The 71,406-nt window shown below is 43.8% G+C and overlaps 1 protein-coding gene and 1 long non-coding RNA gene across 3 annotated transcripts; one reads left to right on the forward strand and one right to left on the reverse strand.

Annotated features, from left to right (window-relative positions):
- Positions 1-16,329: 16,329 nt before the first annotated feature.
- ELOVL5 (ELOVL fatty acid elongase 5) lies at positions 16,330-54,916 on the forward strand. 2 transcript variants are annotated; one of them, XM_065681495.1, is made up of 8 exons: positions 16,330-16,433; positions 37,705-37,770; positions 39,957-40,144; positions 47,056-47,133; positions 47,747-47,918; positions 49,399-49,523; positions 51,385-51,519; positions 52,984-54,916. In XM_065681495.1, the coding sequence occupies exons 2-8, from the start codon at positions 37,713-37,715 to the stop codon at positions 53,113-53,115; spliced, it is 888 nt and encodes a 295-aa protein (XP_065537567.1). In that variant the 5' UTR covers positions 16,330-16,433; positions 37,705-37,712; the 3' UTR covers positions 53,116-54,916. The 2 variants fall into 2 exon arrangements, with proteins under 2 accessions (XP_065537567.1, XP_065537568.1); XM_065681496.1 differs by lacking the exon at positions 16,330-16,433 and adding an exon at positions 18,026-18,046.
- A 5,740-nt stretch (positions 54,917-60,656) lies between these two features.
- On the reverse strand, positions 60,657-66,306 carry LOC136014408 (uncharacterized). The gene is made up of 3 exons (XR_010612682.1): positions 66,019-66,306; positions 63,570-63,691; positions 60,657-63,256 (listed from the first exon to the last, which is right to left on the reverse strand). It is a non-coding gene; the product is annotated as an uncharacterized LOC136014408 (long non-coding RNA).
- Between the last annotated feature and the right edge of the window lie 5,100 nt (positions 66,307-71,406).

Consider the following 71,406-nt stretch of genomic DNA (forward strand, 5'->3'; position numbering starts at 1 on the left):
TAAAACTGTTTCTCCTTTCTACCAATGCTACTGTTTTCAAAGATGAATTGAAAACAAAGGACATTTGTTCTTATGGGTTTAAAAACATACAGTTTGCTTTATTTATAGCAGGAATAAATCTATTTCATTTTTTCTTGTTTGTCAGACATGGTTCTCTTTGGATTTATGGTCATTCATGTTCAAACACCAATTGTTTTCCCTTATGTTTCCAGAGGTGCTTTCTTATTCTTTTTAAGGCAGTTTTTCCTCTCTAACTGGACGACAGCAGAAGTAAATCAGCTTCCACGTGTTTAGATACAAAGGAACAATGAAACATTCAGCCAAGCTTGCCTCGACAGATTTTTTTTTATACTTCCAGGGCAATTTACAACAGGAAAACTGCCCAAGAGCTTAGAGGATTTGGGAGGAGGAGCTCCAAGCAGCAACTGTGACTCCCTAGGGAGATTAGGGGCCAGATCCTACCCTCCTGTAAGTTCCTCTAAGTTGTACAACTGCCCAGACAGAGCTGGGAGAAGAATTGGATCCATTTTCTTGCTGAGGGTAAATTGTGGCAATTAATGAGTTACTGTTTGCCAACTGAAGAGCAGTAACTGGGTGCTTGGCAGCCAGCTCCAGGTCTCTCAGCAGCGTAAGCATAATCCAGGTGTGTAGCCACTCTGCTTATGGTCCTGGAAAGAGGTGGAAGAGCAACGTGGGACCAGGGTGGACAGATGCAGGGAATTTGGGAGTGAGTGCAGCTGAGACAGGCAGCCCACTGCTCCTCTGGCTTGCTCCTGCTGGCCTGCCCTGTTCGTAGCACAGTGAGTCCTGCCTTGTCTTCTCAGCCTGTGGCAGCTGTGGCAGAAGACTTGTTCTTTAAATCCCTGTGTAACAGGTTACCCTGTGGGCTGACAGCAAACAGGTAATGGAGGCCAGCTGTCACCAGGGAAGCTGTCAAGGTGTTGATGTCCGGTTGCCTGCACATATGCTTCCTTAGATACTAGGTGGCACTTACATGGGGTTCCTCTTCTGACTGGAAGCACACAGCCCCTAGTGAGGCTGAAGCCATATTTTGGACCTTGAGAGCAATTTCCAGTTGTGTGTTCTGAAACCACTGCAAAATTATTAACCCCCTTGCTCTAAGACATGAAAGCAATGGCAGGGGCGGAGGGAGGAGGTCATCACCTACACCTTGTCAGCCAGGAGCTGCAGTTGAGACACAGCTCAAACACGTCCCCCTAGCACTCACAGCACCTAGGACCTGAAGAAAGGTACCGATTCGGCTCACACTGCCGAAGGTGATTTCAGCAGGCAATGTGCAGTCACATGGGCTGCAAAACAGGCAAGGCCCTAGGAAAAAGTCACCAGGGATGAGTAATTATGAGAGATATTTGATTAGCTGCTGCTGGGCTCCAAGTGCTGTGTTTCCTGCCACACTCAGTGGCTCTCCCACTAGTTGCCCTTTGCACCATGGCCGGCCGGAGGGCTGAGCAGAAACAGTGACAGCCACCAGCGTTTTTTCCTTCTGGTTTTTTGCCTTTCTTTGGGAGGAGGAGGATTCTGGTGCACGGTAAAGCTGGGGAGGCCATTTGCCTTCAGCTGGCTGGACTGCTGGCACTAGCAAATGTTTCCAACAAAGCTGAGCTTACAGCTTCTACTGCTGTTTTAAAATAAGATATTTATGGTTCTGGGCTTTGCTGCTGGTATTTTGAAAAGAGAATGTTAAAATATATTTGATACGAACAGCTGTATCCCTTACAGTTTTACAGTTTAGTTAGCCTGTTCAAAATGTCACCTTCCTTTCCAGGCAGCACATCCTTGTCACCATCTCTTCAAACATTATCTGATTTCTTTCTGCTCCTCAGTTTTGCCCTTAAGATAGCTTCCCTTTGTTTTCTTTCTAGTGTTCTGCATCATTTCCATCAGCTTTCGGGTTTACTTTCTGAGTTTCTTTTTTTGATTCTTTTTCTCAGCTAACAAAAATGAACAGCCGAAACGTAAATATTTGTGATTTTAGTGATATGATGTAATGTAAAAAGGAGGGAGCCACCGGAAGGAAGTACGTATTTTTAGAAGAAAAAGAGGATGTTCTAAAAGTACCTGCAGAGAGATGCCAGCAACGCTGGTAACGATGTTGAAAAAATCGCATATGCCGCGGGTGAATGCTTTTATGGTCTGGATTTATCTGAGGAATGAATCCTGGCCTGGTGGAGGAACTGTGGTCCTGACTACAGGGATCAGTTTGTTCTTAATTTAAGACGACAACATGACTACACAAATATAGTGAAGAAAGAGACTTCTGTGATCCTCTGGTGAAAGAGGCCCAGGCACCCCCATGCTGGGCTGCAAGGTTGCACTCAACAGCCATGGTTGGAAGAGCACAGACTGACAACCTGGAAGAGATATTAGTCAGTGGGAGCAGAAATCCCAAGCAGAGGTTCATGTTGCTAACACAAAACTACCCTGCAAACAGCTGAGACAAACATTAGGTACTAGACAAGGACAGAGACAGACTGGCTCCCAAACTTCTGTTTAGCTCCTGTCCATTCAGCCCCAGCCCACTGCCGTTCCCAACAGGTAAGAGCAAGTCTCTGTAATGATGCAGGCTGCGATGCTGTGCCACGTGTGGCATCAGGACAGTCACATCCAGCACTGGCTGCTAAATCGAAAATAATTAAATTTAACTTTTCATAAAAACCTGGACCATTTAAATACAAGAAGAGGCTTGCAGCTCTCTCACCAGCCAAAGCCTCTGCTAAATACTGTGCTCAGCAGAGGCAGCAGCTCTGAATAATGCCAATTTATTTCCTTCCTTAAGGTCCATGGCTTGCAGCAGAACTCTCAAAGGATACCTCCTTCCCAGCCCTGAGTTTTCTTTGCAAAAACATGCTCAGGACTTCACCCTTCCTGTTCGCCCCGTGAACCTTGTGCTGCCCTCCTGCCTCTGCCACGTGCCCCAGAGAGATGCCTGCTGTGGCCTGGTACCACTTGCCCCAAGGCAGGGCAGGGCACATTTGCTAAGGCTCAAGCAATGTAAAGGGCACGGCAGGAGTACTTAGTCCCTACAGATCTGCTGTAACCTCCATGCGGGATGTAACCAACAGCTCAAACTGCCCCTGGGCATGTCGCTGAGCACCTCCCCAGGCCTCCCAGGAGAGTAGGGAGCTCTAACCAAGCCAAGCCCAGCTTGTGCTGGGATTGAAGCAAACGCTCTTGGCCTCCTGGCAGAAAAACATGCCTTGAAGTACCTCGGGGAGTGGCCCTCAACAGCACATCCTGAGGCAGGAGGCCAAGAGGCAGCGCTGACTAAGGCCGTGGAAAACAAAACACGAGCTTCCCGGCAAGGGCTGTGCCAAAGGCCTGCACCTGAGACACCATGGCCGCGCTCCGAGCAGGCAGACACCGCCATGGGAGCACCATTCCCAGTGTCAGGATTCAGCCGGCGAGCACTGACCTGAGCAGCCAGGGCAGCCCTGCTCCTCACCCGTCATTTCTGGTGTCTGCAGTTACACTGCTCTGCTTATGGTTTTTGCAGAATGCAGAAGTGTTGCCCATCAGATAAAACTGAACTGAATGCAGAATTCGGTTTGTTCCCTTCACAAGACAAGGGTTTTTTTCAGATGAAGTGGCATTTAAATGGGGAACATGATAAATATAGGGGGTTTACAGCTTTTACCCTAAGTGATGTAATTAGTCATGCTCCAAGAACGGTTTGCCAGATGAAATCCAGTATTTAGTTGTTGTCTGAACCAATGTGAGGCTCATTCCTTCTGCTGTTAAAATGAATGGCAATTTAAGTTCAAGAAGAAGCTGGGCCCTGGTTCCGTGAAAATGTAAACCAGATCTTACCCTCTTGGCGCTGCTCTTTCTTTTAAAAAGAAACCATTAAACCTACACCGTCTTAAGTTTCCCTCCCCTGTAAATATATGTTTCTAAAGAGGTTTAAAAAATATTTCACTCTTTTGACTGTTTCCTTGATATCGTATTCCCCATAAAGCTGGGTGTTTCAGCAACTGTATCTGAGTTTCTCAAAGCGCACAGGACCAGGCAACTTCTGTGTAGGGGATGGTTTTTCACAGCTGTGTGACTTTGGGGGCTCTTACACTGTGTGTCCTAACAAGCCTCAGGGACATTCTTGAGACACTGGGAAGCAGATCCCTCCCTGCCACCGCCTGCAGACATGCTGCAGTTTGCAAGTGCCAGTAACAGCGCTAGTTTGCTCTAAGGCTTCACTGACAAACAGAAAGAATGACTGACCTGAGAGAGGCCTGGTCAATACACGCTATTGTACAGCTGCTTTCTTTCAGTTCTAGTTGTATGAGACCTGTCGGCATGGTTTTTGTCCTCCTTGCAAATTCAGTCAAAGAAAGAAGGGCTAATACAGGGAAATAAGGCTTTAGAAAAAAAAAAAATACGAAAGAATAAAATCAGAAAATGTAGTAAGGGTCCATTTTTGAGAGACTGCAAGCAATTAAAGCAAAAATAACACGTCCATATTTTCAAAAGTCTGCTTAAAATCAGAGGTGGAAATGAGAGGTCTAATCCTGAGTACCTTCTAGAAAAGAAGACCATCAGCAGAAGCAAAATGCAGTAAGCACACACCTGTGTTTGCAGTGATGACTGACACTAGTTCCATGATCACTTAATCCAGCACAAGCACTCATTCAAGCAGGAAGTGATGGTCCTGCCTTCCCACTGCTCCCAGCTCTCATTCCCATCCACTTCCTTGCACCCACACCAATGCTCATGCAGTCTGACAGAACCTAGTACTCACTGAACAGGTTCCTTCTGATATCTCATACAAGCAGGGTTTAATGTTTCAATACTAAATTACTTATTTGAAAATATTTGACATTACACAGGACTTTAATTTAGCAGACCGATACAGCAATATACTGAAACACAACTTAAGCATTATAAGCAATTGCAATACACAGTTGAATCACACTACAAACATGCATTGCATTATCATTCTCTGTATGTGCTGGGGAAACAGTTGGACTTGATGATCTTAAAGGTCTTTTCCAACCTAGTTGATTCTATGATATGCTGTCACAATTCTGGACATTTCCAGTCACCAGGCAGAAATAGGTGCATTGAAGCCAGCTGAAGGCCATTGTCCTCTTCCCAGTTAATTTTACTGGATCTTCAATTTTTATATTCCATGTCGGGCTGGGACATATATATACTTTCCTCATGCTGGTCTGGCCTGCTAAGGAAGATCATTTCTCCTGATCATTTTAGGGCATGCCAATTACACAACCAGTTGATGCACTCAACTGATACAGTGGTCTATCTACAACAAAGGTCACCTTCCCTCTGGTCCCCTTGGTGTTGAAATAAGTTTAGCTTCCTTTACGACAGTTGTGGTCATTTCCTGTGTTCTTTGCTGAGCTTTATGACCACACCACCCTCACCTACCTCCTCTGAGCCGTTTTCCACAACAGGGGTCTGTTGACTGGTCACACAGCCATATGGACCACACCTATTCATTTAGGTAAGCATGCCAGGAAATGTGGCCAGGCACTAGAACTCAGGCATCCATGTTTAAATGAGAAGAGTAATGCCTTCTGGCCATCTCCCAGCCAAGCTCCCAAGTTCTGGGGTGTGATCCAGTGGTTAGCACAAGGAGGCATCACTCTCAACCAAGAGACTATGTGTGGACACCCTGCTGGAGGTGGTGACTCTACAATGAGTATGACAGTGTGGTCACAGGCATCCTCAGCGCCAGAGAACAGCCTGGGACAAGTCTGATACCCTCATGCTGGTGTAGCCTTCTTCAAATCTTCACTGCTTGTGCTGTGTTCATTCCAGCCACAGTTCAAACCCAAGATCAGGTGAATGGCAACAAAGGACACTTGGAACAAGCAGTCGCAGAAAGTCAAGGGTGAAATAGTAGACCAGGCCTTTGATGGCAGCCGGACTAAGCTGCCCAGGCCACTATAGCCTGAAAAAAGATGTCACAGGCACTGTTAAGGGCAATAACTGCAAGGCTTTCCAAAGAACACCCCATCTTCTCCATCAGAAAGGGCTCAGTGGAAAGCAAAAGGGAGATCAGATAGGCCAAGATATTGCAAGGAGCAAATCCACAGCTATAACTCTATAATCCCTCATTAGTCTTTCAGATACCAGGATATCCATATTAGTTGCTAGTTTTCAAGGAAAAGGGACTCACCTTACTGACCTGTGGTCTGGTTGATGCATTCTGGGGTTTACCAGGAATGAAAATTGTACACGTACAGTCCATCAGGTGAAAACTGAGTTTAAATAGCCAAGCTTCATTTTCCTATAAACTTCTACCCCCTGTTCAAGCTAGACAACAGATCTAGACAACAGATGAAGGTCTTCACTGTGTCCTACCCAGACAACTTGCTGCCACAGTTCAGTATGTGAGCTATTAGGTGATCATGAATTGGGACGCATATTTTATAAAGCTAATGTTATGCAAATATTTCATTTAGGAAGCATAAACTTCCCCTGCTAATTCATGACAAAATACATGCTGTGCATTGTAGAGTATAACGGTGCAGTAAGGAGCACTGATTAATGTACGTATTAAATAGATGAACTAGTCCGTGGTGCTAAAATACACAGAGCAGAGTTCAAAGCTTTTCAGCGCTTGTGTGGCCTGGCCTGCCACTCCTGGGGACAGTCATCCTTTAAAGTCTGGGCACTGGGAATGCTAAGCCTTTTCATCAAAGCAATGCTCCAGATGAAATCAGTTTTTGAGTCGTCTGGCAGAGGACAGGGTTGAGGAAAGGGCAGGGGAAAGGCAAGTGCTCTATCTTGAAATAAAATGTAAGATCCAAACGTAACAAAGCTATCTGTTGGAAGCAAAAGGGGAGTTAATAATCCTGCCCCCAGGTCACAGCCCTCAGGAACTCCTCACTGCAGCAGGCACAGTCCACACACAGCTGAGAAAGAGACGTGCCTTACTATTCAGGCACTTGCAGGGCCAACATGCATAACTGCTTCAATGTCAGAAACCAGCCAGCCATTATTAACTGAAACCCACTTTCCCACTTTCCTTTAAAGAAGAAAACTCTCCACTATCAAAAGAGGGAGTTAGGCTCAGTAAGTCTGCAGTTCTGATCTTAATGGGCTTCACGCTGTTGCCATTATTAGACAAGCCTTAACCATGTGGGTGGAAGCAGAAAGCCTGCCAAGAGCTAGGAGACAAATAAGAAACTATGTAAAGAATGGGGATTTCTGATGAGAGCTTCTGATGATGAATCCCCTGCTACTATGATCGTGAGAACAGGGCCAGAAGTCTCAGCTCTGAGCTGCCTTTCCTCTGCCGTCAGCGCTCTCACTGCGGCATTGGAGCAAAAATGCGATGGTTATAAAAAGCAACATGATCAATGATCCATACAAGGGATCTTACAAAGCAACTACCTTGTCAAAATGATATGAGGAGGAGCTATTATAGCAAAAAGCAAATAGGCCTTGGTGATGCTTTTTTTTTTTTCCTCATAAAAGTAGGTTGAAGAATCCAAGACACATCAAAGCTGGCAGTTTATTGAATTTGGCAGTGGTTCAAAGCTAGAACCTCCTGTTCGTGCTGCTTAGAGCTCACACACACTATCTGCAAGAGGTAAGGGATGAGGAGCGCAGATGCCTCGCACAGAATAAAGGAGTGAACTGATAATTCTTCCCGAGTTCTGGAGGATGCTCTATGCAGCCCCCAACACACAAAATAAACAGCAGAAAGTGCTGTACTGAAATAACAAATCCCTGACACTTAAGGCTGGCAGAAGGTATAAAGGAATTATTTTAAAAAATACACTCCATTGAGCCCCTGGTATAAAATATAAAGACAAGAAGAGTTGTTTACAAAGACTATCCATGCATTTAAATCCACACAAAACGCTGTATTCAAGTGAAAGGTGAGGAGGGTGTGAGGATACCGCCTATGCTGGAGCTAAAGCTTCAAAGCGGTTTTTTCTCAGCGACGACTGCATCCGGAATTTAGCACGTTTCAGCAATAAGTAGGAGCTCAGGCAATTTTTAACTTGTCTAATTATAGCATGTTGGTAGCGATACTATAATTATGAGAACAGAGACACTCTCATATATATGCTTAGAAGAGTTTCTGCTGCCAAGGAAAGGTGTTAGCAACAATAAGTGTCCCCTGTATACGCCGAGCTAATTTAGCTTATGTTAAAATATATGTAAGGGCTCAGACCCTAAGTGGTCCCTTCAGCTGAACAAGTCCCCATGCAGAAGCAGTAGCTAAAAGCATTCAGTCCCCAGCAAAAGCAAGGCATGCTAGCTTTGATCTGCAAAGATTCAGGCTGATGTACTTCATTTCTCATTTCCAACAGGAAGAGCGAGCAGAAACTGTTTTGTGGTTGAAGTGATGTGGTAACTCATTAAACAGCAGTAACTTGGCATTTCTGAGTTCCGGCTGTTTTGTCCTGACACAGAGAAGCCATCCCAGAGATGAAAGGGTCCTGAGACATCCCACAGCAGCCATTCCCACCCAGAGGCCGGAGGCAGCAGTGAACGAGCCACAGCGACTTGCAATTTTAGGAAAACTCAGTGCATAAAATTACTTCAACAATAAACTAAAACCAGCTACTATTCCAACCGTACTAGATCTCTACCTTTTAAATAAGAAAAACACAATTACAAGAATGCAGAACTCTTCAAAATTTGTAGGTAAAAACTTGGTGTCTAAAGTTATCAAGTAATAAGAGTACAGCTATTAGCCATTGATAGAGGCAAACCAGAAAATAAGATTGGTTCAGAAACAGACTCTTATATCACAGAAAACACTGAAAAGATAAACCCTAAACGCAACAGACAAAACTGCAACAGGACGCAAAAGGAGGAAGTTGCCTCATTTAAAATAGAGTTATGCGAGAGAAAGCCAAGGACTGGGTCTCATACCTTCAGTATTTTCACAAAAGTGGCTGCTCAGAGGTGTAGTTGCACTAGCCTGCTACTCAGGAAAGCAGTCAACACAACCCACATCACATCATCAGCACACTGCAGCTAAGTAAATGGATATTGATGTGAGAGGCTAGTACATAGTTTCTGATAATAGTGTAATCATGCCATCCTCCTACAGCTTTCAAATAAACCAATAGATGCAAGAAACCCTAATAATTGTTAGTGAGGCTGCTCAAGCACTAAAGTGAGAATTCGTGACTGGAAACAAAGGTTGCAGCAGACAAATTGACAGGTTTTAGCAGACTACAGCTTGGAAATGTTATAAGTGCAAAAAACATATTGTAAGCAGGAAGTTGGAATTATGGATAGAGACCAAATTCTGCACCAGAGGTACAGAAGAAATGGTAGATGTCATCAAGGTAAGTGTCAGGCTTAAAGAAAAACTGTAAAACTAAAAGACAGGATTGCAAATGCAAATGCATTTGTTCATAAAAGAAGAGCCTTTGGATAAATGTCACCTCAGCAGCATGAAAAAAAACCACTTTTGGAAGCAAACCCAAGTATATTAAAATACTGCTTTCATATTGAAGTCATAAGCAGACACTTGCTGTTTTAAATAGTTGTTATTATTGGTATTTCTTTGATTAAAAGACTTCTGAGGGAGGCAGTGGGTTCAAGAAGGAATTAGGGAGACTGACCAGGGCACTGCTTTTGATAAAGTCCATTTTCAAAAGCATTCACCAGGCTTGTTTCTTTGCACAACAGCAGTACTGTGCCCCCAGAGACAGAAGCCTCTGCCAGAAGTAAGAACTCTTCTTCTTTCCCAGGACCTCACCATGATTTCCTGTGGACTTTTACACAAGGCCTTGGTTGGCAGTTGCACTCTCAACCTATACACTTGGGACATGGCAACCGATGTGGCTGAGGATGTTCATTTTAGCTGCTAACCTTGCACAGCAGGAATAGTTTACTATCTTTGGCTACGCTCAGGAAAATCTCACTGTGCCTAGGGATGCAGGAATTGATTTGATCATCTTTAAGACCGTTGCATATTTACAATGAGGCCTCTCTGAAGAGCTACCAGAATTGTACCCAATCTTCCCTCAGAGCTCCTTAGGTCATTATCAAAATGACTCCAGGCTGGTGCCACATTTCCATACACTTCTCCCATCTCCTAATTATTTGAGGTCCACTCTGCATGCATGCAGTGAGAAACATCCCCTGCCCTGAACCTACAGTGTAAGTAAGTGGTCAAAACAAAGAGTGAGGGAGGAAGAGATGAATATCCACCATTATTTACCTCAGTCTACCTGTATCCACTATTGTTCACAGCTGGGAAAAAATGCATTCCTAAGAGAATAAAAGCCAAACCACCCCTCCTTCCCAGGGAAAACCAAACTACTTTTCATCTAACAAAAGCAAGCTTATTCTTAAACATCCGCTGCACAAAAACTGACTGGGATTGGTGGCTCTTTCTCTTAAGAAGGCTGCAGAGACTCAAGGGCAAAGACAGGGTCTGTCTACATAGATGAGAGCCGGAGCAATCCTAGGAAGTGGGAATGGATATCTGAACACTTTGTATCAGGCAAAAAGTTTACTCTCACCTTAGATCTTTGGCTGAGCAAGCAACAGAGTCAGCACATTGGGAAGAAGATAGGCAGGGGAGGGCTCAGTGTTGTGTACTGAGGCTTTAGTATCCTGCAGCCAGGAAGGGAGGCTTCAGGAGATCACAGACAGTGATCTTACATAAAACAGACTATTAAAATCATATGCAATAGTTTTCACTCAGGACAAACATCCAGGCACAATGATTTTATCAAAACACAGAAAAGATCTTCTGTGAATACTGAAGACTGAAAAAGGAAAGGAGCTATAGCAGGATTTGAGTTCTCTGTAGGGGAACAGCCTCCTCAAAACCATGACTGCAGTAATGACTTAACAGCTATCCCAGCTATCAGGTAAGAGATAGCGCCATGAAGTTCGACAACAAGGCAATCTGAATGGATTAAATACTTGAAATATTCCAATGCGGAATGACAACCATTCAGAGTAATGTACAAGTTTTCAGATAAAATTTCAAAAAGTACTTCCCCTCATCTCCTCTTTTGCATTGACAACGTAATTTACTATTTGCTTTAAGCAGTGAGACAGTGTTTTCTCTCAACAACAGGATTCTCAAAGAGTTTATGCTGGCTGCAATTAAAGGGAAAGGGACATGGGGCAAGGCACATGAAGAAGGATCACAAATGCTGCCCTTAACTGCTCCTCCAAAGCAGAACATCTAACACTCTTAATAGAAATACAGTGTTGTACTCCTACCAGTTCCATTATACTGAGTAACGTGACAGGTCCAAATCCCAGTCCCACTAGTTCTGAGATAAAGCAGAAAACTGGTGACAGACTAATGTTTATGATGTTGTTTTGGAAGAATGAACGCTGTTTTGAAGGATTAGATGTTGTAATCCATACAGTAAGTCAACAAAAAGGCCCCATAACAGGAACAAGCAAGGAGTAAGCATCCAATTACTAATGCAAAATAATGCAGTTTATACTTTATTCACCCCTCTGTGATTACCATTAGCTCTTATAAAATCACTCTGCAACAGCAGAAGCTGCTTGCTAGATGAAGTGACATTACACTTTACCCCTTGAAGAGCTTCTACTCTTTAACTGCAGATGTGCCCAGAGCGTGAGGGGAATACCCAAAAGCAGGCAGGGAAAGAGTGAGCAAGGCCAGCCTCTGAGAGTATTCTGGGGTGGCAGCAGAGCCAGTGGAACAGAGGAGTACCAGGGAGATCCTTGCATCCTGCTCCCTCCCTTGCACACTGCAACCATCAGCAAAAGCCCCATCAGGGCCAAGGTGGGTCATGCCTTAGCAGGGACTGGGATTGCCTCAGAGAGAGAGGTGTTCTTTGAGTACAGGGCTGTAAACAAGACACTCCTGATTGCCACTTCTGCTATAGACCCTGACAAAGAGGAGAAAGAGTAAGGAAGACACATGGGCACCATCCACATTTGTTAGCTTAATATCTCTTCCTCTGGGTTAAGTGATCACTTTCTTCATGCCCAGTTTGAAACTACCTGCTCCTTTAATACTTGCTCATCAAAAACACCTTTGAATTCTCCATGTGTCTCCTATCAGCAGCCCCAGCAGCTCCAATGACAGCTGTCCAGCAGTGCCATAGGGGCCAACCAGTGACTATACAGTTGCAAGATTCATGGGGCTTGTTATTTTCTCAGTTCAGGGCAATTACAGCTTTAGCAGACAAAGAAAACAGCACATATCTCAAGTAACTGAGGTAAGCAGCATTGACAAGGGTGGACTTAAATCAGATTTTCTCTCTGAGATGACGAGCAGCATTGGTAACACCAATGGCAGAGAAAACTTCCTCATTATTTGACCTATTTGGCAAGAAACAACATATTTTGCCCTTGGAGGACACCATTTGGGGTAAACCTTGCTCTTAAAATATACAGCAATTTTGGTGAGTTGGTGTAGGTCTTCAGTCCTATTTAATCATTTGCCTCCAGCACTGCACACTGCAGGGAGATATAAGAAGAGGAAGAGGAAATGCAGAAAAGTAACTGGTGATAATGTAAAAAGCGTGAAATTGGATTAGAAACATAGCTAGGGACAAAAACCTGCCTCCACTCCAGCCTGTAAGAATCTTGCCGTCAACGACAGAATGCAAAAAGCACCCTCAAAAGTTAATGCCAGTCTGCGAGGCAGTCATACCTCAGAACAGTCAGGTAGTGTGTTCACACCAGTTTTATGCTGGAATCTCAGAGTTGCAGCTTCATCCAGCCACTTGCTTCTGAGACCCACCAAGTACAAAATTGTGAAGGAAACCTCAGCTGGAAGCTTCTATGAAGATCAAGTTCTTCAAAGTTAAAGTTGTACAAACAGCATGAAGCATTCGTGGTTTGCACAACAGAAGAAAACACCGTATTCTGAAGAAATAGATGCCGAAACTTCAAGCCTGATACTTTAGTCCAGTGTTTGATTTAAAGAGAACAGTAATCGCATCCTACTTATCTCTCTGATAAAGAACATGGAGCTGCTGCAGTCAGCCCGGAGGGAAGCCAAGGCAAACCCAGGCAGAACTGAAAATTCCCGTTAAGATGACTGAGTGGCAAATGAGGGCTATTTATTCTAATCAATTTGTTAATTTACTTCAGGAAAAACTGGACTAATTTATTTATAATCAAAACAAGGACCTATTCATTACTGTGTCTGTAATGAGCCACTACTAAATGGGCATCGCTAGGATTTCTAATAGATATCTGATAAAGAAGACAGGCTTGGTAACTTACCCTCTCAAAAGAAGACCATTCAGAAGAAGACTCGTTTCCCTGCAACACACACTTCTAGCACTTTATCCAGGATAATTTCAAACAATTCATTGATGGATCTTCTACTCTGAACTCTTTTGCCTCCCCAGTGGTGTAGCCCTTACTGACTCTTCACTTTATTTTCAGTAGTTCCATCTGTTCTCCTCCTATCTGTACTCTCAGACACTAGCATCTACTTAACCTCTTTCTTTTGCTCTATTTAGTTTGCTTGATTCAGTGAGGATAATGCTATCTACTGAGGCCTCTTGCTACCTCTGCTGCTGCTGTCTGGCCTGGGTCACTTAGGACTCTGCTTTCCACAGTACTCAGATTCTGCCTCTTCTCACCCTTAATGCAGGATTACAGCAATTATGAGACACAGGTAAAAATCAAATGCAAGGTATAATTTACCTTAAATCTGCCCTAGCACTCTTTCTGTCTAAATCCCTATTCTGCTTAATTTGCTCTTCTCTGAACTCCAGCCTTATCGATTCAGCTCTGATAACAAGGCCTCTGAAGCCCATCCTGAGCAAATATACCAGCAGCAATTTCATCATGGTTTGGTGGGGAGATTAATGTCAATGTCTTCACTCCTAGGAAATGTGCAGATACTCCAAGAGGGCAGGTACAACGCTGGGGCTCAGTACATACGCACCCCAGAATGACACTGGCCAGCCCCTACGCCTCGTCAAACGCCAGAATTTAGTGCCAGAACATTTGGCATTATTTGCTTAGTTCTCCCAAGTGGTTAATTCTGAAATTACAGTTCCCACAGTGTGACCTTGCTCTTGTTCTGTGACTGATAGCAGCATGAGCACTTCGGAGAGGCCATGAGAGGGAATAACCAGCAACTCAGCAGGCGGGCAGGAAGTCTCATGCTGGCGCTGGACTGACAAAGCCCAAGTGCCACCCCCGCTCCAACCCCCCCCAGCTTCATCCTTTCCCCTCGGCAGCTGTTTCCCCCTTCTTCAGTGCCAGCTGCTCAACCCTCTGCACATACAGAGCCTTATTAAAGCCCATCACCAAGCAAGAAGATCAAGTGGAGGGAGCCAAAATGGGTGCGTGCCAACCTCTGGCAGGCTTGGGACACAGCGTGGGTACCAGCCAGTAGCACCTCCCTCTCCTACTCTGGATGCTGCTCACTTCCCTGCTACCACCTACCTCTCCACATACACTCCCTATACCCCACTCCATGCCTTTTTGCATCTAACATTGCAAATGGTTCTTATTTTTATTTTTAAACCACCAGATTGAGTCTTAATTATTTAAGCATCTTCCAGATTTAGAAAGCTGTTTTGGCTGTGAAAGTAACATTCAGTGCAATCATCTCTCATCAATAAACCATGGAAACAAATGTGTATGCCCATTGGAAAGCAACTTTATTTAAAGCACATTGAAATGTCACATTCAGATTTACAGATGTGAAAAGCCTAACGCTGGTCACGTTTCAGTGAGCTCATGACATTTTAGCTCAAGTGAGAAAAAACAGGACTTGTGCCTTGCTCCATTAATTTTGCTAAGAGCAAGGTTGCCTGACTCCCCTCAAACAAGAGGGGATGCCCTGGAAACATCCAAAACACAAACTTGGGCAAAGGGCCTTCAGAAAGGAGAGTTGTGCTGGCTTTCAGGGCTTTTTTATCCAAAGTGTTAAAGCCCATAGGCAAGGACAGCTGTGAGTACTCATGCCTTACTGAAAACTGCTACAAAGCCTCAAATCACATGCTCAAAAGTCGTACAGGCTTTGGTCCTTCAAAGAGAAAGGGAAATGGAGGCTCAGTCTTTAAAATGAAAACACCCACAACCCAAACCAAAAAGCATTCCTATTAACATCTTACTCCAATAAAGAAGTAAGATTAAACAAAAACCTATGGAATAGCCTTGATGTCTGCTTTGGAAAGAGATTTTTTTTTTCTTGTCCCAGTAAGAACTTATGTGAGATTGTTTCTGACCCCACTGTGCAAACACGCTGCAGTATCATGTAGCCCATGTATGGCCCAGCATCACCTCTGGGGACTGTTTGCACACTGAGCCTCAATCAGGTGAGGTGAGGTTGCAACACAATGGTCCAGCTAAACGGCCATGGACATGGGACCAGCATGTTCCTACCAGGAGAAGCCACTGGATGCTGAGTTGGCACGGTTAGCCTTGATGGCTTCACCTTCTATAGCCACAGAGGAGCCTCTGGGAGACTCTCTTAACTCAAACTTTCTAAAATTGCTTCCTATGGAGTGAAGACACTTGATCTTGAACAAACCCCATGCAAATTGCTGCTTGACTTCTCTCCTTGGCAAAGCAAAGCTGCTCTTTATTTATGTAACATTTTCATTTAATTAGCGAAGAGATGGAACAAACTCTTAGGGGAAAAAAAATTAAAAGGTCATCTTCCATCATGAGAGAATATGTGAGAGAGGGAAAGAAACAAACTGCTTTCTCCCTATTGGCCATACCAACATCAAAGCACCCTCACTATTGCTTTGTTAGGACCTCCCAGAGGTAATGAAGGGCCTGGAGAATTTAGTGGGGACTTTTCCTCCTTTGTTGAGCATCCTGGCCACTGGAAAGGAGCCAAAGAGAATGCCTTGAGCTTCCTTCCTCGGACATCTGACACTGTGGGGATGGGCGCAGCACATGCATCTAAATCACGCAACAAAACCAGGGCGTTTGTTCTATAACCGACTTAAAATCCTGCGTATTTCCTGCAACCAGAGCTTATATTCAAAACGCTATGATGTCATGAAGCCCATTACTCAAAACACAGGGAGAAACAGACCAACCACGTATCCCTGTGACCCTTAATTTAGTCCTGCGGCTCATCTCATTAAGATAAGTCTTTAATTACACGATCCCATATTGTTTTTCACCGGAGCTCCAGCTTCCATCGCCTGGGCAGGGATGGGCAACCCCTACACACCCGAGAGCCGCCCAGCCGTCCCTCCAGCCGTCGACGCGGCACTCCTCCGAGACGCGACTGGGACCCCGCGCCCGCAACCCCTCGCCGCCCCATCCCCTCTCACCGATTGGCCCTGAGCGGCCGTGACGTCACAGCGTCCCCCTCGGCCGCCGCCCGTTAGCCCCCCGCACCACTCTGACGTCACGGTCAGCCCACGGCCGGCTCGGGGGCGGAGCCTCCTCCCGTCCACCGCCCCGCCCCGGCCCTTCGGCGCCGCAGCGTGACAGAGCCGGCCGGCGCCCTCCCGCCTCCCCCAGCGCCGCCGCTGCAGCCGCAGGTAGGGCCGCGGTCCCCGGGTGGGACGGAGGGTGAAGCGGGAGGAGAGGGGGGCGGGAAGGTCCCGGATAGGGGCCGCGGGCGCGCAGGAAGCGCAGTAGCGGTGCTCCGTCCCCCGCTCGGCCGGTCTGGGGGAGGGATGCAGAGCCGGGGCGGCGGGAGGGCCGGGGGTTTCTCCGGTAGCGTGTTTCCGCGGTGCAGTTAGTTAAGAGCGTGATGCAGTCCCGCATTGCCATGGCTACTGCATCCCTGCGCGGCCGCGGTTCCTTCCGCCGTGGCGGGGAACGGAGTCGGGAGGAATAATACGCGCTGGAAGGGAGATAACCCGTCCTACCTCCCCACCCCCGGCTGCGTTTGACGGCGAGGAAACGGCTGTACGCTGCCTCCCCGGTGAGGGCTGAGTGCTACTGCTGCTCCAGACAGCACAGCCCTAACCCGGTTTATCCCCCATTGTATGTGGACCCCGGGAGTAGGGCTGGGCATCAGCGGGAGGGCCCGGGGCGAAGGCGGCGGTGGCTGCTGCTGCTCCGTCTCCCCCGGCTCGTCTGCCCCTGCTCTTTGCTCACCGCCCCTGACAGCGTTACCGGATTGGAAATGGAGCCGCTGGAAGGGTTAATTCCCGGGTTGGTCTGTGGGACAGGGCGGACGCCACGTTAAACTAGTGCCTTGATAGGCAGCTCATCTGAAAGGTGCCCTGCCGTTTTAAAATCTAAATGTCTAAAGGGTACAAGCATTTGAAAAGGAGTAGAAAAGGCATGTGGCAGAAATGTGTCACTATGTCAGATGTGCGTGCATGGACTTTCTTAAAAACTTTATGACTTTGCTTTTATCTCTTCCATCTCCTGAAAACCCTTGGGCATCCACAGCATTAGAAGCTGGCAATGCTATGCAGAGTATCGTCTTGGGAAGTTTTAAGAGTTTTCTCCTTCCCTGCCTATGCTGGCTGCTTTCCTGCCCTCATCCGCCCCTCCCGCTTCCCAGGGATGCAGCAGCTAAGGATCCGACTCTGGAGAGAGCTTTCCGGCACCGATCCGTGCTCTGAACCCGCAGACAAAAGGGCAGTTTGCCAGACCTGGAGAGGAATAGTTAACACCTTGGCTTGCTCAGAAAGAAGGGCTCCTGGCAGACAGCAAAAGGCGTTTCTCCCTCTAGCATCTGGCTGTGCTGCCTGCTCGGTGTCCCAGCCATGGTTGAACGGCAGTGCCCCGAACTGCTGATTTGTATTCTTACAGTGCTCTGGGTGATCTCGGGTGATCTGAGATTCAGTACCACGGCGAAAAATGGGAGCAAAGCGCTCAGCCGGCTGCTAGCGATGGCCAGGGACAACAAGGCAGGGGCATAGCTGCAGTTAGGATGCTTCCTTCCTGTCAGGAAGTCTCTGAGACCGCTCTGTGTAAATGGAAACACGCCCTGCAGCTGAAACCAGAGGAGGGCAAGCGTGCGGGCGTCTCCCGTGGTGGCACAGCCTTTAGCTGGAGTTTTGGGCCAGGTTGCTCTGCCAGGACCTGGCACGGCCGCGGACCCACTATAAACGGTTGGCTGAAAGTTATCGCGGCTGGCCCCGGCTTGGTGGAGGGTTTTGCAGCTGTGAAGTTTTATAGATGTGGGCTAACGGTGAGACTTTTTCTTTGCTGTTAGAAACCTCAGTAGATAGAGGTAAAGACACTGTCCTCACTGCTGCTAACAGAAGCTGAAGCTGTGTTAGGGAGAGTAAGCCTGTGCGCTTGTGATCGTTTGATGCTGTTTAGCAACAAAACCTGGAGTTTCTTTTGGAAACATTCAAGTATTTCAAGTGCAGTAGACTTAGTCTGTTTTCAGACCAGTAAATACCCAAGGCATTTACTCTGGCTGGGGGGGAGCTGCATTTGGATGCCCAGAGTGAGGCTTTCCCTTGGAAACTTATGGTGCCTGGAGATGTCTGGGATCAGCTGAGTGGAGATCCCTTTCCAGCTTTACGTGAACTAAGGAGCAGATGAAAAGGACTACTGTGCTGAGTTTACTGAAGTTAAGAGTGGGTTTACCCTCATGCCAGCTGACATGGGTCAAGGATGCTAAAAGAAATGCCAGAATTTTGCTGGATTTTACTGCATTTCTTACAAGGTACACATTACATATGTAATGCCTGGTGGAAGCCCATAGGGTCTTCTTTGTGGTTTTTATCCGTAAGTAGCTCTGTGAATTTATCATTACTCTCCTGTATTTTAGCATTCAAATGCAACCAGAGAGAGCAGCAATGAAATTAGCAGGAAATGTAGCTTTGTCTTACAAGCTGGGAAAGAGTCTGGCTTCAGTCTGTTTGCCTCACTGTGCTTTCTAAAAAGCAACTGCACTTTGTGTGGTTAAGTAACCTTTTCATACCAGCAGCTGATCAAATGGAGTGGCTTTGACTAAAACTCGTGCGTATTTGGTATATAAATACAGCATCATTAAGGATACTTAGTCTGTTTAGACTTTTTACAAGGGCATGTAGGGATAGGACAAGGAGGAATGGCTTAAAACTGACAGAGGGGAGATTTAGATTAGATATTAGGAAGAAGTTCTTTACTATCCTGTTTACTAGAGGATGCTGAGGCACTGGCACAGGTTGCCCAGAGAAGCTGTGGCTGCCTCATCCCTGGCAGTGTTCAAGGCCAGGTTGGATGGGGCTTGGAGCAGCTTGGTCTAGTGGAAGGTGTCCCTGCCTGTGGCAGGGAGGTTGGAACTAGATAAGCTTTAAGGTCCCTTGCAACCTAAACCATTCCATGATTCTGTGTACTGTCTAAGCAGTCTGTGGGTATACTTACTGCAGTATTTTTAGTAAGTTGATGTTGTCTTTACTTTCTCATCGAGAATTCCCTCTTGTGGCATTCCTTGCTTTTAGTGCACTCAGAGTTAAAATATTCTGAATTCTAAAGTCTAATCTTCTCTTTCCCTGCTGACCTTCCTTTTGTGTTGTTTACAGGAGGAATTAATTTAGAGACGATAAGATTAATGATCAAAACAAAAACCTAGATTGGAAATAATGCCCCAAATCCGTTAGGCCTCTCTGGGCAGCACCTGTAATTGCTCATTCTTTTGTGACTTGCTGGGAGCAGATTTTTGAAGTGTTTGAGGATTCAGGTTTTTGGAATGGTGATGGAGCTAGCAGTGTTACAGGATTTCAGGCTGATGGAGCACTCAAGTCTGGCAGCCACAAGTGGAAAGGCTGGCAGTGAGAGCAATCTAGAGCTGCCCCTTGGGAAGCATATTCCCAAAGGGAATGTAAGTGACATTCAGTTGGTAATTGGTTAAATACTCTCAAGTACTGAGCTGACCTCGTTCCTTTACCTCCCTTATTTTTGGGCAGCAAACATTGCAACATCAAAAGCTTCTGTTCCTGCTGAGGTCAGGAAAAAAACCACCCATACAGAGCAAGGTGGTGGTGCTTACAAGGTTACAGTGCTCATCTCTGCCTGCCTTCTAGTGGTCTCAGCAGTCCTCTCTCCATGGTGCAGACAAAGCAAGTCTCCCAGTTAACACCATCTGAGACAAATACTGGGGAGAGAAACAGAAATTTCTATGTGGTCTCATGTTAAAACAGCATCATGTCTCCGTGTCTTGTTGCCTCTCTGTCCCACTTGGAGCTAGCACTAAAAGAATGTCACCTTCAGCATTCATCCTTGCTCCTGCTTGCTGCTGCCCAACAGGCAGGGCAGGACTGGTGTGATGGAGCAGGGCAGCAGTTGGGTGCGAGGGTGGGCTCAGTGGTATTTTGGGTGTCACATTGCCACCAGCACGGGAGGTGGCTTAGGCAGTGCTCTGCTCACTGCCTGACCAGGGGTTCCTGCTGAGGCAGCAAGAAGCCAGAGCTCCCATGCACAGTCATTTCCTGGGATGGGTCATGCCATAGAGATTCCTTCAGACTTGGAAGGAATTTGGGAGCAAATGTGCTCTTGGAGGCATGTTTGTTGTTTATTTTATTCCAGACGTGAAGGGAAGGGTTTGTTCTCAGACTTCAGAGGCAGGGATGGGATGCTCTTTAACTGCTGGGGAACAGAGCCTCAAATACCTCTACCTATTATTTCTCGGCTTGCTTTTACTCCCATGAGTGGCACACTGCCTTGAGATGGGTCACAAGCAAACTCAGTTGTCTCTTCAAAGCTATTAAAGCTCCACTTAGATTTGGGAGCAACTCATATAGGTTGTGAAGGGATGTATAGGTGATGATGCCGTTTGCTGTAACCTCCCCTGCATAAAACTGAACAACATGCTCATTTTGTCCTCTTAATCTTTCATAACCTCCTTTCGCTGCCATGTCTGAATTTAGTTGTGTAGGGTGAGATCTATAAAACTGTTTAAACATAGGAATACTTCGGGGGCTATTAGCCTCAGCTCTTCTCAGTAATGCTTTTCTTTTCCTGTTTTTGCAGCGTAAGAAATTATGTTCTTCCGGGATTCAACATATGCTTTTGAAAGCTGTTTGACTATAGCAGACTTAAGAAATTGATGCTTACTGCATGCTAGTCAGAGCACACTTCTCTGTGTGCATCCAGACATTTACAAAAGTGACAGTAATCCTTGTAAACTGTGGCTGTCTTGTCATATGCAGTATAGTTGCTACTTTGTTTTGTGATTCTTAAAAGATATTAAAAATGCAGAAGATTCCTCAAATATGAAGGGTTTATGCGTGCTAGTGTTGGAAGCACTTTTTCCCTTGTATGGAAGATCACACACAAGGACAAATGACAAGGATAATCAGTGAATTACATAGAAGTTAGTGTGTTTAAAAACTTGCCTGCAGTTCGAATTGCTTTGCTCTGGCCTTTCCTAAGGCTGTTTAAATTTGGTATTGCACCAGCACAGTTAAGAGGGCATTGGTTAGGCTGACATCCGTGGATTTCCTAAGTGCTGATTGATAGAAGTGTTTTTTATCTGGATTCCTGAGGGCATCATAGCCTGTTCCCTGCGTCTGGCAGGACAGCAGTTACATTTCTGTTTGATAAAGGTACTGCAAACAATCATCTGGATTGATTTTTTTTGATTGACAAATCAAATAAATGTTGCTTCTAATCCTGCTGTGGAGACAACTGAGTCCCTGTGGACTCTATGCAGTGGCTTTCCCTAGACCTGTTTAATGAAATTAATCTCCTAAAATTTATTGCCTTGGTTTCTGCATTTGTGTTTTGGCATTTAGGACACATCATCTGACAGGGTAAATAAGAGCACAGGAGCAAACTTGTCCAAAGTATGTGGTCGGTAAATGCTTTCCTGGTGTGTTCAATGCGTTGGAGAATTATTTCATTTCCTCGATGAAACGGTTGACTCATGTGAAACACAAAGCATCAAGCATTTAGAAAGCACAATGGCAGTCTAATAAATTCCCTTACCAGGTGTAGAGATTTTACAGATGCATGCTGCTAAGTGTAATTGTTACTTCTCCAAGAACAAATGAATCATGCTGCTTATGCTGAACACGGGGCTGTGAATTAAGAGTTGGTCTCAGCATCCCTTTTCATCTGGGTATTTTGTATGTCCTTATTAAAGCATTACCAGCGGTAGAGGTTGTGCTTCATTAATGATAGCTTTGTGGATGACCAACAGTATACTGAGCAGGTAGAAATAAAACACTTCCCATGAACTTGTATTTATGCTAAACTTGTTTGTGTTTAATTGATCTCCATGTCAAAGCTTCATACGGAACGTTTGCCTGCCAAGTGAGGTGCTTTGGGCGATGACTGAATACACTGAGTTGCACGAACACAGCTTGCTTGTGCAGATGTGTAACAAACGTGGAATAAACCTTTTTTCCTGCATTTTCACATTCTGCCCTGCTCTTTGAGCCTATACCCTTGAGACACTGGGTCAGCATTTTGAATACTGACTGTTCTTCTTCTGTTGTCCCTTAGAAGCACTCCTCTCCCTCTGTGACCCTTAGAAAACTTTTTTCTTCTTGCTGTCTGTCTCTGCTGTGACTCAAGGGTTGTTGCTTTCTTCCTACACTCAAGTTTAGGCTGTCTGCTGTAAAACTTAGGCTTGATTTCGGAAAGGCTGTGGTTTTGATTTCAGGTAATGCTACAGCTTTCAAAGCATATGCATGCTGATGGATGTTTCTGTTGGGGTTATGGTTCTTAAGGATGTTAGATGAAAACGAACACATAATAATTTGCCAAATAATGTGGTTTAGCCTACTAACCCAAATACACCTCAAAGCATCTTATGGCTTTAGGCCATATGTTTAGCTAATCAAGTGCATATGTACTTCCTTTTTCTTTTCCTTTTTTATTTTTTGCCCCTTCCCTTTATGCTGTTACAAACTTGCTGGGAAACATTTCAGATTAAGGCAGCATTTCTGCTGTGCCCTTGTTGGCTCAGGAGTCCCTAGCAAGTGCTAATTGCAGGAAAACACCTTCTTCCCTTAGATGCCATATGGCTGTGGGCTTGGAGCAATCCGCAGCTTGGTGGAGGAGCTCCTCTGCCCCTGCTGAGGTAATTCGTATTCAGGTAGAGGTCTCGAAGATCTAATCAGGTCTTGAAGCTCTTAGAAGTAAGCAAACGAAATGTACTTGTACATTGGCCTCTACCTTGTCAATTGTCAGCACAGGGATCTGAACGTAAAGGTCTAGTTCTTGAGCTGGTCCTGTGTCCTCAGGTTTGGTTTCATTCGTAATGATGAAGACTTGGGAAACTACGGACCAATCTTTATAGGCTTCCCCTTAGATGTCATATTTCTATGCACATAATGTAATCAGAAAGCTTCTGTTAACCTTTTCCTGAAGGATTATCTCCTGCTCCTGGGTGGCTTTTAAAAATGCTGATGTTTTGCATTGTTATTTTTAGAATTATCTCCTAGCCAAACAGCAGGGAGAACCTTTGACTTAAATAACAATAATTAAACCTTTAACCTGTTAGGAGGTTGACATTCTCCAATGCTTACCATTGCCCTGCCCTTTGGAAAAAGAAACTCGAGAAACCTTTTTGCATGCTGAAGTTCAATTAGCATGCTAGTTTGGGTGCATGGCATGTGTGCTTATCAAAAAGCAGCTACGTGTTCAGTTCATTCACGTGGCTGCTCGCATGCTTTTGAGCAAGACCTCATGTGGTTGCTGCAGGAAAATGTTGGTAGAGGCACAGGAATTGGGATTTAGCTTTGAAGAACACAGTGATAGCTGTGCTTGCATTTTTATGTGTATGCTTATGTGGGTTGCAGGATAGCAGATGTTAGGACGAATGCCTGTTTACAGTTTGGTGGCTTATTTCTCTTCTACAGTACTGGCACGGAGAGGGTGCTCTTAGCTGGTCACAGACCCTGTGAACTGGTGCAAGCTCTCAGCTCTTTGTCCTAAGTTAGGGTCATGCTTGCATCATGTATTTGTCCCTCAGTTCCCTTTTTGCGTATCGTTAAGCTTTGCACTAGTCTTGTGAACTTACTCCATGCATAAAGCCTCATTAATGGAGAAAATATCTTTGCTTGCAGCACAGTTCGCAAGTTTCTTTTTTTACTGGCATGTGATACAGTGATGAAAAATAAGCTTCTAGTCCAGCAGGCCTGGTTTTGTGCAGGTTTTTCTCTGCCTCCTTGGCAGGTCGAAGCAGAAAAGCCTTGGAGAAAGATTTTGAGAAGTTGTGGCAGTCTGGTGAAGTTCCTGCTGACTGAACAAGGGGAAATATAACCCCCATTTTTAAAAGGGGTGGGGGGAAGGAAGACCTGGAGAGCAACAGACCAGTCAGTGTCACCTCATTGCCTGGCAAGATCATAGAGCACATCCTTCTGGAAACTATACTAGGACACATGGATCCCTGTGGCAGGGGGCTTGAAATTAGATGATCTTTAAGGTCCCTTCCAACCCAAACCATTCTGTGATTTTCCATACCATATCTGATGATATTCCATACCATAGAATGTCATGCCCAGTATATAAACTGGGGGCAGTTGGCTGGGAGAGGCTGATCATTGCTAGGGTGGGGCTGGGCATCAGTCAGCAGGTGGTGAGCAATTGTGTTGTGCATCACTTGTTTCTCTTAGGTTTTATTCCTCTCTCTTTCTTTTTGACAGTTTTCTTTGTTATTATTATATTTTACTTTGTTTCCATTATTAAACTGTTCTTATCTCAATCAATGGACTTTATCTTTTTCTGATTCTCCTTCCCATCCCACTGGGGGTTGGGGCAGTGAGTTGCGTGGTACTTAGTTGCCAGCTGGATTTAAACCTGAACACTGTCCTCTGGTCTTGCAGCCTTCATCAGATTCCCAACTAATTCTCCAGAGGACGTACTCTGTCCTCTGCTTTTACTTGGCAGACTCCTGGAACCTCTTGACTTTCTTACCCTTTCTTCTGCCCTTTCAAAACCATCATCATCTCCTTTTGGAGCAAGCAAAAGCAGGCTGCAATTCTGCCCATGCCTTCCAGAATAAAAATAACATCCTTTGGTACTTCTTTATATTGATTTCTTGCTCTATCACCACTGCTAAGTGGTTGCATTAAGGTACAGGAAGGGACCACTAATGCTGTTTTCAGACATTTTTCTCTCATTTTTTTAATCCGTCTAATTGGTTCGTTCCGTCTGAATTTGTTAGAGCTCGTTTAGAGAAGATATTCAGATCTAAACTCTAGCTGAGCAATTGCTGAGCTATCATGAATTTCCAGTTATGCAGACTTGAATACTTCATGGTTTCACAAAACAGGAGGTTCAAACAATGCATCAACACAAGTGTCAGTTGCATGTGGTACAGTTCCATTTTCTAAGCATTTGCGGGGGTTGACTTTGTGTCTTAAAATATACATTTAAGAAGCTGTTAAAACACAGATTTGAGTCCTGAGGGATGCACTTGGTGAGAGCATGGAGATGTCAGGTTTTAACAATCTTTTATAGCATATGAAGATTATCATCTTGGAGTGAATGCTCCTTTAGTGCTGTGTTGCCCTCGAAGGAGAGATGGATAGCCTTGGGAGGAGATGACTGTCTTTGAACCTACAGTGACAGAGACTCTTAGTTGCCAATTGCAGGTGTGAAGGAGCTTAGCAACGTTAAGGGGTTTTCCACCACTCTCCCCACTCTCTTTTTCCTTGCTGCTCCTTTTGTGATTTCCATAATTCTCTCTGTATCTATTTTAAAGGCTTTGTCTTTCAAAAGCTTATCCACCCAATGCCTTGGGAGGTTGTTTTGCAGAACAGAGGAGCAGGGCTGGGGTTTGGGCTGAATCGATGAAGGAGCCCTAGTAAGCCACTGGCTCTGACACCTCCCTCCTTATAACAGCATTGCTCTGCTGAGACCTCTAGCAGATCCCCACCTAAGCTGTCAGTCATTAGCGTTAGAGCAGAATGTTAACCAGATCTGTCTTTTTGTGTGCGGTTTGTGGGGTTTTGTTTTGTTTTTCCTTCCTCTTTTCCTCCACCAAGTACCAGTTCCTGTGTGAGGCTGTGAACTTGAGTATTTAATTTCCCTGGTCCAGAATAACAGGTCTATTTAAATGAAGAGCTGCTTCACTGCTGTTTGTTTTAGAGATGACACATCTGTGTGGGGAACTTGTATTCCAGGGAGATGAAAACTGTGAAAAATAACCTCCAACCACAGTCATTGTCTTTTGATATTTGAAAACTTGTTTCATGAAAGAAGTTTCTTGCACAAAAGCATGTTTTGCTCTTAGCATGCAGTAAAAATAGAGCTGTGGTGGTGGCGAGATTCCAGAGGGGGAAACTTTCAGAGAGCTGCTAACATGAATAAGCAATTTCATTGCCTGAAGTGTCATTCTGTATCCTACACATTCTGTACAAAATATATATGGAATAGAAGCACTAAGAATGTAAAAGTTTGGGTTTGCCTGCCAAGCACTTTTAATATATTGCCATCCATGTAATAGATGTGCAGAGTTTTACAACAGAGGCTAAAGAGCTTCTCTTTTGCCCAGAGTTCAAAGAGTTGCTTTACATGTATGGCATATGAAACACAACTTAATTCTTTCCCTAGTATTTCACTCCTGGCAGAATATGAGAGCTTATAAAATACAGTGTAAGTTAGGTTTTCACTTTGCTGCAAGCAGCATAGTAAAGGGGAAAGCTTTGTTTCCCATGTAGAAATCACGTTCTAATTATCCAGCAATGTGTTTCTCTCATAGGATGCATTTAATTATAAGCTTTGGGCATCAAGTAAAAAATGTTTGTTGTTATCAGAAAAATCAAACTTCCCATTGAAATTTAGTCTTAGGCTACTACACTCAAGGTGTGATGCAGATCACAGGTTGTTGGTAATCGTTTCTTACAGTATAATGTGCTCTAAGGCTGAGGATTAAAAGGGATACTTCCCTTCTGTCTTCAAGGTTCTCAGCTGACCAGCACGTAGTAAATGTTTTGTCATATTCACTGTCTCTTTAGCTTTCTATTTTAATCTTTTCTGTGTATTTATTTTCTTTAGCACCGTTTCTGTTGAAATATTTTGCTGTATTTAGGTTGAATAAAACGTTTAAGTTGCCTTTTTTTTTTTTTTTTCCTCCCAGAAATCTGTAATTGGTCTCTCAGTGGTTAGCATTCTCCCCCTTCTTCTTGAGTCCTCTCACATCTGGCCTACCTTGAGACCATCATTAGTCCTGCAGTTTTCAAGACAGAAACATAGTAAAGTGTCTTAAAATTGGTCTCCATATTTTGAGCAATAAGGGAGAGAAGGAAGGCTGTTGTTTGCTTTTTATAGTGCAGTAATGTGTCTGTAAGTTAGCTCTGTGTGACATATCCTGTATGGCCTTTTGTTATTTCACATTTTCTTTTTTTTGTAACTTTCACTAGAACCATTCTATAATATAAAATGATGTGTGTGCAGTGCCTTTTATTTTGGCCTTAATTGCCTTTTAGAATTCAGCTTTAGAAATTCTGTGTCTTTTTGTCTACCTGTCTCATTTGCCTTTCTTTTTGCTATGGTTCCATTTTCTTGCTGGGTGCAGTGCAATAGCTTTTCTCATCTGCAGTCAGGTAAGACCTCACTGTCACACACGTGCCTGCCTCGTGCTGGTTCTTCTTCTGCAGTAAATCAGGTGGTGGAACAGACATGTCTGAAAGCTGATCTTCTTACTAGGTCGATTTTGGTGGGGGCTAGCTCAGTTTTTCCCTGCTTCACTCCACTTGAGGGTAAGAAAGGAATGAAAGCACCCTTTACAGCAGTGTCAAATCTGTTCTTGGTTGCTCCTGCTAAGCCCACATGCCTTAAGTAAAGGTTTTATAGCTATGGACCTAGCTGAATGGAGCAGTCAAGCGAGGATGAGGTGATGTGATGGTTACCGATGGGCATGAGCCAACACCATAGCAGGCATGAGCAGAAAAAGTGCCTGTGTGGAGGGAGCTTATCTTTAGGAATGTGTAAGTTTCTGCAGACATTGTGTGAGAGAGACTTTGTACAAGTGATGAGGCAGAGGAGGTGAATTTGGTACCCACTTCTCTAGGGGACTGCTGCCCTGCAGAGGATGGGATAGCTGCAGGGTCGGGAAGGAAACTTACTGCCTGCTGCTTATATGGGTGTTAGTTTGTCCCTGTATTTGAAGCAGTTATAGGAAATTACAATACCGACCCTGCCTTTTCTCTAGTGCTTTTGAAAGCATGGAGCAAATGCAGTAAACCTTTTGCACCTTAGCATTAGAGCTGGAAGTTCAGTCTAGTGTGTTTTTCATTGGAACAGATTTTAATGGCAGTGGAGTTTCCACTGCACCAGGAGTTTGTTGCATCTTACTAATAGGAGAAAGTGGTTAAATTCTGGAGGAAACTGACCTATTTTGCTGGAGTTCCCTGCCTAATTTCTGCAGGTACCCGAATTTTTTATAATACAATCTTGTAGAAAACAGCTTGGCAGTTGCTGGACGTGTGGACAGTGTGGCTTTTTTTTCCTTCAGTAGTCTATAGACTCATTCATAGGGTAGTGGTAAGATCACACTAAGCTTTACCATTACAGTATTTCCTTTTAATTGGCTGCTCGGTCTTTCTCCCCTTAAAACAATAAAATGTAAGAAACTGCAGTACTTGCTGCATGGAGCAGGGGCTTCTGATGAAGTAATAGATAGGAAAGTGCTACCAATATTAAACTAAGAAAATGTACAGGTAGAAATGTACAGGTTGGTCTTTTACAGGGGCCCTTGTTACAGCAGTGATTCTGTACCCTGAAACTTGCTGGTTCCCGTCAGGGGTTGGTTTGGCACAGGTCTAGTGCAGGCAAGGATGTTCAGCTCCTCGGGACCCGCCAGGCTTTTCAGCCCTGAGCTTCTGTAACAGGACTGCCATCAGCTGCCTGCGCAGTTCTGGGAACCGTTTAATTTACAGATGTGCTAAGTGTTGTGCAAGAAGGGAAAGGGGAGGAATGATCTGACTGATGAATCTGTTAGAAATCTCCAGTCTCGTCAACTTCTGCCTCTGTACAAGACATGTAGTTTTCACTTTCAGTATTCCTTGTCAGTTCTGGGCAGGAAGAAAACAACGTCAACATCTTGCCTTGCATAGTGTCAACTCTTTTATTATTTTTATTTGGAGAGGAGTTTAGATGTTCAAAGGCAGTTGCTTTTCTGAATGATGAGGCTATGATTTTTGGTGCTGTTTTAAAGGCAAGGGGTTTGACAGGGTTTTGTCCTGAGCAGAACGATGCTGTGACATAACAGTTGTATCTGGAGTCACTTTTTTTTTTTCTTCTTTTCTCTTAATTGTCAGAATGGTGGGAAGAGGAACATTTTTGGTACTATCTTCTACTTAAAGCTAGACTGACTTTGTTTTGTTAGTACTGTTCACTTCGTGTGGTTGTACAATCTGCCATGATGTTTAGCACCTTAAAATGAAGGCACCAAGTACTGGTGCAGCTGCAGCCATACAGGATTAACTCATGTCTCACGGGAGTACAGCAGGAATATAGAAAGGTTTTAAGATTGATTTCTCATAGTGAGCTGGTCAGACGACAAAACAGCAAGGAAAGATGTGCCGTGCATTTGCCGTGTCAGGATGCATCTTTTCTTCCTTTAGGATAAAAGTGTAGAAATTAACTTTTATTGAGGAATGTAACTAATTCCATGTATTACATGTGGGGGTTTTTTGTGCATTAGGGCCCACCAGGGAATTTGACTTCTCCCATAGCACTCCAGGTACTACCCCATGCTTACTGGAAATGAAAGTAAGCACTCAAATACTTAACATACTTGCCTAAGGGTAGTTTGTGTGCTTTTTCAGTGTGATCTGGTTTCCCAGACACAAGCAGTCCCCCAAAAGGCGTCATTTACCCATCTGAACACAGAGGTTGTAGTTACACATCTTACCAGGACATCTTAATTCAGGTTTTATGTGTACCGTTATCCCTGTACTAGTCAGCTTGCATGGCGTAGCATTGCCTTCGTGACTGTCACCCTCAGCTTTTACGATCTTCCCCTAATTTCTCACCTGTTTGTTGGATCGCTGTATCTAGTCAGCATGTGAGCCCCAGACAACCTTTTTATAGCTAAACCTGGTTTACTGGATAGCTGCGCTCAGCCATTTCTTGCTTTCACATGTGCAAGAGAATTGCAGATGCTTTTACGGGTCAGATAGCAAGCTAGTAAATGCAAAGAAGATAACCAAGAATTATAGATCTGCCCTATACTTTCAGTTTTATTCTTGAGATGTCCCCTGGCTTCAGACCTCAGCAGGAAGAAGGGGCAGGCTGGTGCCAGATCCTCTCTCGGCGCTCAGACTCAGTGCTGTGGCTGCAGGTGTTGCAGGAAATGAGGTTTCAGGTGGAGGGGCAGCCTCATTTGTAACTCTTCTGGTTCTTCGTACTTCTTGGGTTTTAAATTTTAATTATGAGATGGTGGCATGTAAAAAAAGGATAAAACTTGAGGCTTACTGTCTTGAAGCTGCACAGTACTCTTGAACTCTGCTGCTAGTAACAGTCATGCAAGACCGGGCTTCTCCGTCCTTTGGACCTGTTGGCTGTGGTGTCATGAGCTGTGTTCTTAGAAAATGCAGCCTTTTGACCAAGAAGACTCATTAAAATAGGCTTTGGGGTCTGAATCTTCATTTTTCTCTTGTGCAAGTAAAAAGTTGGGTTTAGTGAAGTGCACAGAGATCATAAGAGTCCCTTTATTAAAGGGGAGGAGAGCAGTTTTTCAGACTTTCTTGAAGGTGGCACTTTAATGAGAGAAAGGAGACCCAGAATGAAAGCTGAAGTCCTTATGGTCCTCTGGACTTAGCTTTTGACTCCTTCATCTTCTCTTTCTTTAGCTTCCCAGGCTTCCTCTGGCTAACTTGCCATTGTGAGCTACAGCTAGCAGTGCTTTCCCAACTGCAATACCAGCACGGCTTTTGAAAAAAGGGGGAGCTTCAGATTAATAAGCATCTGTTTATAGCTTTTAATAAACATTCACATACTGCCTGGGGAGAAGGGCTTTGGAGCACAGCTAGGCAGCAAACACTGTGCTTTGGCTTTCCTTCCGAAAAGGGTAACTAGTAGCTCTTGTGCCATGTTTCCATCTAGTTTGCTACAGATCCTTTCTTCTGTTTCTGTCCCATTTTAAAGGAACAAACAAACTAACAAACCAGTTCTTTAACCCGCTAGCCTGGAGTTGTCTGTGCAGTGTCCTTGCGTATTTATAGTCGTGTACTGTTACCACACAGCAGTTGAATAAACCTGCGTGCTTTGCCTTTTCTTCCTCCCCGTTTTATTTCTGTAAATACTTTTGCAGTCTGCACTTTATTACTCTAACAGCAGCGTGCTATAAGATGCCAGTGGCAAGGAAGTTTCCAGTATCGCAGTGCTGAGGCATGGGCACAGGGTACCCCCTCCAACATTGGGAAAATGCATGCTGTTGCAAAAAGCATTTTACTGTAGTGCTGAGGGATGCCAGATCTGCTGCTGCTAAAGGGAGCTCTGCGGCATGAGAGATCTTTATTTGTAGCTGGATGCATCCCTCTGGGATGGAGAGGTCGTGATGTACCATTTTCTTCCTGATTCTTAGTACATTTGTGTGGTTGCTTTCAACTTGTTCTTAGTGCTTGGCCATAGCCTTCAGTGTTTTCCCTCTGGCTGAAGTTACCTTGTGGTGCAGCAAGAGCTGTTGACAATGAGGGGGATGAAATGCATGTGAATGTCCAAATCCTAGAACCCTCAGATCCTGATTTAAGCTAGTTCAGTTCTGCTGAAAATGTGAATAAAACTGCAGGGATCTGTGATTTGTCTTAATTCACCTGTCTGTACATGATTAGAGTCTGGTTTAATGAGGTACTGGGTATTGAACACATTTAGTTATTCCATTTTGCAGTATCCTTTCTTGTATATGTTTCTGTTCTGTAAAATGCTTTAATTACCACAACTGGGTTTATGCATGAAGGTAATCATTACTGCAGGATTTGGAGGGAGTGGAATGACAGGAAAAGTAATGGCATGAAATCATACCCCTGGTTAACTGGCCAAAGTCTTCCTCTACCCCCTGCGCTTTCACATGCTTTGAAATATCACTGAGGTTAAACTGAGACTTTCTCCTCTCCTTTGTCCTGCATTTTTTACACTTCCCTGCGTTTTATACAAATCATTTCTTTCTAAACTTCTTTGTGCCGGCAGTGTTGGTGAGCATGATAGCTCAGCACTGTGGGTACCCATGAATCAGCAGCAGGCTGGAGGATTTGCCACTGATGCACGGTGGGCCCAAAATCTGCATCGCTTTGCTAGAGATACACTTGCAAAATAAAGGTTAAAAATAGTTTCCTGCATTTTAACAAAACTGAAGTGCAAAATCATGCTTCACCTGCTTCCCATAAAATAAATGTACCTGTGCTCTCAGATCAATATGGACTGTGGTTTATTCTAAACTTCTTTTATTGCTAATGCTGAGCATGCTTGGGACCTAAGAGGGTGTTCAAAAAGGGCAGTTAAGGCTTTAAGAATAGAAAGGAGAAACTGGGCAGCTTTGGAAAGTGGACAGAAAATGGTTGACAGCTTTGATTATCGGTGCTGTCTTCCAGTTCTTGAGCAGCTGAGTGTTTTCAATTCCAGTACTTTTACAAAAGCCGATGCCAGCATGATCGCTGTGTTTTTGGAGAAGGGGTAGTTTGTACTTTCGGAGGAGGGAAAAGAGGAGTCACCTCTGCAGTGGCAGGGACTGGGAATCATTGCTTCGATGAGAAAACACAGTTCAAGATTTCCAGAATCAAATGCTTAAACTTAGGCTGCAAAGTCCTAATTTAAGACCGAGAAAGTGGCTGTTTTCCAAGGCGGCTCAGCAGCCAGGCATGGCAGTGCATTCCTGTCAGAAGACAGCAAGGTTATTTAGATGTCTATTTTGGGGATTTTTTTGGAGCTCAAGTTCAGGCACTTACATGTGAAAACTGGGGTCTGTTTTGGGGAGTTCTTGAGCAGTGGGGTGAGAGCTGGAGGATCCTGTTGAAAGCAAACAGGCTCCCAGTGCTTTGCGCTTTCAGCCCAAAATGTGGTGTTGCTGCTGTCTGGTTTGCTTAAAAAGGGTGGCATGGGACAGGGAGCAAACCTTTGTGGTTTTGTGCTTTGTCTTTGTATCTGAAAGTATCTGCAACTGAAGTTACTCCAAGAAGAAACTCAAAAAACAACATTAAAATGTGACCAAGAATTTTTAAATCACTTTTTGGCATAAACTTCCGGAATGTGTTTTCTCTGGAAAGCTGAGGAGACAATTTCCTTTGATGGGTGGGAGCTGCTAAAATACTTCAGCATTTAGCAGCCCTTTCCTCAGAGCAGTGCTTTCATGTTGGAAGAGCAGGTTGTCACTGCTAGTAACCTGCAGGAAAAAACTTTATAAATGCTTTCAACAAAAAAAAAAAAAAAAATTGCAAGAAAAGCACATTTCTGTGTAGCCTTTGGCCTGTGTTTTTGATTGCCACATGAAGGAGCACCAGGGTCATCCATGCATGGGGTTGAGCGGCAGGGCAGAGCTCACCTCTTCAGCCCAAACACAGGGTGGCTGCTGGAGCATAGTGCATGTCCCAGCTCACAGTGCCAGAAGTGGACCAAGGATGCAGAATGTTCTGTGGATGCCCAAAATGACCCTGTCTGTCTAAATCCAGAAGATTTTAGGAAAAGTAATATCTTAATGATGTGGCTCAATCTTGTTGGGGCAAGTTGTAAATTTAGCCTTCATTATGTTTTTGTTGCAGAATTAGAAGTCCACTTACTTTGTTTTGTTTAAGACATCAGATATGCCTTTTCCTGGGTGAAATACAGACTTGAAGGAGTAAAGCATCTTTCAGGTTCTAAGCCTGAGTGCTTTCAGACTCAGATCCAGCTTGCCCTGGTGTTCAGGAGCCTTACTGCACTGGTAAAATGTGGTAGCAGAAAGGATGATTTCTTTCCTATCCACTGTAGAAAGGCAGAACCGGGTGCACCCTCAGCAGGTTTGCTGATGACACCAGGCTGAGTGAAAGGTTGACACACCCGAGGGATGGGATGCCATCCACAGGGACCTGAACCAGCTCAAGAAGTAGACCATGCAAACCTCATGTTTAACAAGGCCAAGTGCAAGGTCCTGCACCTGGGTGGGAGCAATCCCCAGTATCAAGACAGCCCTGCAGAGAAAGACTTGAGGGTGCTGATGGATGAGAAGCTGGACATGACTTAGCAATGGGCATTCACAGCCCAGAAAGCTGACCGTATCCTGGGTTACATCAAAAGGAGTGTGGCCAGCAGGCCAAGGGAGGTGATCTTGCCCCTCTCCTCCACTCTGGTGAGATCCCACTAGAGTCCACGTTCAGCTCTAGATTCCTCAGTGCAGGAGAGACATGGACTTGTTGGAGCAGGTCCAGAGGAGGGCTATCAAAATGATCAGAGGGCTGGAGCACCTCTCCTGTGAAGGCAGGCTAAGAGAGTTGAGGTTGTTCAGCCTGGAGAAGAGAAGGCTCTCTTAATAAGGGGGACTTTGTTGCAGCCTTCCAGTACCTAAAGGGGCCTGATAAGGAATATGGGAACAGACTTTTTAGTAGGCCATATTGTGACAGGATGAGGGGTGATGGCTTTAAATTAAAAGAGGGTAGATTTAGACTACATAGAAGAAAAACATTTTTTACAATGAGGGTGGTGAGGCAATGGAACCAGGTTGCCCAGAGATGTGGTAGATGTCCCATCCCTGGAAACATTCAAGGTCAGGTTGGACAGGGTTCTGAACAACCTCGTCTATTTTAAGATGTCTGTTCATTGCAGGGGGGACTGGACTAGATGCCCAGTTAAAGGTCTCTTCCAGTCCAAACTGCTGTATGAATAATGTGCCTCTCTGTGAGATGGCTTCTAGGTAAAGGAGCATTGCTAGTGATCTGCTTGTGTATGTGGTCAGTTGCAGAATTAAGAAACATGCAGATTACAGTGTTTCACATGGCCACTCGTTTAATTTTTCTGGGAGTCGATGTTCCTCTGAATTGGGAAACTATTCTAATTAAAAAAGAACCCTTGTAGTTCCTGCCATTGAAGCAGTGTTTAATGTTGTGTGGCTGTTGGCAGGAGACTTGATGCATTTTCACATGACCCCCTCTGGAACAAAAGCATATTGTTTCCCTCTGTTTTTCTGTTACACAAATGAGTTCCTTTTGAAACAATTTCTTTTTCTGCAGATTCTGGAAATCGACACCAGGAGTAGCTCCTCCTTTGCTGTGCCTTTTACAGTCGGCTGTCTGATAATGCTGGCACAAAAAGCTGTCTTGGGGTCACAGCATGAAAAAGATGAGACCTCTGCAGAAAGCCTCCCCCTCTTGGGGAGTAAGATTTTCTTCCAATTTTATGGGAGGGTTGAACACACAGTTTCATTTCTTCTTGTCTTTGCTATAGCTATGCCTGGCTTGTTTCTGCTTTTTTAGTTGTTTCACTTACATATCTGCATTTTCAGTGTCCAGCAAACAGCAGTTTAAAGCAGGTTGGTTCCGAACTGAGTTTTTTCTTACAATATTTTTTGTATAAGAAACCTTTGTTTTTTTGAAACAGACTCTCCCCTCTGAAGTATTCCTCTGCAAAAAGGGGAGTTGAAGTCTGGCACAGATGCTGGGTGACTGTATGGTGCAGTGCTGTGTAACTAAGTCAATCAGTACGGGATCAAAGGAGCAACAGACAAATTGAGTGTGGGGATTTCAGGCAACAAAATGAATTATGTGCTGGGGAGTGCTTTTCCTGGCAATGTTTAATAGCTGTCAGATTTAAAAAGGGAGGAGGGGAAACAAGCTTTCTTCGGATATCTTCCTTTCTTCTCCTTTGAAATTATATACTCATTTCTCATTCTCACTGATGTTCGTGCTTCTGGTAGCACAGCATAAGCTCCTCAGTTAAATTTCCTTATTCCTACAACAGTGGTGTGCCAGGGCTATGGCCATTCATGCAAGTGCTTGCAGTCTCTGTGTGTCATAACTGGTGAGGTGACGTAATCCCAAAAATGCACCTTCTTGTCAAGTGTGTGCTTATTTGGGCTGGGCTTCTTCAGTGGGAAAATAAAAGTGGTATGAATCAGGACTGAAGAAGTCTTTTAGCACTCCTGGTTATTTTAATCAAGCTATTTTGTTTGTGCCTGGTAACCAGATTCCAGGGAGGTTTCTGTGCCAGTTTGTAGTCCAAAGCAGTACAAAGACTTTATGCACACAGAGGGGAAAGTCCTCTTCAGTGTGTGTCCCTAAGAGCCCCCATGGGAAACGGTGGGTTGGGGGTGCAGCCAGAAATCCTTGGTGAACAAGTCTGGAGCCCTGAAGTAGAAGGGATGTGTATTACATAGAAGACACAGCCAAGCCTGTTGCATTTTCTTGGTCCCACGGGTAGTCAAAGCCTCTATGGGAGCTAGGCAGCTTCAGTCCCACTTTGGACCAGGACATTATTTGCATCCTGCTTGGCATTTGTCACTGGCTTCAGAGGAAGTGGAAGTGTCTGTTCCAGCTGACTAAAACCAGAGGACCTACTCTTCATCTTAATCATAGAATCACAGAATAGTTAGGGTTGGAAAGCACCTTAAGAGCATCTGGTTCCAACCCCCCTGATGTGGGCAGGAACACCTCACACTAAACCATGCCACCCAAGGCTCTGGCCAGCCTGGTCCTGAACACCACCAGGGATGGAGCATTCACAGCATCTTTGGGCAACCCATTCCAGTGCCTCACCACCCTCACAGTAAAGAACTTCTTCCTTATATCCAATCTAAATTGGCTCTTTAAATAAAATAAATCTAAATCTTACTTGTGTAAATCAGAAATCTCCTAGAAGCAGGGTTTTCACACGTGAGGAGAGATGTCGCTGGCTAGAACTGAAAAAAAAGACATGAAATTTTCTGTTGTTAGCAACTATGTGTAAACTCATGTCATTGTTTTGCTTTGTGCTGTGGATATGTCGATAGCTTATGTGTTACTTCGGGGTTTTTTCCCAGTAACTAAAAATTGCTGTTAATATTAGTACTTTTGGGGGAAGGGATTTGGGGGGGTTTTGGTTTTGGTTGGTTTTAGGGGTGTTTGTTGTTGTTATTTTTCTTAATCAAGAAGAAAATTACTTCCTCTTCGCTTGAACAGCCTCATGGACAACTGTCCCTGCTCATGGAAAGCGTGGCTACTTCTTTCCTGATTTAACCTTAGGGAGGTACAGCGACTTATGTACCACAGTATATATACCAGGTGCTACCAGTAATTACTGGCCATGTGAGGTGCTGACAGATGACATTTTAATCACTCTACTGTACTGATGTTAGATAAGTCTTATCTGGTGATGTCTTACCAGTAAGCAGTTTCAGGAACTAGATGGAGATGCTTATGCCTCAAACTGCCATGTTTTCTCCCTTGCCTCTGCAGCCCTCTCTGTCATTCAGTAACTGTTGATCTCTTGGTTTTATGGCTGTTAACCAAGAGCTGTGATCAGTCACCTCTCTGCAAAAGTGACAGCAGAACCGGTTTTCACTTTTTTCCCTTCTCTCCTCCTCCTCCTCACCAGCTATATCTTTGTTAAAAGAGCTTCTTAGTATTTATTGGAAAATGTCAATGTTGCTGGCTTTCTCAAGGTCCAGCTGTCTTCCTCCTCCTCTTTCTCACTGCAGAAGGATCTCTTGCAAGATGCCATCCTGTATTTGCACTTAGAAGATACAGAGTTAAAAAGAACTTCAGGTTAATCTGAACTTGTTATTTTAAGCTTCTACGTATCTAGATCCATGACTACTTCAGTGTGAAATGCTGCTCTTTCACTAGGGGTTCTCTGAGATTAGAATAAGCTTTATGTACTTTATATGTGCTGGTAATGTCCAGTATGTCTGCTGCAGTTTTTGCAGGTTGGCATTTTCTTTGCTAACCCTAGCAGATGGTGTTCAGATGATTATTTTTGTGAGCTGAAGAGCTAACTTTCTTCTTTTCATTTCAATAGGTTGAAAAATGGAACTTGTAGATAAAACAATCAATAGCTACCTTGATGTTTGGCTTGGACCCAGAGGTAAGATTTGACAAAAATTAAAGGCATAAATAACGCCAATATTAAAGTGCAGATAAGAGAATGTAAGAAACGGCTTCCTTCTAACATCCTGATGTTGACAGGTGACTACTTCTTGTAATAGCTGCAAAGCGACAAAATGTATGATTCTGTATAAAGAGTGTATGATTCTGCTCAGTCCCTCTGATCTTTTGACCTGAAGAACTGTTAATTTTTCAGGTATGACAATCATAAGTGCTGCTCAGTTAAGTTCATGTTGTTAGTCTTAGTGAATGACTTATCGCACTGAGATCTTTACCACCTTTTTTTTTTTTAAATTTAGATTTTAATAATAGCTTTATTAAAAAAAGTCTTTTTAATTTGCATTCAATGGAATAAAAATACTCTTGCCCTCAGAAATAGAGTTGCTAAGGGATTTTTCACTGAAAAAATACATTTTTTTTTAAAGCATTGCTTCTTTGAAACCATTTTTTTTAAAGAAACCATGGTTTTGGTGGGTTTTTCACTGGGAAGAAGTCTGCAGATGGAGAACAGCAATCCTGATCAGTGTGAGAAACAGGCAGTGGGACCAGACGGGCAGTGGGCTTCCAGCTAGGGTAGGGGTGGCCCTGTTGCACCCTGTCCTGAACAGGGGGGATTAAATATCAGCATCCCACACAGAGTGTGCATAGCAATGCTGCGCAGTGGCATGTGTTTTCTTCCTCTGATGGCTGCAGTAGCATTTTTTCTACCTCTTTTTTTTTTTTGTCCCAGTGGAACTCTGATGGTAGTGCCACTTCCTCACACAGCATAGTCCACAGGAGGTGGAGCAAGCCTTTGATCCTTCAAAATGTGTTTTCTGTTTGCTTTTACTAGCTCAGTGCCCTTGTTCCTTCCCGCTTCTTCATACTAAGACAGTTTAAATTAGTTTGGATGTCCTGGTATTACTTACTGCGTGTGCTGGCATATGGTCTATATTTGCCATGTCTTTAAAAATAATGAACCATAAAGGTGGCAAATCCAAGCAATTGCCCAGCTTTCTTAACTACTTCCCAACCTACATTTAAGGCCTCATTTCTTATATTCAGGATCCACATATGACTCCTTTAAAATTAAGTCAGGGCTGTGAATGCCAGCAATATTTGAATTGTTCAATTACAATTTGGTAAACTTGGTTTCAGTCCTTTGGGCTGACTTTAGTGAGAGGAGTGAAATACTGTGCTGTTGCTCGGTGTGGACAACACAGTTGTGGTTCAAGAGGATCATGCATTTGTTCCCCTGAAACCCTCATTTGAGGTGCGTTATGTGCTTTTCCTGAGCAGTCTACACACTGCCAAACAGACTGGTTTGTCAGACCGGACTGACTGCTCTGTTTCATTGCTCATACAAGGACTCCAAAACTTAATCCTTTTGGGTAGCACATACGTAAGTCTAATTGTGTTAGTATTGATTAGGAAATAACTGTCAGGATCACCCACTGATAAACACAAAGGTATCTGCTGCACTGTCAGCTTTGCTGGCTCTGTGAGGAAAATGAGATGTGTACTGTTGCGAGAAGCTGGTTTGAGAGAATCACAGAATCATAGAATAGTTAGGGTTGGAAAGGACCTCAAGATCATCTAGTTCCAACCTCCCTGTCTTGGGCAGGGACACCTCACACTAAACCATCCCACCCAAGGCTTTGTCCAACCTGGCCTTGAACACTGCCAGGGATGGAGCATTCACAACCTCCCTGAGCAACACATTCCAGTGCCTCACCACCCTCACAGTAAAGAACTTCCTTATATCCTGTCTAAACTTCCCCTGTCTAAGTTTGAACCCGTTACCCCTTGTCCTGTCACTACAGTCCCTGATGAAGAGTCCCTCCCCAGCATCCCTATAGGCCCCCTGGAGAGGGTCATTAAAGCTTTTCTTTATAATTTAAGCCTGTCTGTGGTATTCAAGATGGATGACAATTCTGAATGGGAATGAGTATTTAAAAGGAATAGCAGTAATAATTTAAGAATATTTTTGCTTTAAGAAGAGAATTCTTTCTGCTTTAACAACTGTATAACTAAAATCTGGTTTGTGACAGTTTGCTGTAGTTAGCAATGTGGCCCTTAAAAGGGCTTGCTACTTTTCTAGAAGCATTTTGGGTACAGCTTCTTCTCAGTGCATTGAACTCTTCCCCTTACAAAATCTAAGTGTTCGTATGTTTTTGTTTGTTTCAGACCCCAGAGTAAAAGGATGGCTTCTTCTGGAGAACTATACACCTACCTTCATCTTCTCAGTCTTGTACTTACTAATCGTATGGCTAGGACCAAAGTACATGCGGAATAAGCAGCCCTTCTCGTGCAGGGGTATTCTAGTGGTCTACAACCTTGGACTTACACTGCTTTCTCTGTATATGTTTTATGAGGTAGGAAAAAATGGGCTGGGTCAGGGTTATTTTGAAGTATCTGTTTCATTTACATTGGTTTATGTTGAAAATTACGTCTGAGGACAGTCTTCCTAAACCTGAGGAAGCATCTGCAGAAATGTTGCAACTGTTCTTCAACGTCACTTCTCAGGGAAGAAAGCCATAGTTTTAATGCTGCCTCTAAGGATGGTATGAAACTTTGAGTTAAACATCTATGCTGACCTTGGTTAGCAGTGTTTTAAATGCACTTCTCTCAGTGTGCACGTAAAAGCATCACTGATCTCTCAGCTTGACCCTGGCTACTCCTTCAGTAACTCCTTGCCTAGAAGGCGTGCTCAATGTGATTGTGCTGATGGATTATGCAAAGTACTTCATAGCAAAAGTACAGCTTGATTTGAAGTGCAAAGCATGTTTTATTTAAATGTGTTTAATTATGCACACACTCCTCACATCTGTTTCTGTAGGCTTGCAATAGCTTCTTTTGTGTCCTCTTAGTTTTGCTGAAACAATTGCATCAGCGCCATTGTGATTCATCTCTTTTTCTTGGAAGTTAAAATCTGAACATGCAAATATATTTCAAACTGAATTGGACTTTCTGTGGACTTATTTTCTTTCTTAACAAAACAAAGATTTAGACAGTATGAAGTTTTCCACTTCTCATAGAGCACTTTAGTTGCTTTTGCTCAGAATTGTATGGTTTTTATTAAAGTGAAAATGAAGAACTACAGCAATGAAAATAAGAATGTGGTCAGAAAGTGACTGAGTGTGTGGCTTTAATGTACAGAATACTCTGGCTTGCTTTTAACCAAAAGTATTTCTCCTTGCTGTAAGGGGAGATTTCACTTTCAACATGTAATTACAAGCTAGAAGTAAAGCTATGAATGTTTCATTATTTTTTGGCATTTGCTTAGAAGTATGAGCAAGCTGTAATTCACCTTTAAGTTTGTAGTTAATGCTGTAGTGTTTTACAAGGTGACTGTTTAGATTACAAGTGATTTAAGTTTAATTCTTTTGTGAATTGTTTAGTCAAAAATTACTGAGTTAGGTTATTAAGAACTTTGATATTCAGTTCTTGGGGGGACAGGAGTTTTGGATTCAGTAGGTACTTGGAAGAATTGTGTTCTTGATGTGCTTACATTTCTAACCGCCCTGTCAGGATGCTATAATCTAGAAAAATTTGTGTGAAGATCTATTTAATTTGTCTAAAAGTAGTGTTGCTGAGGACTTTGTGTACAACATGTGCACTATTTTATGGAGATATTATTTATAATTATATAATCTGTTGGTTTAACCTCCAGTTATGTTATTGAGGGTTTACGAGTGCAGTCTTCAGTTGTGCTAAGTGTGGCTGAAACTCTCAGGTCGCCAGTCTTTTTCTCTTGAATACCTATACTCATCGTTTAAATGAAAACTACTGTAACATTCTGCCATGTTACAAAACCTGCCGATAAATTTAAACAATAGAAAAGATCTGAACTGTTGATCTTATAAATGCCTTTTTATTGCTAACAATAAACTGGTTACCAAGAAGGAACTATTTATTGTATGCTGAAGAAGTCCTCATACTTGTAATCTGCTGAATAGCTTTTATTTGGTGAAGGAATGAGACAAAAATACAATGAACATGAAGGCTTCTCCTTCCTACAGAGTAAAACACATTACATCAAAGGGAATATCCCTCTTAATGTAATGTTATCTATGTGGAAGTGTTCATCGGTATTGTAAATAAAACCTTCTCTCTTATAATGGGAATACACAAAGCCACAGCATTACGAAGGTTATTAAGCCCATGGTATTTGCAACAAAATGTGTTTGACAGCACATACAAGCTAGACATGAGGGCGAGCAATGCTCTGCAACAAGGAACTGACCCATAAAAATGGTGCCAAGCAGAGAGCCGTGCTGACATAACACTGTGCTGCTTGATGTTTGCAGCGAGAGAGCTGGAGGGCCAGGTGATAGGGAAAAAAACTGGGTTCCTGCACCACCAGGTATGTTCTCTAGCTGTAGTGTCTCCACAGTCACCTGTGTCTGTGCAAAGAGGTGATACCCGCACTCAGATCATGTAAGTCGTGGAGTTTGGCTTTGAAGGGGTAGCCATGCATCAGCAGCACTTTATAGTACATGTACTCACTCTTCAGATAAAATGGTGAAGAGCAGCATTCAAAAAATAGATTTAACTCACTGTTCTCTTCCTCATTGTCCTTTTGAGTTTCAGCTAGATTAAACTCTTTTCAGTCCTACACTGAGGAAAAGTCATTAAACATCACTACTTACGAACCTGGTTAGTAGTCTGTCTGAAAATAGGCTGCTTTAATAGCTTGTATATGTTATTCCTGAAAACCTGCTTTGGAGTTTTTCCTGAGTTACAGCTGTGGTGGTTCTGGTCATGATTCATAGCATCACAGCTCAGTTTAAGCATTTTATGACCAAAACAAGATGTTAAAGTGAGGCGTCCTCCAAACTAGGATGCGAAAAATGACCTGCTTGGTTTTCTGGCCTTTACATCTGAATGTTTGTAAGCGATTATTGGGGGGGGGGGGGGGGGGGAGGGAGGGAGGAAATTTGCATTGTAGGATTTGTACAATTCTAGTTATTGTATATTTGCACCATTTGATCTACTGATACAACATCCTATTTTAAAATCACTAGAAATCGTATGTCTTATGTGGAATTCCTAAGATAGTTTCGGTTGGTACTTGCTGTAAATTATTTGTTTGTGCATTTACTAACTGGGCTGTGTTTTGGTACTAGCAGAACAGAGTAGTGGGCTGTGCTCGTTCCAGACAATACAAAAGGCAAGGCAGGCCTAGGAGAGCAGGAGAGGTTCTTCCCGGCAGACCTGTCACTCCCATGCTTCAGGAAGAGAGGGTGCTCGTCATCATGTGTCAAATAACATTTTGTTCTGTATAAATCTACAGTGCTTGGACTTTGAGGGGAAATAACACTCCTCTCTGGGGCAGGGACTGCAAGGGGGTGGCCTCCTGCATGGTGAGAAGGTGCATAGGGGTGTGGCTGGTAAAGGGGTTATAGGATGTGGGTTAATCTCCCACTGGCTGGCACAGCTGTATCGGAAAGAGCTGCAAGAGCAGTTGCAGCAGCAGAGGCAGCAGTGCTTCCCCCATGTCACTGCTCTGCACCAGCATCACGAGTCAAGTTGTCTTGTAGTGAGCAGGGCACATGCCTCTCTACCTGAGTCTCAGCTGGGTAATTTGGCAAAGCAGGGAGATTCCAGGTACCCAGTTTTATGGGATGCAGAACTATTTTATTTTGAGGATATTTTTTACTTATAGTGTAGCCAGTTGATGTGGACCCTGTGCACTTACATTCGAGAGAGCTGCTCAGTGATGAAGGCTCACTTTGTGTGATCTCTTTACTGTCCTTTTACTTCGTCTGAAAAATTAATTCCCTCCCGAATCTGCCTGAGGAAAGTCTTAAGGTTTTCCTGAGGAAAGTCTAAGGTTTTCCTGATGAGGGAAGTGGTGTTCATGCTGTAGGAAAAGCATCCTAAGGGGCGCACCCTGCTTAGGAAGGAAGGGACAGCTCACTGCCAAGGCTGTTCTTTCCTCTCCCCTTTCTTTCTCTACAGGTCCCAAAGCCTTTGTCTCTCTCCTGAGGTGACTGTGTTCATGTAAAGATAAAGTTTCTTATCTCTGCAGGCATTTGCCTTCTTTGATCAGAGATGTGAAGCTCTGTTTCTTTCACTCCAATCTAGCCCTGTTTTGAAGCTTGTAAACTCATCACAGCGTGATGCAGTGCTGTGTCCCTTATCTGCCCCTCTCCAGGGTGTCTGAGGCTTTGCTTTTATCGCAAGAAAACAAAATTCTCCCCAGTAACACCTCTCCCACAGCCCAGTGCAACTGGTGTTAGTGTGCTGGTTTATTTTGGTACCGGAGTTGATAAGAACCGCACATGCCACAGCATTTTACAGCATTTGCCAACAGAATTACAAAATGAGAGCAATATAGAAGACAAAAAACTAAATGCGGGGTAAGGAAGTACAAGGTGTTTGACCACAAAAGCGACTTCGAGCTGCAGGGCTTTCCCCTGAGCCGAGGAACTTAACAATGACTTTGAGCACCATTTTAATTGACTTATAAAGGAGCTGTCTCTTTTTTGTGTAGTTTGAAAATCACATACTCTGGTGAAAGTGATTACAGTCAGCCTTTTCTGGACAGGTTAATTGCTCGAGAGCAGATATGCCTGTGGCTGTGCATCAGAAGTGCCTGGGCTGCTACCAACATGGAGATGAAGGATTCCTAGGGACAGTGGGCAGGGATAGGTTGTCTCAAGCTTATGGTGGCTGAGGAGTTGCCGAGCCTGTTGCTGGGCAAGTTGAGACCTGCTATACAGAAGCTGTAAGAAGCAAGAAACTCTGGTTGTCCTGGGGCAGACCACATTAAGCGTGAGCAATGACTTAAATGCACTAACTGGCAATTTATGACACCTCCATCTGTTGCTTTCTGGGTGCATAAGCAGCTCCCTGGTGCTGTATGACCAGCCTTGTGCATAACAGAGCCATTTGGGAACTGTTTGTGGCCAACTGCTTTGTTTCCTGGAGCCTTCCAGCATGTGCTGGAAGTATTGTGGGTGCAAGAAATAGTGGTGTCAGGCAAAGGAGCAGCTGGGTAACTCTGTAAAATGATTATCAGTGTGTTGCATGTTGCACCAAGCAAGGTTGTGGGCAGCAGCAGCAGTTCATGGATAGCAGCAGCAGCTTTTCACCATTTAGTTCCTTCTAGAAAGGGAGGGATTAAACTATTTTTGTAACTATACTCACTATTTATATGATGTTAAAAGATGTTACCATTTCCTACAAATGTTGCTTTGCTTCTATCATTTAAACCCCTGTGGCTGTGAGAATATTACAGCTTGTAGCATATTATTATATGTGCTTCTGGAAACAAAGGAGTATTTGGGTTTAGCTGAAACTTCTTATTGCTGCACTGATATCTTTGCCCTTCAGAGAGGTAGGATCCATCCAGACCTTTGCTGTCGACCTTTGGTTGTGTTATGCTTTATGTAGTGAACCTACATTGCTTTCAGGGAAAGCTCTTTGTGTTTCACTACGCTAGCCATTACTTGGGAGAGGTTTATGGACTTCAGTATTAGTGATGGATGCTATTTGAAATAATTGCAGTATAAACGTTGTGACTGTCCTTCTATCCTAACGCTTCCTTGAGCTAAGAGAACTGTATGAAAACATCTGTAAGCTCTTAACAACACGATCACAGCACAATGTAGTCTTCTGTCTGCAGGACTGGCGGGCACTCGCAGAGCCGTTCAGGCTATCCTCAGTGCCCTGAGAGCAGTTTGGTGCAGGGCTTGCTCCAGGATGTAGCTGGTCCACTAGTAGGGTACCGCTTGTAAACGAGCGTGCTTTGCACAGCCCTGCCTGCTCTACAGCCGGGAGAGAAGTCCTCCCATGGCTGCATGCCCTTTCTGCTTGGGTAGAGAAATTGCTTGGGTCAGCCACTGATGTATGCGGCTGCCCTGCCCTCACTGTGGCAGAGTGGTATGGACTTATCTATAATGCATGAGGTAATTCCAGGTCTATATGTTATGATATAACTAGATGGTTGGGGTTTTTTTTTCCCTTCCTAAATGGTGGCAGTAATTCTATCTTAGAAGGTCAAAAAATAGTGACCTAAGCTGACTGGGTATTTTAAAAGCTAATTTAGGGAGAAAATGAGGCGTGAAAGAAATAACATCAGGAAAGTTAGATCATTGAAGTGATAATCTTTATTGTACCTTTTAGAATTAGCTTCTCATTCACAGTTTTGAGCAGCATTTAATCGTGCCAGTTATTGTAGTCCTTTAATGAAGCGATCATTTAAATGACTTATGGTACAAAGAGTTTTCCACTATAGCCTTGCAAAGCTTTTATTTTTATTCTGCAGAAGCTTAGATAAGGCCAAAAATGGGCAAGTTGCTTGTGCAGGATATCTGTCTCTGCCTTTAGAATACTTTTCACTTGGGAATGATCTAAATTTGTTACTGCTCTCCTCATGCTATTCCCACAAGGAAAAACATCTTTATACGCAAGATCCAGTGATCCTTCTGTTGTGATATTGAGGTTGGGAGCCCTTGCATCTCCTCCCAACCCACCTCAACCTGTCCGTATGTCTCCCACCTGTGAAAGGGTGTGATGCAGACGTCCAGCTTCCCTCCTGCTTCTGTGGAGGTTTCAGCCAGCCCCTTGGCTCCCCATCATCCTCTCGTGACTTATAGCTGGTCATTACCATTAAAAGTAACTCCATCATGCCTGAGGTGTTGTTATGCCAGGAAGTCAGGCAGGCAATGGCATATCCTGCAAAGGAAGTCACTTGTACTGGGAAGGATGTAATGTACTCGGGATGAGTGAATTATTTAAGATCTGGAAGAATCGCAGTATGGTGAAACATTTCTTGTTAGCTGTTAAGGGTAGCAAAGCTGAAGATTTGCCCTATTACATGGCTGAAAAACTTGTAGTCAGATCTCTGTGTATAAAGCTTCCTTAAAAATGTAACTTTTTATTTCCAAAAATTGAATAATCAGAATAAAAGCGTATTTACTTTACCCTGGCCATTCACTTTCTCCAACAATGAGATCATCACCCAAGAAGAAAAGATATTTCTTGAGAATCTGTCTGGAATATGACTGTGCAAAACACACACTATGTGGGATAAGTGGAAATAAGATGCTACCTCCTGTTTTTATTCTGGTGTACCCCAACTGGAAGAATTTGTTAATTCACCCCCCACTATGATTCAGTCACTGCTTGGAGCTTGAATTCGACATAATGCCACACTCAAGTGTGCCCATGAATCCCTTGACACCAGATGTCTTTGGCAGAGATGCTGTGGAGGTTTACATGTGCTGTGGGGTGCAGCCTTCTCCCCGAATAACACTTTGTTCTTTGATCTTCTCAGCTGGTGACAGGAGTATGGGAAGGAGGATACAATTTCTTCTGTCAGGATACTCACAGTGGAGGAGAAGCTGATATGAAGGTAATGTAATTGAGACTGACAGTAATGTTTCAAACTGTCCGCTTGTGCATAAGTGGAGAGCAGAACAGTACTGATTATGTGGATTTTGTTCAAACTGTATGTTTTTTTTTTTCCTCCTTTTACAATACAAAGGACAATGCATTGTCAAACATCATAGTTAATCTACAATATATTCATGGTTGGTATTTTGGTGAGTAATTTTCAAGCGTTCCCAGGTCAAAAAACAAGGACTGTATTCAACCACTGTGCGTTGTGACTCCCCTTCTCTTTCTGAGATGTGATGATTTCTTCCGGTCACTGTTCAGACCTGCCCTTTTAGAGAACAGCGTGAGACCCACTCTGGTTAAATATTGACTTGTTTCTTCCAAGACACCCCAGGTGCACAGCAACAGCCTCATAAAACAGTCTGTTATCCTGTTTTCAGCTGTGGCTATGGCCTTGTACCCAGATCTCCTACAGAGAGAGCTGAGGCAGAAGCATTACAGAAGATCCCAGCAGTGTCTTCAGTCCAAGTAGTGCCAGCCAGAATCTGGATTTTAATGACTTGGATAACAAAAGGGTTGAAAGCCCCCACAATATGCAGTGCTTCTAAAACTTCTTTCCTCCTTTCTAGATCATACGTGTCCTCTGGTGGTACTATTTCTCCAAACTCATTGAGTTCATGGATACCTTCTTTTTCATTTTGCGGAAAAATAATCATCAGATCACTGTTCTGCACGTCTACCACCATGCAACGATGCTGAACATTTGGTGGTTTGTTATGAACTGGGTGCCTTGTGGTCACTGTAAGTACTGGGTTATAGTGGGGAACATCTGCAGCAAGGGTCTTGTGGATTTCTTTTGTTCAAACCAAACACCTCTGGTACCTTTAGCTGCAGGATTTGTTCTGTCCCATATTAAGCTGCTTTGCTGAATTGCAACTACTGCAGGCAGTTGCAAGAATTAAGTTGCCTGCAGAGCCTCTATAAAACGCATGCCTGGGTAGTCTGCAGAATTTCTATGGCAGTGTGACATTGATCAGCTGCAGCAGACCAGGTCTGAAACCTGTCAACCTTGCTTCCCTTTTTTGTGGTAGTCACAGACTCTCTAATGAAACAATACTCTTCCAAGTCAGGACCAGAAACCTGTTTCAGCTGCAAGAGGGCTAATGGTAACTCTTGCCCTTGTATCTGTCAAGTTCACTTGAGATACTGCTTTCTTGATTTAATCTCATTATGCCACTAGCCACAACAAATGATTTCAATAAAATCTTGTCTCCTGAGCACTAATGAATATGACCAACTGCATCTTAAGTAGAAGATTTCTATGTCTCTCTTGTCTAAATCCTGCTACCCTCTGGCAATCTTCCTTTGATTTCATTGCCTTTAGCTAGCATTTAGTTTCCTAAATGCATTAGTGTAGCGTAGTTGTGGTTCAGATGTGCAGCTTATAGATACTGGCTTTGTTGAACCCTAATCCAAGGGAAACCTTTTCAAGTCCAGTGGATGTGAACTACAGGCAGTGCAGACCAAGAGGCTGGGTTGCTCAGGAGTCTGCTTTCTGAGCTAGACAACATAGAAACTCGTATTTGTTTCGTGTTGTCGGCAGTGAGTAATGCTGAACTTACAGAAAGTGTGCTTCTGGAACCACATTCTCCTCCAGGGAAGTCAAACCCTGTTTATACAGCAGTCAGAAGTGCAGATATTTAAAGTCCATCTTGTGCTTGTGTGGTCTTGAAAATACTTCTGTGCTATTTCTAGTGATGGGTTTTAATCCTTCCTTTCCAAGCTTTATGTTTTGTTTCGTCATCACAGTTCTATGCAGTATGGTGTCAAGCTAAAAGTTCCTTTAATGGATAAAGGTACTATAAAGAAGGACAAATAACATGGCTAACTTGCTGGTCCTGAACGCATCTGTTGCTTTGGTTATAAATGACAAAATGGGCTCCTGCCTGGAATGAAGTGAAATAAGCCTAAAAGTCGATGAGTGACGGTATTAATTGTTGGGTCTGTTCAGTTCCCTTGAGAAGCCATCATGTAAATGTGAAAAAGAATAATTTGAGGAAACAAAACCAGAAGGCTGGTATAAAGCACACAGCTGCAAAGCAGCTCAGCCACTGTCTTGGGTGAGCAGAAGAAAAATCGGGGGGAATAGATCTTGGTGTTCCTTTTAAAATAAATAATGTTTTAAGTAGTAACATTTTGAACTGGTTATTTTTGTAGCTTCCATAAAACAGGCTATTCCTCATAAAGTCATGCACTTTCTTTTTCCTTTTCCCTTCTTTAGCTTACTTTGGTGCCACACTGAATAGCTTTATCCATGTCCTCATGTACTCCTACTATGGATTGTCTGCTGTTCCAGCAATGCGTCCTTATCTGTGGTGGAAGAAGTACATCACTCAGGGGCAGCTGGTGAGTGATTTGCTCTTCAGCAGGCTCTTGTATTCGTGATGAAATCCTCTTGTCTTTACTGAGTTAGAAAACATTGGCAAGGTGTAGAAGAAGGAAGAACGAAGGCTTCTACATCTTTAAGTGCCTTTGAAATCGAGCTTTCTGCAGCTCCATTTGCTCTGTTTTCAGGACAATGGGGAGCTGGGACTGAGGGTGTACATGAATCAGTGCTGAGATCAGTGGGACCTTTCTCCAGCTCACCATGTTGTATGGCTAGATGCATTTGGGATTCACAGTGCTAGGTCTATGGGACTCACTAGCCAAGGAGGCGGGAGAAGCTTTTCTTCCAAGCCTGCTTGAGCTTGGGGTGCTCTTCTCTGCTTGGCTGCTCAGGCTGATGTTGAATGACAGACCAGAAGCTGAGTGCAACACAGTCCACAGCTAACAAGACACTTCATTCTAGTCCTGCAGGACAATAGCTTTTCTGTCTCACTTTTGCATGCAGTTGCAAATGGTTTATTAAAAACTGTTCAATATTTCTGGTCTGTGCACTTTAAATGGGCAGATTTTTTTCTCTTGTAATTCTGTGTTGGGCTCCTTGTATCCATTTGTGTTGTTTCCTGTGTGTACAGTGATGAAGCCCAAATGCTGTGTACTAGAGGTGAAAAGAGCAGGGAAATTAAGCGATATGGCACATGTGGTAGTGATCCTGCATGAGACCCAGGTTTCAATGTGTGTAACGTGTCAGCACACCACAAGAAAATGTGCACGGTGTTCTGTCTTCCCCATTTTGTAGGGTGGGGAGACTGAAGCCTAAAGATAGACATTTGTGTTAAATACAACACCCCCACCCACCCCTCCGCACCCTGTCAGAGCTGTGAATGGGTTTAACAACATTTGCTGCCAGCAGTTCAGAGTGTTGATTCTCAAGTTTTATTTATTTATACTTTTTTAGCACTCTTCCTTCCCAAAGGACGGCAGAGGATTGCAGGAGTGGGGATCATTGCCTTGGGGGTTGAGCTTGCTTTGTGGTTTGGTTTTTCATTTGGGGTTTTTGTTATGTCTTTTTCCTTCCAGATTTAAGTGCTGTTCTTCATCCTGGTTATTTGGGTGTTACAGAGTGCAAGTGTCTGGGTGCTTCAGTTACTCTCCCTGGCTATTGTCACAGTTGCTGTCACTTCCCTGCCTGGTCTGCATGCATAGCTGTTAAGGCAGCAAAATAGCAGAGCAGAACACAACAGACTTTCCCTTTTTAAATAAACATTCCCTAATCTGGTAGCCTTCACATAGGGATGATTTTTGCCTAATGCTCTCAACAGCACTTAAGATCAAACTCTGTTTTTCCAGAAGAGATAACTGAAGATAGTTAAACCACCCCTCTCCTCCTGCCTCCCCAGCTTCCATGCAGCCTTCACTCCAAAGATCCTTCCACTGGGGCCATATACCAGGCAGTTCTGGTCCATGGAAGATGATCTGTGTGTAGACCCAGTGACCCCAAATCTTTTGCAACTGAAGTAGTGAGATGCAGTTCTACACTGTTAGGATGGGAGAGTCAAACCAGTGAGGTTTCACTAGGAAGAAGGTGGCCTTTGTTACCTAATATATTTATAAATCAATTCTACATGAGTTACTGTAATGCTCTAAAATGGAACAATAATAATCAAATAAAAACACTTAAACAGCAAAATACCACAACCAGCATGTCTGCTAACTGAGGCTTATACTGTTAGTAAGACAGAGAAGATAAACTTGTCAAACACACAGTAATACATATTTTAGAGTTGTTTTGGAAATAACTAACAAGATTTGGGTCACCAATGGCATTTTTCCTCCTTGTATTAATGTGCTCCGTTTCTCTTTTTTTTTTGTTTTTTCTCCCCAGACTCAGTTTGTCCTGACAATCTTCCAGACCAGCTGCGGTGTTGTTTGGCCATGTGCATTTCCTCAGGGGTGGCTGTATTTCCAGATTTCTTATATGATTTCTTTGATTATCCTCTTCACAAATTTCTATATCCAGGTAAAAGTAACATTCATTGACTGTTTGTAGTATTCTGCTGGCTCTATCTCATTGGAAAGCTGCTTACAGGAAGATGTGCTTGAAATAGCCTTTTGCTATCTTCCAGTAACAGGCATACATTCTTAAGGTACTCTACTTGGTCTGCCCTCCAATTTCGAATCTTCTGATGTTTTGTATGTGTAATTCAGAATAATCAGTAATTTCGGTAAGCAGAGTGGCACAAAAAGGTATTTTACTAATGCAGTTTTAACTGCAGATAAGGGAGAGGGAAGAGCTTTATGTAAGAAGCAGCTTTCCAGTCTGAAATAAAACAGCAGCCTGTGAACCTGTCAGAGACCCAAAGGAATTGTTCATTACTGCTCTTACAAGGGAAAATGCTTGTTTTATATCCAGAGAAACTTCTCAAACTCCCAACATGCGTAATTCTGGTCTTGGATCACCTTTATGGACATTTATTTGTATTTCCTTATGGGAAATTAGGGGGTTGAGTTGTTTGTACAAAACTGATTTCATGTCCGAACGGATCCAGACTTGGATTTGTGGTTCTGAGCAGTTCATATTCATGTTCTGTGCAAAGATGTACCCATCTTCAGAAAACCAAGCCAACACAACCTCCTGCCCCCAAACAGGCAAACCCTGTTACATATTTTGAATGTCTCTTGAAAGATTTGAGCATTTGGAGTCTGGTAAAAATGACTCATGGGGGGGCAAGATAGCAGGCTTCCCTATCTCATCTTCTTGTACTTCTTCAGTCAGTCCTGTGGTTTGTATCACTTGCTGCATGTGAACTTGCCAATTTAATAGTATGTTCCAAATATTATTCAACTTTCTTCATCTGTTTTACTCATACTTTAACATTTGACCATTTAACTTTCTTTCACACACACATTTTGGGAAACATGCTCTTGTCAGGCAGCTGAGCCCCTCTGACTGAGATTAATTAGTGTACGTTCTTCCCACTGTATTTTTTGTTGGTGTCCTGAGCCCCCCCTGATCCTGTTAGCTTTTGCTTCCCATGTTGTCAATGCAAATTCCTTTCACATTTCTGTCTCTGAATTTCCCCTCACTGTTCTTGTTTATCCACTTCTTGTTCTGGCTTTGTTCAAGGTAGGCACCTGCAGCACATCAAATCTCCTTCCTCACTTGTCATTTTCAGTATTCTTACGCCGTAGTCTGCTCGTAAAATCATTTCCCTTGTTTCTGATTTACTCTTAACATAACACTACCAATGCTGCCATCTTCCTGCCAAGCCTTTTTGTTTTCAAGTGAACTAGTTCTCTTGCTGTGATGAATGAAAGGCATAGTATAGCCTCATACACAAAAAATGGCAGAGCTTGTTAGACTCTACCTCCAGCACAAGGTCTTTAATAATGATGGAGGGTGCAAGTTTACTTTTGTGTTTCTAGAGTGTGAGGAAAAAGTTATTTATTTAAACAAAACCATGTGTCTTTCCATATATTCTAGACTTACAACAAGAAGGCATCCTCGAGGAGGAAAGAGTATCAGAACGGCTCTACAGCCACTGTGAACGGGTACACAAACAGCTTTTCTTCCCTTGAGAACAATGTGAAACAAAGGAAACAAAGGAAGGATTGAAGACCAAACTGAAAAACCATTTTGATAACCCCAACAACAAAATCATCTGATTGTAAGCACAATAAGAGTTGTGCACTAATACTCTAACAGCTACTGTAACTATTCCTGCCTAGAATAGTGTTGATTTATGTAGGACTTAACCAGTGCAAACACCCTAGAAACTGTATACAGAACATAAAAGTAGGTTAAAGTTTAAAAGTAATTCTGGGCTGTCACTGACCCCGCTATAGACTGTGGAAGGGAGTATTATCATAGTACCCGACACTGCTGTTGCCTTACTAGTCAATATGATAGGTGCTGAATTATAATTCACAATTTGAAAACACTGTAATCTAAACCTCCATTTTTTTTACTGTAGATCATGCATGTGATTGTAGAGGTAATTTGTATGATGCTGGTTTCAGTAGATAAACACACATGCCTTAAATTAAAAAGCAGGGCCCAAAGCTTAGTACTGATTTAAAAATTAGGGTCTGTTTCAACTTTTCAGTTGACTGACTTTTTAGTAAAAAGTCATTTAGAAGAATCCATTGATCATTTTACTGTTCTCTGTGTGATACACGACGTTAAGTATCTCCTGCGCGATACAGTGAAATTGGAAATGGCTCATTTAGTTTTGTATATTTGGCTTTAACTGACTAAACGGTCACCAACCAGATGGAAAAGTTATTCTACCTTTTTAATAGATCTTATTTTTTTATTTCAAGTAACGTCACTAATGTAAAATTAATTGGCGCTCACACAGTCCAGTAAGAATTCAATATTGTCTCTAAGGTTTAGAGTGTACACAGGGTGGACCCAGCTTCTCTTTTCACTTTTTTTCTTCCTTTTTTTCCTTATTTCTGAGAATTCTTAAATGCTAAATGAAGAGTGGTTTTTAATATGGAAGCTGGCAGAGTTTCAAGTGTTACTACCATAGCCATATCCACATTTTAGGAGCTACTGTTTGAGACTGTGACATATCCGGGAGTGTATTTAAAAACGAAGACAGCAAGATGCTTTTCTGATGGAATTGTTTGTATTTAAGTTGGTGTTTGTACTGTTCTTCATGTAGCATATGTTCATTTATAAAATGTGCCTAACACAAATATGGTGGGGTGGTTGTTTTTTTTTTTTCCCAAACAAGCAAAATTAAAGAGTCTGATGTTTTTTAAATGTTACTGAAATGTGCTGGAATGTCTGTTTCTGTAATGTGAGTTGTGTATATCACTGGTAATGTTTTAGCTTGTTATCTGAGGATTTGGTTTGATTGCTTGTTAAAGTTACTCCTTGTAAAATCTTGCCTTGCACATATGAGGAGTCAGTTGCAAAGCCAATATCTGTTGCTGGTATTCTGGTATCTGCCGTGGTGGAGTTCTGCTTATGAATATTTTATTCATTAAGCTCTGAAACATTGAATTGTGCAAGACGTACTGCTGGTCATTGCTCAAGTTTAACTACTTGGTTTTTGATATTTATATAAATGCCAGTTCTAACATGTTTAATTTTAATTTCTTTTTTTTAATCTTTTTAAAAAATTTTGCACATCTCTTAGGGAATTACTAAGTTCTCCTACTAGCCTTGTGGGGTTTCATTCCTTGTTTTGAAGGACACAGTGTCTGTTATGTTTACATTATCAAAGCCTGTGCGTGTGTCTTCATTTCTAGGTACTGGTTTGCAGAGTCTTTACATAGCTCAGTACAGCAGCTATAATGTTCAAAATAGGCTGTCTAAATGTGCTAGAAATAAACCCTTGGCTCATCTGAATATACCTACATTGTTAATGTTTGACATGGTTTAATCATTAAAACACTTTTGATGATCTCTGCCTGAACTCTGGTGGGTTTGTACAGATTTAATGCATCGCCCCATCCTGTGTCAGAGAAATTCAGTGTACCAGAGACTTGGTAATAAATTCCTTACAGGAAGCTTTGGCTCTTGCTAAATGCTGTTCCCTTGCCTGGCTGCAGAAATACTTCTCCGTGTGATGGATTAAACCTCTCACTGTGATTACTGACTTGCTGAATGCAGAGCAGCACAAATAGCTCCGAGACAATGAGTGCCAGGAGCAAAGCTTAATGTGGCACACAGGAACTTTCTGCCTCAGATGTCCTGTCTTTAAAATGGGAATAATACCTCCTTCCAGAATGGGAGCATTTTTGCAATTTCCTGGTATCTCCCATTGCCCTTAAGTGATTGGTTCTGAGCCCTCTCCAATTTGATTGTTAAATCAGTGCACTGCACTGTATAAAACTGTGAAGATCCCACGTGCTGTGTCATGGACATACCAGCCACCCCTGGGGCTGGGGTCACTTGGGCACTGAGATTCCTGAGTTGGCAGAAGGTAGTGGAAAAGCAGAGAACAATTCCAGAAAACCAGGAGATCTCTGTGATTGATTGTCTGTTTTACTTATTGCAAGGCAGGTATTAAGTAAGTGCTGGAGCTTCTGATAGGACTTCTGCCACCAAAACTGGGGCAACGAACCCCACAAAGCTCCAAACGTGTTCTAGAGATTACCTCTGCCTTTCATATGTGGTGGCTGTCTTGAGGTGTAAGTCAATAGAAATGTGTGTGTGTGTGTTTTGTGTGAGACTGGAGTATCTGTTGTTACATGTATGCATTCAGAAAAGCACTTGAAGCAGTGCAGGGGGTGGTTAAAATAGGGCTAGAAATCTTGCATGTTTATATTGTCACTGTCACCTTCTTGCCAAGAATTGCTGAGCCAACAAAGGTGGTTAGTTATAATCATCAGGATGTTGCAAGACTGGTTTAAAAAGCAAACGTGAATTCCATTTTCAGCTTTCAATCTACTTACTTTCAATACAAGACAAGATCTATATGTTTCTCAATTTTGGTAGAGCATATTTGGATGAGCAGGGGAAGCTATAGTCCCATGGGGCTTCCATGACATGACAGTAGCAGAAGCATATTTGAAGTCAGAGATGCAAAAATAATCTCAAACAGAAAAGGGGGAAATGAGTAACAAAGGTCCAGTATAAAAAAAAATAGACTGTGTTTTGTTTAAGTGAGGCTGGGATGTGGAGAAGGAGGAAAAAGAACTGTATGGCTTGTGTTTCAAGGATATATAATGTAGATACTATAGGACTGTGGTGGGTTGACCCTGACTGGATGCCAGGTGCCCACCAAAGTTGCTGTACCACTGCCCTCCTCAGCCGGGCAGGGGAGAGAAAATACATTAAAGGGTTTGTGGGTCAAGACTAGAGCAGGGAGAGATCACCCATCAGTTACCATCATGGGCAAAACAGACTCGACTTGGGTATAATTAATTTAATTCATTACCGATCAGGTAATCAGCTCCCAGCAGGAGCCTGCTCCACCGCTGGTTGCCCACAGGGTCACAGCCTCCTTCAGGCATCCTCCTGCTCTGGTGTGGGGCCCTCCCCAGGTTACAGGTGGAGATCTGCTCCACCATGGACCTGCATGGGCTGCAGGGCACCGACTGCCGCAGCACGGTCTGCACCGCGGGCTGCAGGGGAACCTCTGCTCTGGCACCTGGAGCACGTCCTCCACCTCTTCTGCACTGACCTCGGTGTCTGCAGCGCTGTTTCTCTCACATACTCTTGCTCCTCTCTCCAGCTGCAGTTTCTCCTCTGCAGTAACTTTTCCCCCTTCTTAAACATGTTATCCCAGAGATGCTACCACCATCCCTGATGGGCTCAGCCTTGGCTGTGACCACAGCAGAGCAGATATCCCCACTGCAGCCATGGGGGAGCAAGTGGACATGCCCTGAAGGAGCTGCAGCTTGTGGAGAGCCCATGCTGGAGCAAGTTTATCCTGAGGGATGGCAGCCCACGGGAAGAACACACACTGGAGCATGAGGAGGAAGGCGCAGCAGAGGAGATGCTACGGACTGACCACAGCTCTCCACCACCACTTGGAGAAGGGAGGAAGTAGAGGGGTTGGGAATGAGGGAGTGAAGCTGAGCTTTGGAAGAAAGGGGTGGGAGGGGAAGGTGGTTTAGTTTTTGTCTTTGTTTCTCACCATTCAACTCAACTGTTAGTAAATTAACTTCTTTTTCCCCAAGTCTGTTTCACCCATGAAGACTATTGGTGAGTGCCCTCCCTGTCGTTATCTCAACCCACAAGCTCTTTTATCTTACTTCCCTGCCACTCCTGTTGAGGAGAGGGCGAAAGCAGCTTGGTGGGCAGCCAGCAGATACCCGAGGTCACTCCAACCCACTTGAGAGGTCTTTCTCACGACAAAGTCAGCAGTTTTGGCAGAAGGCAGCTTCCTCGATTGTAAGGAAGAGGCCGCGAGGTGCCACAGAACCAGAGAGTGTAGCCTAGCGGAACTCAGCCATCATGGTGCAGGCAGAGCGCTTGCAGTCTGGGCAAACATGCTCCCTGGGCTGAAGCAATTGTTTTGGTTGGGGTTTTTTTCACCTTGTTTCTTGCAAGCCTAATTCGTGTTAAAGCAACACCTTGCCCAGGAATCTGGCCTGTAGTTCTTGGAAAGCTTTTAAAACCAGAGGAGGAACCCACTGTTCGCGGAGGGAAGGTAACGCAGTGGCACCGGGTGTGGAAGAAGCCTGTGGTCAGCAGACAGGTCCTGAATTTCCTGGTCAGGCGAACTGGCTCACATCCTTCCGGGGCAGCTGAACAGGGATGGTGCCCAGGTGTGTGACAGCAAGCAATGCAAAATCATTCTGGTTGCATTCCATTTGGGAAGAGGTAAAATGCCAAAGGAACGGAATCTGTTGGCATAAAAATGCCAACAATTCTCTAGGAGTTGTCTCCACCTGCGCATTTGCTGCTCCTCAGCTATGTAATGGGGAGTGCACAACACCTATGGCACAATCGCTCTATTACTGCCTGAGACTTGCCTAAGTGGGTATTCACAGCATTTCCTCTGGGATTAGCACCAGCGGTACTGCTGTGTGGTGGTACATTACCTGGGAAAAGTATTTAAAGTGAAACCGAGTGAAATTTCTTCCACGCATACGAAAGCAAGGTACCGTGCTATCTGTGCACCTGATCAGACATACGGTGTCTCATCCCATTCAGCAAGCGGGAAGCACGTCTTCATGAACTGTTCTGTCTGCCACTAGGAGCCAAATGTTTACTAACTGCTACCAATTCAATGTTACCAGCTGTTGTAGGAAATCAGGCTCTCCGCTCACATAGCAGAAACAGGAGCTTTTGAAAAGGAAGAAAGAAAAAGATCTGTCGCCTATGCAGCTACCTAAGTACCTTGCTTCCTTTAAAATCAATAGGAGCTCGGTGCTTCGGGGCCTTTCTAGGTCTAAGTTCCTAACACATTTCTATACCTTCAGTAAAGATTGCCTCTCTCATAGATCTTCTGTTACTCTATTGATCTGCTTTGCTTCCACAGCACTCGTGGTGGGGAGGGAGAGCGAGGGGGGCTCTTGGTGTGCTGAGCTATTAGGGACATGAGACTTCTTTGATGCAAATGCACTTCTGCTCAGTAGAATAGTGATGAGTTTGCCAAAAAGACCAGGAAATACCTCCCATGCATACAGATGGCGTAACTTATCGGCTAACTATCACCAGCTTTGTTTCCTTTTAAAGCTGTTTGTGCAGATTTTTGCAAATCATCATGAAAAAGACCTTTCTGTCCTCAGAAGTTTAAATAAAGAGCTAAGAAGCTGTCTGTACATCTGACCCTGGTTTCTGCTCTAAGTGGGAAGAATTGCTGCTTATTCCCACTATTACAGAGCTGTACAAGTGGATTTTGAAATGAGAGGGAACTCCTGAAACCAGATGAGCTAATTTGATGATGGATGCTCTGCGCGGTTTGTCAACGTGTTTTCAGTATATAACAAAAGTTCCTTTGCAACAGAGGAAAATCAGGATAATTAATAGTTAAATAACTAGCCTTTGGTCAGAAAGGAGCTGGATACAGTGCTCTCAGTAGTCTCCGAAAGTGCGGGGCCAGCTGCCCAGAGCACTTAAAAACCTGATAGTCAGGGTGAGATGTTCCTGTGTGAAATATATTTTACAAAAGCCCCCAAAGCAGCCAAATAAATAACACACAAGCATCTCGCAACCAAAACGCATTCATCCCACCCTGTCAAAACGATGCCAAAACGAACAAACCCCCAAACCGCAACTGTGTTAGATTTTGCCTTCTGGCCTCAGAAGCGGAGAGAGCAGCCGCGAGCAGCAGCTGCAGGGGTGTTCTGTGTCTTACGCAGATGGTTTTAAGGAGGTTTAAGAACGACGCAATCAAGCACTGGGGTTTCAAACCAGGTCCTCCCAGGGTCGGGTCTGGTTTAGTCCAGGCCTGGTGTCAGCCTGGCTGAGCGGGCTGAGGAGAAGCAGAGGCGGCGGCCGTGAGGCCCGGTAACAGCGGGAGCACCACGGGGGGGGGATAGCTCAGGGCCGCGCACCCGCTATAAACCGGTGCCCTCTCCTGGTGGCACCTGCGAGGTGACAGCCGGGGACAGGCTGGGGACTGCCTGCACGGCGGGGCCGGGAGGGCTGGCAGCAGTGACAAATACCGCAGCACGCAGCACAAGCGAGGATGGCATATAAATATGTACACCGTGACACAGGTTTCACAGCCAGAGGCTTTTCCCTTGCAACTGCACTGTAGTCTGTTCTTCAAAGACCGTGCTTAGACCCTTTTTAGAAGAGGACTGGACCAAAAGGTGAGTATTAGGCAAACAGAGCTCCTGTCCTATATTGGAAACATCTGCGCGGTAGGTCCTAGTAGTACAGATGATCAGAGAGTAATTAATCTTGCATAACAGGAGAATAAAATAGCATGTTGCCCTTTATTTCACCACTGCAAAGGCTTTGTAATCAAGAGATTTTCCTAGTGTGGAAACAGGAGTCATAAAGGAAGAGGAGATTAAAAGCAAGTGTATCCTGCATAATGGCTTTTACCATGCCTCTGACCTTGACTATACAAATAACCTTGGGAGGTCTGGCTTCCAGGGAAAAGTAGGGGCTGTTTTGATTAAAATGATCAGCATGCAGATCTCTGTATCCTGGTGCCCAGGCCTTTATCAGAGCATTTTATAGTGAGATGTGAATGAATGCATTTAAGCGAAGAAGAGAAAATGAACAAACCCATTAAACTCATCCCAAATCTCTAATCAAATGTATTTTTTCATTAACGCTTAACCTGTAATGGCTATTAGCATCACAAGCTGCCCAGCACATACAAACGGCTGGGTATTTAATAGCATTCAGTATTTATCATGCTTTATACTAGATTAAGGTGGGGGAGCAAACCCCCAAATGTGTGGCCTTGGAAGAGAATCAGGAAGCATGGTGCTAGGACAGCAGCTCCTCTGTATTATAGAATAAAGCATCCTCCCTGCTCTGACCCCTCGAAGTTGTGTGGATCAGACAGACTCACCTGTGAGCAAACGTGATAATGTACAGAATTATGGGAGTACAGAAAGAGTGAGCTTCTAAACCCAAGTGGTGAGTCAGGGACAGGGATTTGGTTATGCTAATTAGACAATCGATGTTAGTGATAATCAAGGTCCTGCAGATGTCTCAATATTACAGCTGGAGCACTGGAAAGACCGCTGCTAGCCCCTTCTGTTGATCAAAGCAGGAGGCTATTTAGGAGAAAAAGGAGGGAACCCGGTTAGTGGAAAACATTCGGAGGATACAGAAGACAAACACACTGTGGGCAAGAAAGAAGGATGCCCTGGTGTCAGTTTTCAGAAGAGGGACAGGAAGAGAAACTGGAGAATATGAACTGAATTGCTCTCATTTTCAGCAAGGCAAAGGAGATTCTGCATAGATATTAATATAACACCAGATCAGTATTCTGATCCACTGCGTTTACTGGCTGTTTCAGCTTTAGGTGCTTAATGAACACCCAAAACGGTCCCTGCTCTCTGCAGAGCAGCTGCAGCTCAGGGTTGATGCAAGGGTAAGTTTCCTTCGAGTAGCACTAAGACACGTGTTCTCTGTCTTTACTCCTTTCTTCCTTTGGCCTTATGTCAAATGGCTGCATTCACCATCTAGGCACAATTTTGCTTCCCGGGATGTTCGTCTGGCTCAAATGATTACCAGTTCAGCTGGCAATCATGCTGCATCATGCTGGAAATTATGCTGGCAATCAGCCGGCAATCATGCTGCCTCTCTTCCTTTTGCCTGCAGAAGTCTAACCTCATGGAAGACTTCAACCTCATATACTGATGGTGCTGTTTGCTGGTAGCACCTTCTGGAGTAGATTACCTGGTAATGTTTTCCTTACTGAAAACTCATCTTACAGTTCTTGTCTCTAGTCTTGATGGCTCATGCTGTGTAGAATCATTTAAAATATCCATAGAGGGAGAACAGCATCCCAATACTGATGTTGAAACAAGTGCTATACCTCTTGGTGGTCGTGTTAACCCCTGACACCTTTCAAACAGAGCAGTTGGCTACCTGTGGGCTCTATCCTGGCACCCAGCCTCTGTCCTGGGCAATGGGAGCTCAGCACCAGCTGAGACCCATCCTGGGGCAAAACTGAAATACAGGGGAGTCTGGGGGCAGTGGGAGAGGGAGGAAAATGGTTGCTGGTCCTCCTCCTCTCCTCAGTGCCACCAGCCTTCCTGGGCCTCTCCTCAGCACTGCGGTCTGCAGGGCCACTCTGTGGGAGTGAGGATGGCCAGTGACTCGAGAGAGTTTCCATTCTCTGCCCTCTGTGATGGTCCTGCACCAGAATACTGTCCCTGCAGATGCACTCACGGCAGAGGCCTGGCAAGTGCCAGGAAATGCTCCCCGGGGAGCACCATGTCCATTGTCTCTGAGCAGCAGGTGCCACTGAGCCCTAAGACAACACTGCCTTGCTAATTATTTTAGCTGATATTTTTCAGTTATTTTGTTGAAATACAATATATAATAGGGTTTTTTTCCCCTGTGGAAAAAGTACATGTCTTCATTTCTCTCAAAGTGATCTATGGAGCAACACAACACAAAAATACTCTCTTACAAGCAGTGCTAAAACATAAATTGAAAGAGGACAAGAGTCTAAGGTGTCCAGGAGTCTGCTTGATGTTTGCTATACTAAAGCAGCCACTTGTAAAGCAAGCCTTGTCCTGTCAGCTGCTGAAAAATCAGTGCAGCAACTTCCTCTCAGAATAATGATAACAAATATATTTGATGATTGGACCAGAAATGCGCTTTTCTTGCAGAACTATAATAACTTTGCTGGCTGTTGAGATGCAGGTTCCTTCTGAGGGAAAGGTTGTATGTATGTTAATCATTCATGGCATAATGTATAGAAACCAGGTCAGAAGGAGACTGAACACATTCTAAAAATAATGCAATCTGGTGGGGAAATGAAGACGTCTTCAAGATGCAGACTTAGAGGACACTCTGGCTTGACTCTTTTATCCTTTGAAACTGAAGATCCCAGATCAAATCCTACCTGGGCCTTTTAGCAGCGTAAGAACTGAATGAGTAAAGGCAGCATCCCATGTTTAACTTCTACTTGAGTGAGTTTGGATACCCTGCCCACTAATGGTTGGGGAGGGGTGACCTTTTTCCCTGACTGGGCTTTCAGGCAACTTGAGATACTTTGAAGTGGTTTGTTTGTACTTAAGATGGCTGAAGTCTTTCAGCTGTCCTCACTTTTTGAGGATGCTGGATGGGAAAGCACCTATGTTTCAGCCTTCCAGAGAGCATCAAGATTCAGGAAGCTGCAGAGTAAAGGGGGGACACCTCATAGTGTTGTCAGAGTTGATAGAGAGGGGGAAGAGTGGGTTCTTCTCTGAGGGGCACGACAAAAGTTTGAAAAGTACAATGAAAGGACAAAGGCAATGTAGATGCAAATTAAAAATAAGGAAACAAACTGTGACTGTGGCCAAAGACTGGCACAGGCTATCCAGAGAGGCTGTGGGATCTCCATCCTTGGAGATGTCCAAATTTCAACTGGCTGGGCCCTGAGCAGCCTGCTGTAACTTTGAAGTTAGCCTTGCCTTGAGCTCTGATCTCCAGAGGGTCCCTCCAACCCAAATTATCCTGTGACTGTAGAAATGCAGAGAGCAAGAGGAGACAGACATCTGAGATCTTGTTTAGAGGGGGATGCAACTGTGATAGCTTCCTTCCTCCAAAAAAGTGCAGTAGCTTGGACTCGGCCCAAGCCAAGCATGCCTGCGCAGGAGTTGCTGCAGTGGAAAGCCAGTTTATAGCACATGCACTTCTTTGCACAGGTGAACTCTAAGAGTGACTAGAAGAAGGAAGAAAACGTCACCTTAAAGCAAACAGTTTGAAACCTGAACTTTTACAAAAGAGCTTTGCAGTAACAGGACAACTAGAACAACCTCGTCCTTGTTCTCCCACCACCCCCCCAATCGAGCAGGGCTGAAAAGCAAAGGCTGGCACCGAAGGATCCTCCTCCTTTCTCTGCAGTTCATGCTTCATGGGCTTCCCTGCTGCAGGGCCACCAATTCTTTTCCAGAGCTAGGCCTCCTCTTCCTAACTTCCTAACTGTTTCAGCTGAGCATAGTCTAGGATGGCTAAATTACAAATTTTCTAATTACCTTAAACTTAGCTTGTTTTCTACTGGCCTAAATAGGTGTTCCATAGTTTTGGGGGTTCTATCCTGGATCTTCCACCAGACACAGCATAGCTTCTACCTTGACTCTGGAGCTCCGGAAAGATCCTGTCAAGAAAACGTGATGGTCACAGCTCATGCTTTATGCCCATTTGTTTGAAGCGGTTTGTTTATGTCAAGCTCCACCACCCAGCCTTCCACATTTCTTGCACAGTCATTGCTAAATTAACTCTGTTTTCTTCAGTCTTAATAGTAAGTACACAAATAAATAGAACTCAATTTCTCAGACAAGCAGACCCATGCCCATGGCAGGGGGGTTGGAACTAGATGATCTTGAGGTCCTTTCCAACCCTAACTATTCTATGATTCTATGTTCATTTTGAGGTGGTATATGATCCATATTTGTTAATACCTGCTGTTAGAAGAATTCACCCTCACTTCTTAAATCCTTGACTTTTACCCTTTTGCCTTCCAACTACCTCCATGTTTTACCAGAGATTCAGGTCGTACTTAGCCTGTTTGCTCCTTTGATTCTTTATTCTGCACTCCGCTTCCTATCAGTAAGAAACACTTCCCCATTCAAAGCCACTTTGCCTCCCAAGGACTGTATCAAAGCTCACCTGTGCTGCAACACATAGAAGAAAAAAGTGACAATAGGCTGGCTTGTTGCCGGCACTACTGAACTACCTACCGTGTTAGTACCGGAGTGCTGCTTACTTGTACCTAGCTTCTACAAGGATTCAATCAAACAGGGAACTGAGCTTTAAAGAATGGCAAGTTATAAAGGTGAAATAGAAAACGAAGCTGGAAGAGAAATGTTTTGCACACTTGGGGGTAAAGAGAGAAAATATTACTGAAGGCTTACGGGCCATGTGTCCATGTACCAAGGGAACAGCCTGCTATCTCCTGTCAGGGGAAATAAGGGCATTTATCAAAGATACATTGGTCTTCTTTGCCAATGTTCTGCTGGATCACAGCTTGGAGATGCTGCCGCCCTCTGTGACAGAGTCATGGCTTATGGGACCTGCTATTCTTTCTGTCACTGATTACATGGTGTGCCAAACCATGCATGTCATCTGCTCTTAAAAGGGCAAACCTTTAATGTCCTGTCAATGCCTGCTGTCTCCAAGCTTCAAGTGGTGTGGCAGACAGCTTTGTTCCTGCCCCAGGACACCTTGTTCTCCTGCTCTGTCAGGGCCCTGCAGGAAAACATCCTGTAATTGCCTACAGGTTGCAAAGCCAAAGACTCCCAAGTGCAGAGAGTTTTTCTGTGCACAGACTGTAAAATACACAGATCTCTATCAGTTTAATGCTGTCAGGGAAGCAAAAGAACATGAAGGAGGACAGAGAGAACAAAATGGACGGGGCAGCAGGCAGGTTGGGCGCGGTGCATTCTCACCCATGAGCACAGGGATTGAAGTGACTCACTGATACATCAACCCTGAGGCACAGGGAGCCTCTCCAACATTTCCAGCTAAAGAGATCATTTATTGTACTGAAATGATTCAGTGACCTTAAGAAGCAGCCAGAGGCTCTCTCCGGAGACTGCTGGAGAGGCAGAGTAATCTAATAGATGGGAAAGTGCACTGAATACATCTTTTCTTGGTCTTGTTAATGATCTCAGCACACACAGCTCATTTCAGCTCTCTGAAAATAGTTGGCAAGTCGTTTCTGAGATTTTCCAAGTCATTTTAGAGTTAGAACTCAGTAACCACTGAAAAGTATAAAGCGCAATTTAGTTGTGTAGTGTTCACTTTCCAATGTATTTCTGAGCTCTTTTACAACATCGGTGTCCATTTCTTAATTATCAAGGTCACTACAGAGCACTTTCCCCTAAGGAAAATTCCCCCCTAAGGCAAAACTGGAAAACCATTGAGCATTTGGGCATAAACTGCACACAGCTTGGGGCAGAAAGAAGCAATCCAGCCAGTCAGTGGGTTACGGTGACTTTCAAAGTTCGTTACTCACAACTTTCAGAGTTCTGGTACATTTCTTAAACTTTATGTATCTGTGTTAAATACGAAGGCCCATCACATGGAACAGAAGCTAGTAATACCTAGAACAAGCAGATAATGTCTGACCCAGAAGAGCTTAAGCACCTCATAAATGTCCCTTTCAGACTTGTGCTTGGGAATGGCTGTTTCGAGTTCCCACGTTTCAGAAGAAATCTGCCCTTTGCACAGCTCAGGTGACACAGCGATTCCTGCAGTTATGCTGGAGCATCTACAGCACTGTGGGGCCTTCTGTGCCGTCTTTGTGGGAACTGCTGGTTTCTCCAGGTGCTGAAAGTCAGGCCAAGTCTTCTGCTGTCTGTAGACTACAGCAAAGCTCTGGTTTGCATACTAACAAAGAGACAGGAGCAAGGAAGAAAGGGAAGCAAGAATACTAAAACCGGCAGCTGACTGCCCCATAGCATTTTAACCAGAGGTACTTACCAGGCCTGTTTAGCCAAGGAAAAGCTCAAAGGTGGCTGGAAGTCATTTTATCTTGTGAACTTTTATAGATTGTCAAAGACAGTGACAGAAAATGTACCACAGCAACGTGTAAGGACGTACTGTACATCCTGCACAAAGCCCTTTTTCATCTTGTCCTGTTGTACCTCCTTGTCGCATAACACAGTGGGTATGATCTTAACAATAGATGTTGATCCCAAATCCAGCCACTTATTTGATTCTTCTCCCCAAGAAGATGCTTGCTCTGAATGAGATGACTGATTCGACTTTGGTTTTGTTCCTTTTGAAGGATTTGCTGAATGGGAGTGAAAGAGCAGCTTTCCCTGAATGAGTAACCACTTAAACTCTGCATTCCAAGTAGTTTAATGTTTCTGAGTTTGTTCTGGGTTTCTTTTCACTGTTGCATGACTAACCAATGTCGTAGGGATTGCTATAGTCATGGCTGAAAAGTCCCTTTGCACAAGTCCTTTATATACAAATAGGTGAGTTTTGTGGTTTGAAAAAAAAGGCTTTGGTGAGCTCGGCTGTTGCCTGACAACAGCAGCAGTCTCCACCTCTGGGATGGTTATGCACTGCAGGCTGATCCCAGTCACCACTTCCCCCAGGTCCCTCGGAAAAGCCGCAGGACCAGGTCCTAACAGCAGTAGACAGAATTGCCCTTTTTCTTGATGTTGCTTTTCTCTTTTTCTGTACTAAAACTTGTGGGGATTCATTTCAATGATTTGCCCGCTTTGAAGGACTACAGATATTAGAAATCTTGTGTGCCCCAAACATGTGCCACAGCAGCAAGATTAGAAGACCTCGTCTTTATGCACAAGGCAATTTGTAAGAGCATCTCTTGCTTGTACCTATTTAAAACTTAGATATTTAAAGTATTTTACGTTTTAAATAAGGAGGAGGATCAGGAAAATGAATTGGGTGAACAGCAGCTAAGAATGGAAATCATCGCTTGCAAAGCCAGAGGATTAAACCTCAGCAAATCCAGGTGGAAAAGTAAGAGAGCTCACATGGTGAGGGGAGGGTAGTGGGAATTCGTGTCTGACCAGGGTGCAGGCAGCATTCTTTCAAAGAACGTATGAAACCTGCTGCTAGTTAGGGGCACAAGAACACCTCTATATTAGTAGCACTCCTGAGGATATAATTCCTCATACGGAGCTTTACAGATCAATTGGCTGCCCCTGTCAAGGTGAACTGGAGTCATGCACATACTCTGGAAGGAACAGACAAGAACATCCTGACTTTGTCTTCCTCATTTTTCAAGAACTTCTGCTTAGCAGCCTTGAAGTTACTCAGGAGGGGGGAAGGAGCATTAAAAGCAATTTTCACTTGTGCATCAGCAACAATAAGAAAGGCATTTTTGCCACAAAATTAAACTATCCCTGAAGAAGCAACTAGCTAAAGTGCAGCTAGAACAAAGGTAATTCAGAAAGCAGCAGTGAAATTATTGCGGTCTCAGTGTTTTGGAGTGAGCTTTGCAGCACCTCAGGTGCATTGTTTCCATAAGGTTAAGATGTATAAATAACACTATATAGTCAGTAGGAGCTCCTGCCAAACCCAGGCTGTGGGTGTCCCTGCAGGCTTCTGCCCATTTGCTGTCTTCCTGCTCCTGGTGGCCCCACAGAGGGGAACCAGTGTCATGATCTGGGGTTTCAGGACAGCTAGTGACAGCTTGGGTTTGTTCAATGCCTGCGGTGCCGTACATTATGTCCTGGCTCTTTGCTTTTCTGTGTCAATGTCAACCACAAGATCTGTGGGTCCAGGACCTTGCTGCACAGTGCCCTTCCCTGCTGCTGTCACAGCTGCAAGTCCAGGGGCTTTAGCTCAGTAACTTAGTGCAGAAAAAGTTGTTGGGATTCATCTTCATGAAGGACAAATGGACAAGTGAAATGCAGAGCAAACAAAAGCCAGGCTTGTCCTTCTGCGCTGAGGGGAGCACAAGGTGTAAGGAAACCCAGCGATACTTATTAAACTCACACTGCAGTTTGTGCTACAGCATGATAGCAGATACGCAGGCAATCACTGGAGCATGTCATCAGATTACCAGAAGATTGCTGCACCATGTTATTAGATATGCTGAAAACTGCACTGTATTCAGTTTCAAAGGCAGGGTCCATCTTCGGAGAGGGCAGTGGTTTGTTCAGAGCAGACTCGGAACAACTTAAAATACCATGCTGCTCGTGTAGATGGGCTTTTATAGCAAGGCTTCTCTGATATACATCAAACTGAGCTGAGCAGCAAGGCAGAAAGAAATTCTCCATGTCAGGGTGTAGCACAAGACAGAAAAGTACAGCCAGCAGAACTAAATAACCTTTGGCAGAGCAACCTGGTAATAGAGCTGTACAGCTTCCAGTACCTAGCCATCACATTGCCTTACAGAGACATACCCAGCTTTTAGTGAGCCTGGGGTGCGGGGTGCATGAATGCCTGACAGGGTAGGCAGTCCTTCTGCAAGCATGACTCGATCAAGACAAAAACAGGGAGGTGAGCCTCGGAGCTAATGTACAAACCAGGCATCCTGGGCTACTAGTTTTGCTGCCTATTATTCTTTCAGGAAAAAAAAAATGATGGAAAAGCTTTAGGTATTGTAGATATTATGGATACTGTATTGTGCACTCTCCAGCTAGCTGGGGGATAGGTGAGTGTGAGTGGAGAAAGAAAGCAGGGTAAGGGATGTGGCATGGGGAATAATGATGCTGTCATGGCTTTTAGGAAATTCATCTGTTAGTACATGAGGACTTTAGCTATAACAGAGTCCACTGGAGTTTTAGAAAACAAGGTGTTGTCTTGCACCATTGGCTTATTTTATTGGATGGGTGTCCTAACAGGAGTTCCATTTTGCCAGTGAAACAAGGTCTGCAAGGTGGCTGCCACAGCTAGGACCAGGAAGGGCCAGGAGAAAATACAGGGAGGATGCACAGGTCTTTCATAGAGGAAGGCAAAACTGTGGGTGCCCTCCTGCCCACAGGGATATTGCAGGAGTCAGACACCAGCTTAGAAGCCTGAGAAACTCATTTGTGCACCCTGCTCCTGTATGAGGAGTATGCAAGGACAGGCAAAGCTCATAAGAAAGTAGAGTTTTTCAAGCCGATCTTGAGAAAGAGATAAGCTTAGAAATGCATTAATGTTGTAGATGGATATCGAATGAGAAAACAGCAAGTTGGTCATAATTTTGACAGAGTCAACTATTACCACCTCATCAGCACAGGCAGGGACTGCCCATGTGGGTGGACATACCTGTCTGGGTTTGACTTGTTTTCAGTCCCCAAAAGGCAGAAGTGCGGCTGGTCTTCACCGAGTTTTGCTGGGGACCTACAGAAATAGATGCTGGGGACTGCTGTGAAGGGCAAGGAGAAAGTGTTTGAATAGAGGATAATGGAGCAGCTTTGTTGGGTTGGATCAGATGAGGCCAACGACATGGAGGGAATTGAGAGATTCCAAAGGGTGACAGAAACCATCTCAAAAGGGCATGCCAGGCTGCCAAGCCTAGGCTTCTAGCTGTATTCCTCTCTTCTAAGACCAAAACTAAATAGATAATCAAGTGTAATCTGGCACTTCCAAAACTGAAAAAGATCTGATCTTGTGTCATGGTTATAATTTCCATTGATCCCTTGAATACTGACCCCAGCCCAATTGGACAAATAGCTATGCTTTCTCAGGAGTAAAGTCAGCAATGCCCTGTTGCAAAGCAAGCAACCAGAATGAAACTAATTTTCTCCCCTGAAGTGTTCCTTTCAGTTGCCTAGGCTATGAAAAGTTTCTCTCATTCCTGAATGTATAGCAGATCAAATTAGTTAAATCTTTATAATTCTAACATAACAGTTGAGTCTTTGAGACAATGTAGTCTGTAGAAAGGGAAACATAAAGTGCGTAAATGATTACCACAGCAGCTGATTATACGAGAAACAGTGACTGTTCTGAAGTTAGGGCATGATTAACTGATAGGAATTTACTTTGGAATTACCTGCAGCTGAGAATGGATTCAGCTGCAGAAAACCTGGACCCTGGAGAAAAGCAGGGAGTGTTCTCAGAGATAACAGAAACGAGTCAGATCCCACAACATGAAAATTAGAATGCAGATTGCAAGAGCAGGGAGGGAACAAGGAAAATAATAATCACAGTGACATAACAAATTCCTGTTCTGAAGCAGATGGACATGAAAGACAACTCGTTTAGCAATTAGACATTCTTTAAATCACAAAAGGGAAGACTACATTGCAAGGAAGAGAAAAGCACCATGTTCAACAAGCAAGTGTCAATCCATGAGATGAGATTTTGCATGCATGTGATGTTCATACCACGCAGAACAAAATTAAATGTTCAGATGCAAAGGCAAGATGAGGAACTGAATACCCAATCAAGAGATGACATGAGTGAATGCGCTAGGCTTTGAAAACTAGCAAAATAAGAAAAGCCATAAACTAATTTTTACATTACAATACTGCCACTAAGATGTTGTAACTTTTAAGCATAAGACATACAAAAAGCATTCCAACTAAAACTTTAGGTTTTCTTCTCCACAGAAGCTGGAGACTTCAGCTAAAGCATGAGAATTTATTATCTTAGTGAAAGTTAATAAATAAATAGATAGTTTATACAGTCAGCAAGATGCACAAGTGAAACCAAAATTTTATCCAGACCTACTACGTTAATGCTGTTATGATGCAAAGGAAGTAAATAGAATGGCCACAACATTACATGCTTTGCAAAACGTCTGGTAAGATAAGAGTTTAAAAAAGACAACAACAGATCAATAAAGTGAATAGGAAGCTAGACTTCAGTGCCAAAGCATCAGAACTCACAGCTTTAATAAGGAGCTACTGAGAAATTAAGTGAAACATCTATTTGCATATGCTCAAGAATCCAAATAGATGATTAAAAAGAGCTCAGGCCTCAGACCTTTTAGTTGGAGCTATGTTCTTCACATGGCAGAAGAAGATATATGTCTAGTATTTAATGCTAAAACACTCCCCTGGGACAAATAGTAATAATAATTTTTTTAAAGTCTTAATAGATTATTCATATTATTCTGTTCCAATAGTAAATTATACAACTATGGGGGTTGGAATTAGATGATCTTAAGGTCCTTTCCAACCCTAACTATTCTATGGTTCTGTGATAGCAGGCTATCAGCTGAGAATATTGCTTGGGAGCTAATCCACAAATGGACAAATATTAGTTTCCTCAAGAACAGGGACTGAGAAGCCTGGCAGAGATATTTACTATATGTGATATAAGTATGTGGACATGAAGCTGATATGGCAGAGTCTCTGGCAGGCAAATCATGCCCACAACTGCATCTGTCTGCTGGAAACAGCTAGGGAAGTAGATAGACAATGAAAAATGAGAATACTGCATCTGACTGAAGTATTA

Source organism: Lathamus discolor, chromosome 5, assembly GCF_037157495.1.
Source record: "Lathamus discolor isolate bLatDis1 chromosome 5, bLatDis1.hap1, whole genome shotgun sequence".
In the NCBI taxonomy this organism is placed as follows: Eukaryota; Metazoa; Chordata; class Aves; order Psittaciformes; family Psittacidae; genus Lathamus; species Lathamus discolor.

Coding starts and splice junctions, on each gene's coding strand:
- ELOVL5 (XM_065681495.1), top strand. CDS start 37,713: ATGGAACTTGTAGATAAAACAATCAATAGCTACCTTGATGTTTGGCTT. Junction 37,771..39,956: donor TGTTTGGCTTGGACCCAGAG/GTAAGATTTGAC, acceptor TGTTTGTTTCAG/ACCCCAGAGTAAAAGGATGG. Junction 51,520..52,983: donor TCACAAATTTCTATATCCAG/GTAAAAGTAACA, acceptor CATATATTCTAG/ACTTACAACAAGAAGGCATC.